At 41.8% G+C, this 72089-nt stretch overlaps 1 protein-coding gene and 1 pseudogene across 1 annotated transcript; one reads left to right on the forward strand and one right to left on the reverse strand.

Annotated features, from left to right (window-relative positions):
* The first annotated feature begins 21923 nt into the window (after positions 1-21923).
* Positions 21924-50533, forward strand: LOC121558903 (annotated as a pseudogene).
* Positions 50534-67801: 17268 nt separating this feature from the next.
* LOC123481083 (zinc finger protein 385B-like) lies at positions 67802-71158 on the reverse strand (the record flags this gene model as incomplete). The annotated part of the gene is made up of 2 exons (XM_045218568.1): positions 67802-68014; positions 71051-71158. Coding segments are annotated over 2 exons (321 nt in total), but the record flags the coding sequence as incomplete, so codon positions are not given.
* Positions 71159-72089: the final 931 nt, after the last annotated feature.

The following is a 72089-nucleotide window of genomic DNA, read 5'->3' on the forward strand; positions in this document are numbered from 1 at the left end:
ATTAAAAAAATAATTCTCATATTTCAGCAATGTATAGAAGCAAAAAGGGAAGACATGGTAAGATGAATTTGATCTCTATTTTTATTTCAGTAGAACTCCCAAAAATGAGAAATACTTGTTTGTAGTGCTCCGAGTAGACAGCAAGTCAGTAAAAAATATTTTTTTGTGACATAATAGATTTTAATATAAGTGTTGGCGCACAGAACCAATGCCAAACACAAGTGATTTAGCTTCTGGTCTAACACAAAAATCAGGCATCGCTCGCTCTTATCATAACCATAACTAATAACAGCACCTTGAGAAACAAACAAACAAATGCATTGAATGAATACATCACCAGAAAAAAGGATAGCTTAACAATAATCTTGCGCTACAACACAAACAGACAGTAAAAATAAGGATTTAAATATAAATACAAAAACAATAATGCTATTTGTTCCCTTGGTAGATGGGCCAATGTGTTCTTTTCATCCCCAGTGCAACAACGATATTATGGTAACCATTGGGTTTTAAGGCAGCGGCTGTAGGCACAGTGTGCCTCCACCAGGGCAGTAGCAGAGGACTACTTATTTGGGAAGGGCCAGCCTTTCCCTATTTAGGATCCGTGATAGAAGTGCATGGTACTGAGCACGGCCGGTCGTAACGCTGCTCACGCGCACCGACTGTGTGTCTCAGCCAGGTCCCTGCTGTGTCCCGAAGCCATGGTAGTGTCGTAGTGCAGGGTGTCCCCTGGGTCGCGGGCCATGGACTCCAGGAGGGCCGGGTGGGACACACAGCTGCTGGGGCTTCGTAGTGTAGCGAGCCGTACACTCGTGGGCTGAACGCGCCGGGTCCCCTCCGCCCCCTGATTCGCTAGGGGCGGCGATGACAGTCGAGTGGAAGGAGCAAGGGGAATCCCCATCGCGAGAAGCCGGGTGACAGACGGAGGTGGCCCCATTGAGGTGTGTTGGCATGTGGCAGGTGGAGATGGACCGCTCCGTGGCCCACGGCGTATTGACCCATGGTGGCTCTAGGGTCATCTGCCGTTGAAAACAAGACATGACTAGTCATATTCAATGTTGGATGGCACATAGGAAGGAAAACACTTGGCAGGGTTATGAACAGGATTTGGAAGCAACTTCCAAAAATGAATGTGGTAAAATCTTGATTTTGTTTTTGCAAACACGCCCTTGTCGATTTATGATACGTTAAATTGTGGTTGCTAGTTGCAAAAGTGAATAATATTGATTTTCCTCCAACAGCTGAATTTGTTGTATTTTTGGAGTTTATAGAATGATTTAGGCAATATGATTATAGGCAGAATAGATTAAGTTTGAAAATGTGATATGCAAGAAGCAGTGATATGGTTATGGCACTAGAGGGGACTTCACACAACAATAATAGACCTTTGAATATGACCGAGACAATTACTTTTACCCCATTTCAATGTAATTAAATGCCTATGATATTTATACATCAAGGTAATAAATAGTTAATTAAAATATATTACTTTGAGTACCTCGATGTGCTAAAAACAATGACAAGTAATAAATACAGCAAACATATATGTACTTACAACATTAAAATTAGAGACACTGTAACAAAAATAATAGAATGTAGAACTCAGAAAAAAAATTAGGCACTATAAACATGGGAATTATTTCTAAATGTACAGTTGAAAGATATGTGTCAGATTAATCACTACTATATGGGATATAAAATTGAGAATGTATTATTGGCTAAGGTTTGTCAAATACAGCTGCACAGTACAAATGCTTAATTAGCCCATTATGATAACGAATCATATTGCTGTATGTTTCATTGAACTGATTAAAACTTAATTAAATTAATGGCAATAAAAACATATGTATGTTGAATTGAATAGTCAGAGGAGAGAAGTCCTTAAAACCAGAATTTACAAGGAGTTAAACCAAAGCATCATAGTATTCATTATTAATTTGCTTTTTAGATCAAACAGGGTATGGGACAAGAATAGTTGTGTGATTATTTTTTTAATTTTTATTTGAAATTAGGTTAGTATTAGACTTAATTTTGACTATTTTTATTTAGTTACGAGCTTTATAAAATTATATTTATTTTTGTTTCAGTTTGAGTTTGACAGACAGAAAGTAGCTCATGTGTGGGAGGTAGGAGCATTTATGTGTTTGGGGATGTAATTTGCACTGTGGGGAGAAAAGATGGGTAGAATAATAGGTTGATATGTTTAAAGTTGACTTAATGTGATGGATTTAAAAGGATAATCACAGCTGGGTGTTGACTCAGATTCAGATATTTCTTGGACTGCTCAGTCAGTAGTTGTGGTTGTTGGTGGTTACGGCCATTCTATTGCCTGTTTGGAAAGCTTCTGATAGGCTGTGTTGGGTAGGATACAAGTAGGTTTCTGCTATGTCCTATGCGTAAGTGAGTAATTACCACTCCGGTGTGTGGGATGTTAAATCAATGGAGGCTGAGAAACATGTGGTGTCTTGTTGGAGGGGTAATAGGAAGCAGGCTGATATGCACATAAACAAAGCAGCCAGTCCTTTCTTGCTTCAGCCATCTAACACAGGGTTATTTTTCATGCCTCTTTCAGAATCTCCTAATTGTGGATTGCTGTATCATTTGCAAAGCAATCAACACATTTATCTCTAGCAGCGGCATGAGTTTAATTGGATTAACCATTGGGCACAGAAGTATTTCAGCGCCTATTCCACACTGGATCTGAACGCCATTTCATTGAAAATGACATGAAAACAACATTGATTAAACCAGTGTGTGTAAACAGGGTGTTTGGTTGAATGTTTGAAGGGGTTATGCACTGTCTTGTGGACTTGCCAGACTGGATGAATAAATTAACCAGATCTTCTTTTATTTATATTTTTACTATTTGAATGAGGTTGTCATGTTTCTGCTCTGTTATTCAAAGTGCTAAAACATTCAAAGTGCTACTAATAGCTTCTGGGGCTGTTCACCTTGTCTTTAGCCTGGAAATCGTTTAAAGTGATTCGGTGTGGGTATGTTCAGATTAACTTTGAGGTTGGTTGGGTTTTCTTTATTCTGTTCAATACACGCCGCTGACACTACAATACATTGTCCTTTCCAGCAATGTACACAAAACAATCCCATACAGGGCATTACCATGCTGCCACCATTGTTAAAGCCCCGTTAGCTTGTGGAGAAAGTTGTACAAGCTAGGCCTATTTGAAACAATCGCATCTACTGTCAGCATTTATCCACCAGATTCAGAAAACTAAAACTGTTTTTTTTTCCCCTACCCATTTTCAAACTTGTCTCATCGCTGCAACTACCCCAACGGCCTCAGGAGGCTCACGGTGGGTTATGCGTCCTCTCAAACATGACCCGGGCCAAACCGCGCATAACACCCACCCGCTTAACCTAGTGCTGCACCAGTGTAGAGGAAACACTTAACCAATACCTGGTAGCCTGCAGGCCTCAAGACACTGCGATGCAGTGCCTTAGACCGCTGCGCCACTCGGGAGGCCGATGGTTTTTATTTTAATTCTTTATGCAGTAAAGATAGTTTAGTATTTTTTAAATGTTTTAATTATTTTATTTTAACTAAAATTGAAAAACATTTAGTTTTGTTTACTATAATAACCTTGGTATGGGAGGAAGGGAATAACAATAGTATTACACCACGTAATTTGTTATTCTAAGGGGAATGTACGCAATGGCACTTATACCATGTAATCAGTCAAAATTGACTTTCATAAACACCCTCTTTCACGAAAACAATCACAGGATACATTCATTAAAGCCTTACAGTTAGTCAGGTAGGGATTCTGCCATTGGGTTGTTGCCGCCACAATGACACACAGGGAATGGATATAGCCATATTTTCTACACAGGTTTTGACTTAGGCATAACCAAATTGTGGATGACAAACGTATACAGCAAAACAAATGTCAAATTTTTGAGGTTCATTCACACAACTACCAAAACAGGCTGAGGCTTATCAAAAAACAAGGGAAATCATTCAAACTGAACAGTATGAAAGAAATGCATCTTGAGCATTTAGGTAACAACATGCAATGGGAAAATGCATAAAATGGGATTCTATTCATGAAATATGCACAGTCCTGGATTTGAGTGCATTCTCGCATCTTGAACATGAAACGTAAAATGCAGAAGTGTAGAAATGAGCCTCAGAGATAGTGATAGAGAAATAACATTGACATTACTAGAAGCTTAATACATTTCTGAACCATTGAACATTTTCAGATGCCTGATTTGACAAGACATTAAAGTCAAGACCATAAAAACCTAGCTTATACATACACAAGAAACTGGCGTTTTAAGAAAGGCAATACAAATAGGCTTATAGTTAGTGAGCGGCAGTAGGATCTGTATGGAGGCCACAGTAGAGATATCCAGCTCTTTGGGGGGCTGTGGAGGCTAACTTTGACTCTGAGACGGGGCTGCAGACATATACATGGTTCAGCTCCTCCCCGCAGCCATGCTGCATCCACGGGGCAGGTCCATACCTGAGGGATGACGGACAGAGGAGTGATTGAGTTATGACCTACTTTAAGTAATGTCACAAGATAAAATTGTTCTCTATATGGTATCTAGATGGGTTTGCCGCTTTGGACTTTAATGCCCACTGACATGCTGGTGCAATTACGATGTTGTAATAGCTAGAAAGATAGACCAACTGATTCATAACGAATCAGCACATTAGCAAAGATAAATACACACATTTGAACATTTCGCGAGGCCCTGCGACACAGACCAAGAAAATCTTAGTTGTTCTGGCCTTCTGATGTGATTGGGCTCATGCCGCCCAGAAGCCTCTTCTATTGGCAGTTGTGAGGAGACTCTGCCGGAGGAGTGGCGTTTAGCGCCTGCTGGCATGGGAACCATTGGCTGGCTGAGGTGGTGAGCCGCTTGGAGAGCAGCTGGGCGCACTCCCAGAAGCCCTGGGCGTGGGGCCAGGTCTGCCGCCGCCAGGCCACACGTTCCTTAAGCTGCACGGTGAGAGGGGACTCAAAGTTAGCAACGCCCATAAGCTAAGGTGTATATGTATAAAGACAAGTCACACAACCCGCCTATGTCAATCCCTGTCTGCTCTACTCTGCTATCATCCTACAGATCGTTACACTGAAACTGACCCAATTATTTTCCTGAAATAACAAAACAAAAGAGGCATGAGGAAGGACGATGCAACACTGCAGTAAGAGATAACTAACGCCCATCTATGGGTAGCATTAAAGTAAATCAGGAAATATAATTTGTATAATAGCAGTTATTAGATAAGAATAGTTCTAGCCAGACAGAAGAGACCAGGAGCTCAACACAAAAAGTATCCAAAGGGAGGTTTTAGAGAATGCAGTCCAAAAGGTAAAATTGCAAAAACAACGGTAGAAAAAGGTGTTATATTTTCGGATAGCAAGGTAGACTGCATAGAATGTCACACAATGTAGACAGAGCATCTTAGTTAATTATAATGATTCAAAGATTTTGGCATTTCTGCTTTTGAAACTCACTAGAATACTCAAACAGTTGATTGTTGTAATTAATAATTATTAACTCCATGGTAAGACGAGTTAACACACGTAAGAAAAATCATCATTTTAAAGCACAGGCTTGAGAATGTAGCTACTGCAACAACTACGGTGCTGGGGTGACTGAACTACCAGTTAAAATAGAAGTCACGATTTATCTGGGCCCTGTACAACTTGGTGTTCAAATCGCCTGCCAAGAGGATGTATGCCAACAAGCTCCACAAAGTACAGCTTCTTCATGATGTGGTTGATGACGGAAATATGATAATTTGCAGAGTAAACAAGAGGATCATCGAGAAAGTGAAGACACGGTGTGGTGTTCTTTAACATAGGCATCACAGAGAAGCACAGATCTTTAAGCTTTCTGGATATGGACAGGGAGAATGTTCATGAGATCTGCCGGAATGTAGATTACAAATAAGCCATGATCCCAGATGGCATTTCAGGCATTGAATAGGCCTGTAGTTAGTCATATTCATAGCTAATAAGGTGGTTAGATATTCCAAAGGTCTAAGTTATGAATGAGAAGAATGTAAAATAGAGTTTAATTGAAGTTAAGGAACTGTGGCTCTTCCCCCTAAATGGATAATGTGAAAAAGAAGGCGTGTTTACACAAGCAGCCCATTGTTTTTGCCCATAGTTGGGCTGCCTGTGTAAAAACAGCCTGAGTCAAAGGAAAGGCAATAACAAGACTGTTTGGAATGGAAGATATATGGATTGTAGCATGCTCACTTCTTTTTAGACTTGACCATCCTCCCACTGCATGAGCTAACTTGGAACCGAATTCATGAAATGAACAAAACCCTTTAATTAGTCACTAACTTGTATGAGGCAAGGCCTCCTAATACTATTCATTGAAGAAACCAATAATAAAGTGATGTATTAGTATGGGTTGTCTGTGCCACAATACATCAAGATGTCTAGAAATATAATGAAATATATTTGTATATTTAATATGACTGGTTGGAAATGTAGAAGATATAACTTTTTGGTTTTTACTTGTAATTTAAGAAAATATGTTTGAGAAGAAACTAACTAAAATAACCTTGGTTTTCATGATGGGAAGAAAGTAAAAATCGATATAGTGACATATCGTGGGGTATTATTATTTTTGACGATATATCGAGGATAATTTGACAATATTGCAACATTATTTGTGCGCTAGTTGGCTGTACTTGCACCAAAATCTGCATAGCGTTTCATTCTATAAAAAAAAACTTGGAGGCTGTAATCACACGTGAAGTCAACAAAGTAGAGTAAAGGGTCTGAATACTTTATGTAAATGATATATTTTCATTTGCAAAAATGTCTAAAAACCTGGTTTTGCTTTTATCATTATGGTGTATTGTAGTGTAGATTGATGAGGGAAAAAAATGTATAATTTTAGAATAAGGCTGTAACGATAAATGTGGAAAAGTCAAGGAGTCTCTAAAATATTTTCAGAATGCACTGTATTTGCCAGGTAAATGTAAACTTCTTTGGCATCACACAAGCACCTGCGGGCTGTGGGCAGAACATTGCTTTCATAGAAATTCTGCTGCTGGCGGCTAGCTTCTGTAATTATATTGAGAGTAGTGAAATGTTAAGACACTGGTGTCTACCAAAACTACATCAACAGTCAATTTACAGGATTATCATTATAGCAGCCTATATCAATGTCAAACATCATTTTGGGTGGATTGTAACAAAGACAAGGAACTTCACATTGAGCCCCCGTGTTAGCGTGGTTAAAAAATAAACTATACTACAGACGATTACAAGCACATGCATACTAAAAATAAGCTTGATTGCAACGAATAAACTTGTGATTTAGCCAGATCTTAGCATACCAGACAGCTGTAAAGTGTTAGGTTATCTATTCCTGTCCTCAATGAAATAATAACCTATCACATGGAAACTGTAAGCCTGATGAATGTAAAATACTTATTATAAATATAGGAAAATAATATAGAAGAGTAGTAGTAGTAGTAGTAGTAGTAGTAGTATATATATTCAAACGTTTAAATAAAAAATAATGTGTGCATTGGAAATAACTGTATTAGACTATTTTCATTTGATAAATTATAGATATGTAACTCATCATGACTGACTTGATTTATTAACATTTAAAATATGGAAAGGATATTTGGTTGATAATTTAAAAGTATAATAATTTAACGCGAGTATAACAAATGTAGGGTAAATTACATAGTAGATTTTTCCGTGGTAATTTAGGAAATATTTTTATTTAGTTGTAGGCATGATTGTGAAATTGATAAATCAGCGTTTAGGATTAATGTTTGATGATAATAACCAGAGGGTGAAAGTCTTGAAATGTTGGCAGTAATCAGATAAAAGATAATGGCATCTGCTTTAGGAGCGGTAAATCGGTGGCCAATGATAGTTGTAACGCTGAGATCAGCTGTGCGGGAGATAACTCTTTGTGTTAGTACAAACAGTTTGTTGTAATATAGTTTACAGGTCTTATGTGACATTTGGTCATTACTACTACTTATGGAGATTGATCATTTATGAATTCAGACAAATGCGACATATAGGCCTAGCTCTACCTTATTCCTCATCACATTTATAACAAGCTCAAATAATGTAGTAAAATAAACAGCAAAATGCAATTCGTTGTAAGTTACAGTGAATTTCAAGCGCACAATCCTAACACATTAGCAAATTAAATGAACAGATTATTTGCATTCAGCTATTTCCCCAGTATCCACTAGCTATCCACTACTTAAAATTAAAATGTTTCAAACATGATCAGATTTTGTTTAACTGTTCATAACAGACAATAGTATTGGGGAGTCTCCTGAAGGACAGTCTCTCTCAATGCCAGGCAACCTGCAAGGACTGGAATCTAACCCAACACTTTGAATGGTTTGCTCTATCTATTTTCAATCAGTTCACCTATTTGTGATCAGTTGAGGTTGGGCTGTAACTAAATCTGTAAATCCTAATAAATCGCTATGCTAGGAGGTTATTTAGGTCATCCAAAATAATTCTGGGCTTTCTTTCAGCGTGTGAAAGAATAGGCCTACTGGTTTTGCCTTGCACCGCTAACATCTGATACCAGGGGGTCTTATAAACAGACCAATATAGCAACAGTCTTTGCTATTAATAGAGATATTCAGGTATGCAATATCCTATGATGGACTTGGGCCTAAAAAGAGTTTCAGATTGTATGTATGCCAGTGGCTACTGTTGTCACTTAGTCTGATTATAAAATAATGAACAAGATGCTTATCGTGCTTCAAACAGATTGATCTTTTTCTAATGACATTGATTGGGGTTATGGGATTTATATAGTATTAAATTAGGCTACTCTCTTGTTGGCATTAATAAGACCTGTAAATAAAAAGTTGAAATGTGATGACAAAATCAGTCTAATAGAGTTTTTAAGAACATTCCCAGATAGCAATAAATAATTAAAGATCGTGTTTGAGGAAACAATTCATTTTGAAAAATCCTGAAATGCTTTGCTTCTACTGTCAGAACACACCTGTCACAATTCTAACCCTGGCTTGTTACTTCCACTAAGATATGTCAAAATGCACATTAATGAATCAATTGGACTGCATTCTGCACTATTTCTGATTTGTACATCCTGGAGCGACCAATAATCCTACAGGTTAGCTAGCAAAGCATTCAACAAGATTAGATCTAACAAGTAGGGCAACCAAACATGCAGGCCTAGACATGACTATGATGACTACTCTCCTAGCATTAAACCAATCACCCAAGAAATACCTCGACAGTTTGCTGCAGAAACCAAGCGATAGGAGAATACTTGTCAACACAACGTAAGATGTTCGCTGTAGCACTTGTGGCAGATTCTGCAGCATTTGGAATGGTCTTTCTGGGATTACTTGAGAAATTCAAGTTAAATTAATAGCTGTAAAACATCAAAACTAGGGATTTAATTTTGTGACAGTACACCTTTTGCAATCAATCTTATAGATGGCTATTTAGCAAATGATTTAAAACATATTTAAACATTCAAAACAGTTAAATTAATCCTTATATAAACATGGGAGACAACACGAATCATTGTTATAGCTGTAATAACAAGTAACCTAAAAATACGATGAACTGCGTCTAACATATCTATCTCTATTTTATCCCTTCACTGGACTGTCCTAATAAATCGTGAACCTGAAAGCTCAGTGATGTAGAAAAATATATTAATATAAAGGCAAAAATGTATATGTATAATTTAAACTATGCATTGTTTTTGAATGATTTAAATTACGAGTAATTTTGCAAAGACATGAAGTAAAAAGCCCAGTCAAAATCTGGTAATTATGGCACGGAGGATTGTTAATAAGTTGATAAGAATGACAAAAAGAACTGCTCTGTCGGGTGAATCTGGCAAAATAAGGAAAGAAAGATCAAAGTGGAAAATGGAAGCAGAATAGGAACGTGGAGGGCAGTTAATAAAATAAACATTTGATTGGTGCTTATATTTGTCCTGTTTACATGTACAAGTGTGTATTATAGGCATGGAATGCAAATGTGGTTTTTTGCATATTCCAACTCCACGAGACACCTTTGGAGAATGAGGTCACGGCTAGGTCAGCATTATCAAATGCAACCCTGGAGCAATTGGACTAAGTGTCTTGCTCAAGGGCACGTCGACTTGTTTCACCTTGTTGGCTCGGGGAATCGAAATGGCAACTCTTCGGGCATTGGGCCCAACGCTATAACCGCTAGGCTACTCTACAGCCCGGTGATCAAGGCATTGGCACATAGACAACTTGATTTCGGAAAAGTATATGCAAGAATTTGGAACAATGGGGCTACCAATTGGCTAATTTAGTCATCAGAGTTAGTGCCTTGCAAAAGTATTATTTCCCTGGCTTTTTTCCTATTTTTTGTTGATTCAACCTGTAATTGCATGATTTTATTTGGATTTATGTAATGGACATACACAAAATAGTCAATTGGTGAAGTGAAATGAAAAAAAATAACTGTTAAAGAATTCTACAAAAATAAATAACGGAAAAGTGATGCGTGCATATGTATTCATTTCCCTTTGCTATGAAGCAAAAGCGCCACAGCGGAGATTACGCATAGGACCACTTTAAGCCATACACTACACAGAGCTGGGCTTTAAATGGAAGAGTGGTATAAAATAGTTATGCACGCTCCAAGTTCTGTGTCTTATTTCTTGTTTGTTTCACAATAACAAATATTTTGCATCATCAAAGTGTTAGGCATATTTGTGTAAATCAAATGACACAAACCCCCCAAAAATCCATTTTAGTTCCAGGTTGTAAGGCAACAAAATAGGAAAAATGCCAAAGGGGGTGAAGTAACTCACAACCTGTATGCAACAAATAACTGCATGCTTTTTCATGATCAGTAAACAATTGATGATGTATTTTCGAATGCAGCGAGAGTAGCCTATCCATTTTGGCGCGCGGCATGAAGCTAGCTATCTAAGCAACGTGTCATTTAGCTTGCTTTATCAGAGATTAGGCTTTGGAAGAAGAGCTTGACATTGGCAAATCCTCGTCCTGGTAAAGTTGTCAGTCGGACTACTGTCATCACCACTATAGATTCCAAGCAAATCAAACAACATTTGGATATAGCCATCTAGTTTATCCCCTGATGTTAGCTTGTTAACTAGCCATATTGACCTGATCTGTTATTAGTTAGCTAGCCAATTTGATGTGGTCCATCAATAAATTAAACCTATGATGTCTGTCAGCAGCAATCATTATTAACACTCTTTAAAACTATGTTGAAAAAGGGGATAATGTTAGCTAACATATCCAATTAATGGTAGCCAATATTGAGGAAGTCTCGTGAGGCTACCCTCATGTATCTGAAATTACATGATCAATTGATGTTTACTGATCATGAAAAGCATGCAGTTGCCTTTTGTATAACTCTGATGGAGCTAAATGTGAGCAATTGTTTTTGCATGGAATAATCTGAAATATTTAGTTCTGACTATGCTCTTCCAAGAGATGATGATATTACAACCAAATAGTTCAATAATGTTAACAATACCTTGAAAACGTCATGCAGTTGTCAATGGTTTTAGCAGAGCTTAGGGTCTCCCTTTGTGCCCCAGCAGGCAAAATCTAATGCTCTGCACCCATGATCGAGATGTTTTATTGATAGCGACATATTCAAGATGGATAAGTTGTTCAAGCTGTTTTGAGTATGAGGAGGGTGTTATAACAACATTTTTTGATGGCGTAATTTGGGTAAGAGATGTTAAGGTTTGTTTACCTGCTCAGAATGTTCTATTTAGAGTTAAGATTTCTTTCAAGAGAAAAGCAGAGTAATCATGTAGTCTAGAGACGGAGTCATCCTCACACAAAAAAGCTCCAAGTTAAACCCATGACTTGAGAGATGTCCAATAAGATCAATACGAAAGGTCTCTCCATGGACACAATGTGGAATGAATTATGAACAAGTAAGAAATCTGCCTCCAGCTAATCTCCAAGCCAGAATGAATACTGGTGTAACAAGGACATAACATTTAATAATTGTTCAAATGGTGGCTTCAGGTGTGTGCGTGTTATTTTTGGAGTCATGATAAGCAGGGATTCAAGAGAAATCAAAAGTTTCCATCTTTTTGTAACACACTACCAGTCCTGATTGGAAGTGTGGTGAGAAGGGGATACACTTTTGAGAGACATTATTTAAAACCTCAGCTCTTATTGTAGCCCAGGGTGGAGACAATATCAGTCCTTGAGGTATAAACGGTTGAATAGTCTCAGTTTTTCTTGGGGAAGCAGCTAATCCAGTATTTTGGCTCAATTGGCTCCGGGAAGTCAGTAAGAGGCATTGACCATTTACAATTCACACGATCCCTGCTACAGAAATGAAGGTAGGTTTGCCGGGCTTTTTGAAAGCCATAGAAGTGTTGAGTTCTTATTGTTTCTTATCTTATAGCCATATTCTAAGTGTGGTGGATGTGGAATAAATATTGGATTTAAGGTTAGCTTAAATTGGCACAATACGAGCAATTTCAAGGAATTACCGTGCATCTTTCCTTTTCAAGATAGTTCAAAATAGCTCAAACACTAATGTTGAGAGGATATTGTAGAGTGTCATCTTCTTGGGTGACTGCGAATTAAAAATATAGTCTACAAAACATGAGCTTCCCTCACTTTACCACATTCACTATACATTTTACTCAAATTTTCACTAACATAAGGACTAAAATACTAGATCTTAAGCAGCTGTTAAAGGCATATGAAAAAGCATGGGCAACACATAATACACTATAAATATACACAGATGCAGACAACTAATACATTTCTTCCAATTCATTTTCATTGATAGTTTTGGAAGGAAACATGGACCTAATACACATTTCCTCATTTTAAATCTTAACATGATTCAATAATCCTAGTGGAGATTTGTGAAATTGTGACAAAAAACATGACAACGCAGTGAAATCTTCATTGCTGACTAATGGGCTTTGACTGTGAAACCTTGGACAGTACATGCTGTCACAATCAGTTGGGAGAATTGTCCAGGGGCGATGCTTTTTATCAAGCTGACCAAATACTCAACACTTGAGAATGTAGTGTTGAGGCGGAGCACCTCCCACGAAGCTTACTACCAGCAAACATACTAAGTTAGTACAGGGCCTAACTGTTTGTGCCATCTACAGGTTTCATACGTTTACACTAATGAGAAAAGCATCCGATAAAGATGCAGTTAAGCAGTTTAAAGCAGATTAAAAATTCCACCTACATGACAACTGAATAGAAGATTAAAAAGGCGCCAAAGTAAACGCCTACGCTTTGACAGTTCGATCGCATCATTGCTGCCTAAAATGTTCGCGCCTGGCATCATCTGGATATGTTTGCAACAAGCGTTCAACATCATCTTCTGCTGCGATTTCTCGTCCAACACGTTCGCCTACGGTTTGGCGGATACGTTCGATAAATAGCAGCGTGTCGCCACACCAGAGCGCCTTGCTGCAACTGCCTCTGCAACGAATGTTGCAAGGCAAACCTGGGCGCTCCATTGCAAATTAATGTGTACTTCTGGTGTGCCAAAGTACAATGGCGCTCATCGGTGTGATCCGGCGTTAGGTTAGGTTAAGTTACTGCGCATGTGTTCCGTAGATTCATAGGTTAGTTAAGTTAATAGTCGCTGTAGTTTCCGTAACACTATATATAGGCTATAGTTTGGTTTGTCACACATCCCTCACATGGTGAGATAATTATATAGCACCCCTAGCAAGGAGGGGAGAAATCCACACTGTATAAGCCAGGAGAAAATGTGCATTTGCCATGCCCTGCTAAAAGTACCCCACTCTAATAGTATAGCCCTAATCATCACAGACATATTTTAAACTATTTCAGTTAGCGTAACATTACATTAATTAACATTATTGGGCTATAATAAAAAGACGAAACGTAAACAGAAACATTGAAATAGCCAACACAGCAGCAGATTTACTGAAGAGAACGCCACCTGATCAAACATTCTCCAAAAGCCATATGTATCGCACAAGCCTACCAGTAGACAACTAGGACAAAAATCACCTAAAACAAGTGCGCGAGAGTGGTTGTGGTGGCAGTTTTTAATTCAAGGCCATAATTTTGGAGAGGTTCAGGTGGTTGGCACATGGAAGCCAGTGATAGGTTGGGAACTGACTAATTGTTGCACTGCCATATCCAACAAAGCTGTTTTTTAATCAATCACACAAAGAAACAAATAACTTCCTCATCAACCCCGCCAGAAAAGGGGCTTTATCATGAGTCACCTTATGGACACAGAGGATTTGGATGTCCCCCCACCGAATCTGCAAGTGCGCTTATGGCCGAGCCTAACAGCCAAGTCGCCTTAAGCTCCATTTGGTGCGAAGCACCCCGTCCGAATGTCGTCAGCCAGTTGGGCTCTTTCCATTACAGAGCCATCTGGCTCCTGTGCTCTTGACAATTATGTGTGTCAATTAGTGATTTAATTCAAGAAAACTAGGTCCTTTGTGTCACTCAGAAATGATCAAATTGATCATTAGTTTGTGTCATGTTTGTACTAATTTGGTTCTAAAAATAATTTGTTTGAGCAAGCATGCTTGTAAGACATTTGTAAACATTTTCTACTTAACACAACCCAGCACAGAAGTGGCACAAAGACAATTATTGAGCAATGCGGGGTGCCAAATTCGCGCAGTTAAATTGCCTTGATAAGGGCAGAATGCAGAGCGGAAGCCACCTGGTGGAGTTCCACTTTTCAGCAACAATGTTTGTTGCCATGTGTAACCTAATATATTGTGTGGTACAGTTAGGTGTAAGTGGGCACAGTGCAGTGGGGGGACTACTCTGGTTTAGCACTCTGTATCAGAGGGCGTTGACACCTCAACACTACCAGCCCGGGCTGCCTTGTGAGGGGGTCTCACCTACATAGTCCTGGAACAAGACTACAAGGCAAAAACACATCCACTATACAAAATGATAGAGAACACTGTGTAGATGGATTAACCATGCTCTCAACCAGTACAAATGGGAGAATGGAAAAACATTATAGCTTGCTATATACATTTTACATTTAGGCATTGTTATTACATTTTAGTCATTTAGCAGACACTCTTATCCAGAGCGACTTACAGGAGCAATTAGGGTTAAGTACCTTGCTCAAAGGCAGCATACAGATTTTTAACCTAGTCGGCTCCAGTGATTCAAGCCAGCAACCTTTCAGTTACTGGCCAGCGCTCTTAGCCTAGGCTACCTGTCCGCTTGTATGTTGATATTTGGCCACTCACTAAGTCAAGGCCCCCAGTGTCTCTGCTGAAAAGGTGACATTATCGGTGCAGCATGCCCAGGCAGTTCCAGCACAGCTGCAGACAGCAGCAACCAGTCCTCCCAGAGGACTAATCACAGAAGAGAGGCTCAGCGAAAAGGTGTCTGCTGGCAACAGAACAGTGGGCCACTGGAGACAGCCGCTGAACTCCTCTTCCCGCTAACTCCTCAGCCAGTTCTCCAGCACCCCCCTCCAAGCCAAGGAGAACTGACACATTACACTCTAGCTCAGCAAATCCGCCCTCGGGCTACCACATCCCATTCTGCTCCATGCAGCCGGAATGTAAGGTCAGGCTGCACAATTTCACTCGCCAGTGAACAGTTTCAAGGATTGGTGAAGGGGGGGAGGGGGGCTCTGTGTGTATGTATTAGGGAGGTAACATTCTACTGATATGACATCGGTCCCAGATTCAAATGTTTAAGATACTAATTTTAAGATACGGTACCGTGCCGGTCCTCGGACCCCCAAGCTTATCGAATTAAGCTTGTGCCGGTCCGAAAAATCAATTCTCAAGCGTTAACGAAATCGATGACTGTATATGCTCTTATCACTTTTCTACCTTCTGAAATACCTAATATTTTGTACGACAACTGATGCGTTTTCTCCTCCAGTGTTGAACTAAGCATGTCTTAACTGTGTTGACAGTTGACAGTGTTTTTAGGTAATAAAAAGTAAGCTACCGGAGACAACTCTCCAGCTGGCTATGCCTGCTGAATGGGGCTTACAATGGGTTTTTTATTTATTGTTTTATAGGTTCTCCATCATGCAATAGTTTTGTTCGTTTTTTTAAACAAAATCCAGGAGTATATAGTCATTTTTAGATACACAGAGGTAAAGTTGATAATTTCATAAGGCGGACAGGAATCCCTCTTATGTATGTATGTTTGTTTTAGGGCAGTGTAGGCGATGCTTCCCCATAGCTCTGCGGCGTCACAATCCTCTCCTACTAGCCCCATTACAATGGATCAGCCAGCTGAACTTGACCCATAAAACCTCTAAATGTCACAGCAGCTGAGAGCCAAGGGGAAAGGATGGAGGATGGAGCATTAGAGTGATCACGCAATCTTGACCTCCTAATCTGATTTCCTGAGCAGAACTTCCCTATGCTGCTTCCTCTGGGTGCATTTAGAGCCCAGTAGTCATGCACAAACAAACACCCACAGGCCAGGGCAGACCCCATTTGAGATGTGGGTGGTCTTTGGCTGCCTGCCTGTTGGCTCTATGATCTGACTCAAGCCACACTATCACTCTCTAGTCAGTCTGGTGTGAGTTAAAGAGACGCGGTCTCAGACAAACCCACACACACAGCATGAACTATAGCTCTGTCTCCCAGTCAGCCTGATCCCTCCCTAGTAGGATAATTCCTGGCCCTGCGTGGGGCACATGGAAAAGATTGACATATAGAAGGTGAGACCCACTTTTGCAAACAGGGAAAGAGACATCAAATCATGTGGCTCTTGTAGTCTGTCTTTACTTTTTGTCTATCCAGTCATGAGTGCCATTGTCATGTAACCTGTGAGAAGGTAATGTCTGAGACCCCATAGTAATAGCAATGACATAATGCATTTCTATGTAAGTACTGGGACCCACCTGTCTGTTGATGTCAGCCCCGGCCTGCAACAGCCACAAGCGATTTTACTCTGGGGTGGCCTCCAAAAAGCCGCGATGTGGGCGGGCGTCTGGGCCAAACCCTCGTCGTCATAGCAGCGTTCACCCTCACAGCCCACCTGCACCAGGCGCATGACTCACTCCAACTGTAAAGGAAAAGTGAGTGAGTCAACATACTGTAGATTCAAAATGACCAATCACAAAGCCTTGCTGTTGAGAGCAGCGTTAATGATTGACCAGACACGAAATCATTACCGCAAATCACAGTGGAGTCAGTATCACTACACAGACTGTTGTGTTCAGAGCCTATGTCGTTACAGACACCGCAAACCACAGCAAAGGAAGTGTATTTGTTTGGGATAAACCAAGGCCAACCACTAACCAACCAGTGGCATCTTTATTGGGGCCAGGACGATACCAGTATATCGCATTATTGTTTTCATGCCAAAAATGAAAACACGAAGCAGACCAAACTCTTCCGTCCTTTAAAAACCTGCTGTATGCCAAAATATTGTACTGCTATAGCTTGGAAAAATGAGATCTCTGGATAACAACATATTGATGTTTGTTTCCAACATTAGGGCTGTTTTCCTAAAGCAGTTCAATCCATTGTGTTTTGTTGCTCCTTGCCACCATACATACCGAGTATCGCGATAGCGGCATTGTCCCGACCTAATCTTTGGTCTCCTACTTTTTTTCCTGTATTGAACTCTCCTTTGTCCCTAAGCCCATATATGTCACAGTATAGAGGTTTCAACTGCAGTCACTCCCACACTAACTGTGCTCATGTTGAGCTCCAGCCTCTGTGTGGGCAGAGTGGGCACACCCAGCCTATGCTTCTGCGTTTGGTAATATAGTTTTATAAACAAGATCCAAGCGGCTGTTCAAAATGTGTCTGCTTGACTGGCTCAACTAAGGAGTTGGAAGTGCAGATATGATAAAGATGAGATGAAGATATATGAAAGTCCGGATGGCCCATGTTATGGACACTAGATGTGCAGAGAGCGCTTGTAGCTGTTTCGTTGTTTCGCTTTAGGCACAATAGTAACTAAGCTCTTCCTTTCTCTCTTCTGCCCTGTTCCATCTCTCCAACATCTGTGGAACTTTCTCCCAGACCAACAGGGAACACTTGCCAGTGACATACACAGGGCTCTAAAGTGTGACCAAATTTGGTACGCATATGCGGGCAAAAATATGCTTACAGTGCATTCGGAAAGTATTCCAGACCCCTTGACTTTTTCCACATTGTTATGTTTCTCTAATTCTAAAATTGATTTCAATTGTTCTTGATTTCAATTTACACACCACACACACACACACACACACACACACACACACACACACACCCCATAATGACAAAGCAAAAAAGAGGATTTTAGACATTTCTTGCTAAATTGAAAGGAAAAAAATATACGGAAATATCACATTTACATAAGTATTCAGACCCTTTACTCAGTACTTTGTTGAAGCTTACACCTTAGACACGATTACAGCCTTGAGTCTTCTTGGAGTATGACAAGCTTGGCACACCATGTTTTGGGAGTTTCTCCCATTCCTCTCTGCCCAGATCCTCTCAAAAAGCTCTGTCAGGTTGGATCGGGAGATCGCTGCACAGTTATTTTCAGGTCTCTCCAGAGATGTTCATTCCGGGTTCAAGTCCGGGCTCTGGCTGGGCCACTCAGAGACATTCAGAGACTTGTCCCGGGCTCCACTCCTGCGTTGTCTTGGCTGTGTGCTTAGAATTCGTTGTACTGTTGGAAGGTGAACCTTTGCCCCATCTGAGGTCCTAGCAGGTCTTCATCAAGGATCGCTCTGTACTTGCTGCTCCGTTCATCTTTCCCCCGATCCTGACTAGTCTCCCAGTTCCTGCACCGCTGAAAACATCCCCACAGCATGATGCTGCCACAGCCATGCTTCACCGTAGGGATGGTGCCAGGTTTTCCTCCAGGTGGCGGCTTGGCATTCAGGGCAAAAAGAGTTTCCAAACCTGGTTTCAGCAGACCAGAGAATCTTGTTTCTCATGGTCTGAGAGTCTTCTATGTGCCTTTTGGCAAACTCCAAGGCCCTTCTTCCCCGATTGCTCAGTTTGGCGGGCGGCCACCTTAGGAAAAAGTCTTGGTGTTTTCCAAACTTTTTCCATTTAAGAATGATGCTGGAAGGCCACTGTGTGTGCTTGGGGACCTTCAATGCTGCATAAATGTTTTGGTACACTTCCCCAGATCTGTGCCTCGCCGCAATCTGTCTCGGAGCGCTATGGACAATTCCTTCGACCTCTATGGCTTGGTTTTTGCTCCCGATGAACTTTGATACCATTTTTATGTCTCTGTGTTCAGTATGAAAGAAGTTAGAGGTAGATTACATGGCACTATGCAGTACCCATGGACTTCCAGTCATTGCACTGGCCAATGCTAACATTACTTTCTCCAGACCACACTCACTCAGGGAACCTTGCCATTGGCTTATACACAGGGGCTCTAAGTGTGACCAATTTGGCCTCATTGCCAAAATCCCAAACCATCCAATCTGACCCATACTACCACGCATATTTTTCCCCTTCTATCAAGGGTTGGGGTCGTGCAATTTACATTGAGGAGCTCTATTGCGCTGGCCCAGGTTGAACCGAGCAATGGCCCGTCACGTCATTGAGCAAAAGCAGAGAGGGAGGAGCGCCCTTCTCAAATCAAACCGTAATCTACGCTGCTCGGTCATGTTGTCAACAAGGCAGCATGGTGCATCTTCCAAAACATACAACATAGTAACTAATAACTGCCCTCATTCATTTCCTCTTCTGCCCTTTTCCTTCTCCAGCGTCTATGGAACTTTCTCCAGACCACACCTCACTCAGGGGAACCTTTCCCGCCATTGACCTTATACTCTGGGCTCTCAAGTTGGTGACCAATTTGGCCGCATATGCGGCAAAAATATACATACAGATGCGTTCGGAAAGTATTCAGACGCCTTGACTTTTTCCACTTTTGTTATTTACAGCCTTATTCTAAAATTGGTTACATTATTATATTTATTATCTACACAATACCACATAATGACAAAAACAAAAATAGGTTTTTAGAATTTGAAACTTCAAACTAGTTTTCATTGGGAAGGCAGATAAAGCGTTTTCTATAAATCAATCACTTTTTGCTATGAAAACACAGAATCCTACTCATCACTTAGTTATGCAGTGGTGGAAAAAAGTACCCAATTGTCATACTTGAGTAAAAGTAAAGATAACCCAAATAGAAAATAACTCCAAGTAAAGTCACCCAGTAAAATACTACTTGAGTAAGTTTTAAAAGTTTGTTTTTATAATAAGCTCAAGTATCAAAAGTAAATGTAATTGCCTAAAATATACTTAAGTATCAGAAGTATAAATAATTTCAAATTCCTTATATTAAACAAACCAGACAGCAATCCATTTTTTTTTTTGTAAATTTGCAGATAGCAGGGGAACACTCCAACATAATTTACAAACTAACGCATATGTGTTTAGTGTATCCGCCATGAATCAGAGCAGTAGGTTAGACCAGGGATGATCTATTGATAAGTGCACGAAATTTGAGCATTTTCATGTCCTGCCTAAGCTATTCCAAATGTAATGAGTACTTTTGGGTGTCAGGGAAAATGTATGGAGTAAAAAAAATACATTATTTTCTTTAGGAATGTAGTGAAGTAAAAGTAGTCAAAAATATAAATAGTAAAGTAAAGTACAGATACCCAAAAAAACACTTCAAAGTATTTTCTACGCCACTGTAATTATGTCTCTTTTGTTTGGCAGTTTCCACTTCGTCATCGGCCCATGCGGGGCACCTGGCTCGCGCCCGGGAGGCAACCAAGGCTCTAAAAAGAATGCAATCACATTTCACCCGGCTCAAACTGCTCCCACCAGGAGTAACATGCCAAAAAACAAACCGCCTCATTCATTAACCATATCATTCATAAACCATGTCACAGGTCATTCTAAAACTATTCGGCGGGCAGTTTAACCCATTTGTTTTAAACCTTGTTCAGTCATGTTTATTACCTCATTAGCCCTCCCTAGCTAACTTTAACCTGGTAACATTATCCAGTATATCCAAACTTTTGGCACAGAAATAAAATAAAAAGCTTCTTCAGGAGATCTATGATCATAGCAATATATATATGAATAACCGATCTCTTGCATGGTGTCGTTGGCGTTCTTAAAGAGACAGTGTAAATATTCTATGTAGTGTATCGCTTAATAGGAACATTTTGATTTTACATGTAGAAATCTCATAATTACACAAAAATACAATATACACAGTTAAATATTAGTTTTATAGGGCTACAGCATGTGCTTCGAAGTAGCTATTATTACTATATATCTTATATCTCAATTTATAATTTAGTTTTTTAAAATTTAATATTGTGTTCTTAAATGTCTTAAAGTTGTGAGTACCAGTGATCCCGGTTGGGAGCCTGTCGGTCCATTTCAATTAAAGAAATCAAGAGTTTGAAAGATATGTAAAAAATGTAAGTTTATATTTTTTTTATAGGATATACTTTTAAAACAAAATTTGAATAAATCAATTCCACAGTCATGCAATACTTTTCTTTAGAGTTTGGTTTACTCCACTTGAGCACAGCACAGACTATACATGTATATTACATAGCAGGTACGTGCAAGTTTCGTTTCAGCTGTTGATATTGTTAGCGGGTTTGTTTTGTTATTGGCCCATGCACAGCCAATAGAAAACGATGCAGTACTTTATAGAACATTGGACATTTCTGAAATAAACTGACAGTAAGGGAAGGCTAGCTACTTTCTCGAGAAAGACTGACGTTAGCTCTTTGGCCTGAAATACTGACAACAAAGCTACAACAGCAGCCAGCCGGTATTACATGCACCCTATTAGGCCAATCAATGTCCCGATATTACATAGCTGTACATTCACACAATATTTGCTTTCAGGTGTGAACGCAATAGCATGTACGCGACATTAGGTGATAACATGTGATTTCACATTAGCGGAGAAAAAAAACATCTGACCAATTAGAAAATATTCTTATGCGTGTTGTGACAGAATGACGTAAGTCGCTGTTCAGATCAAAGATAGATAGTTGCAGCTACATTGTAACGTTTTAAATCGATACATTGATAGAAAGATAATTTATTTAAGTATGTATCGGATTAGCATCACAAATCGGAAAAAATGTATCTAGCTATCTTGCTAAGGAGTGAACATGTCCGTTTTTTTTAGCATTATTCACCAGCATTTCTAGCTAGATTTTACGACTGCTAACAATGCTTGAAAGATGAATCATCTCTCCCTATTGGTTTAAGACTGTTAGCTGGTTTGCTACCTTTCCAGCTTTATGTGCTGCCCAATGAATGGGAGTCCAGCCAAGAAGGAGTCTTCCGTGATGAGGTCCGCTAGGTTTGTTGTGCGCTGAAGAAGCGAACACAAAGCACTCAACGTCTCCATCCCTGCGCCCGGTGAGAGGGTAGCGCGAATATTCAGCACCTCGTCGTTTGGAAAATCCACACTCTACGCGGACGGACATGGTTTTGCGGTACGTGTGTACGGTACGATGTGTACAGCTGTTTGGGTTGCCGTATCAGTTGTATGACCGCAAATAACGAACCTCGCTTCGACTCTTTTTGCACGCCCGTCCAGGAACGTACACAAGTCGTACACAAAGAAAAGGAAGAGACGAGAGCTCGGCCTTTCAATTTGGCGCGAAACGCATAAACCGACTGGAGTTTTTTCTTGGCTGCTTGGTTCTATTAAAACCCGTCATAGAGCCCTTTGTTAAATCTTCTGCTATTACTTCGATTAGGTTTAACGGCGGTTGGATCCAATAAATATTGTGCATTACTGCCGCCTACTAGACTGGATAGGCCTATAACTCCCTTATACTTCGGCTTGAGTAAAAATACACAATAATAAACAAACAATAATAATAAACAAAACCTACCATCTAACCCTACAGTAACTAAAAACCCACCACCCTACTCCACTATCTTCAAATCTACTTGGGTCCCACCTCAGGCCAACAGCCTGAAAGGATGGTGATACACCACCACTTAACACACTCTGTAACTCTTCTGGCGTCAAGTCTCGCATCACCCAATTACCTCTCTGCAGCTGCCACACAACCTCAATTTTCTGCAACTTAAGTTCCATCCCCTGCAGTTCAGTTGATAACCAATGCTATAAATGCAAAAAAATCAAATCTTACTGAAACATATACAGTGCCCTCCACTATTATTGGCACCCCTGTTGAAGATGTGATCGAGGACTTAAAAATTCTCATTTTTTTTAAACAACATCAGAACCCAAAATACAAAAAAAAAAAAAAATCCAACCTTTTATTTAGTACATTACTTGGGGCAAAAAAAAATCACACATTTAGAAAAAGAAAAACTTAAATCATGAGTCTCCACAATTATTGGCACCCCTAACAATTCCAGCTGAAATTTTTAATTGATTTTTAAAAAAAATATATTTTTCTGTGGTGCTAAAGTTGGTCCAGGGTATCTAGGGACTTTTAATATGTAATTCATGACTTCCTGAATTCCCCTGGGTATAAATCATGGGTGACACAAGCCTAACTCTCTTACCCATTTGTCAACATGGCAAACACAAAGAGAACACACCATTCAAGTAAGGCAGATTTGTATAGACCTTCATAAGTCAGGCAATGGCTACAAGAAAATAGCCACTCGCCTTAGCTTGCCCGTATCTACAGTCAGAGGAATCATTAAGAAGTTTAAAACAACTGGAACAGTGACAAACAAGGCTGGAAGAGTCCCAGGTTTATCTTGCCATGGCACAGTGAGGAGGATCGGTAAGAAAAGTTAAAAAAAGTCTAAAGCTCACTGTCAAGGTGCATCAAAAGTGGCATCTTGGGGTCACAAAGTCTCCAAAACAACCATCAGACACTCTCTACATGCCAACAAAGCTGTTTTGGGGGCATGCAAGGAAAAAAGACCTTTTCTCACTAACACTCCACAAGCGTGCAAGCGTCTGGAGTTTGCTAAGTGGCACCGGGACTTCAGCTGGGAGTCGTGTGCTTTGGTCAGATGAATAAGATTGAGTTTTGGAACTCACTCTAAGTGGGTCTGGCGTAAAACAAAAATGAGTATGCCGAGGCACCTCCCAGCCCACCGTGAAGTATGGTGGAGGATCTGTGATGCTGTGGGCCTGTTTCTCTTCCCAAGCCTGGGAACCTTGTTAGGGTGCATGGCATTATGAGCGCTTTGAACTACCAGGACTTTTAAATAAAAAACCCAGTGGCCTCTGCCAGAATAAGCTGAAGATGGGTCGTCATTGGGTCTTTCAGCAGGATAATGATCCAAAACATGTGGCAAAATCTACACAAAAATGGTTCAGCAGTCACAAACTCAAGGTCCTCCCATGGCCATCTCAGTCCCCAGACCTCAACCCAATCGAAAACCTGTGGGGGCGAGCTAAAGAGGAGAGTGCATAAGAGAGGACCCAGGACACTGGATGATCTAGAAAGATTGTGCAAAGAAGAATGGTCAAAGATCCCTCTCTCTGTGTTCTCCAATCTTGTGAAATGTTATAAGAGGAGATGAAGTGCTGTCTTGTTGGCAAGGGGTTGTACAAAGTATTAACATCAGGGGTGCCAATAATTGTAGGGACACATGATTTCAAGTTTATTTTTTTTCTAAATGTGTGATTTTTTTTTACACCAAAGTAATGTACTTAAATAAAGGTTGGATTTTTCTCTTTTTTGCATTTGGGTTCTATGTTGTTCAAAAAAAAGGAGAATTTTTGGAAGTCCTCGACCACATCTTAAACAGGGGTGCCAATAATAGTGGAGGGCACTGTATGACTTGTTGGCCTATCCTTCTTGTGGTACAGCTCTACTACTCACACCACTCCTCTCCAGGATCCTTGACCCATCTTCTCACTTTCTTCACTGCCTCAGCATACAACAACTTCTGCACTACTCTAACCTCTAAACCTCAATCTGCCTCTCTCACAACGGACGTTTCTGATTCCCAGCCCCATGGGCACCCTACAATTACACATACCACTACTTTCCCCAATGCTACACATTCCTTTGTCTCATGCCCTTCTGCACATTTCACACACCTAGGGAACCTCCCTCCTACACACTGCTGCCACATGCCCATAAGCTTGACACCTGTAACATCGTAATGTATTCGGCACAAAAGCTTGTACTGGATAACTTATATATCCTAACATCACTTTGCCGGGCAAAGACTCAACATCAAAACTCAAAAAAGGACAGACAACGACTCTTCTGTTTCACCACTCATGCCACCCTGTTTGCATCGCACTCAAAGGATCGAGCATCACAAACACCATGACTCTTCCACTTCAGTTGGCCAACTTTCACATTTACCGCTACCCCAGTAATCACTCCTCTCAATGGCGCCCTTTCCTTGAGAGCAAAACAATTCACATCTCTTGTCCCCCATTTGTTTAACGCGGAGCACCTGCTTCCTCTGACAATCAGAAACTCAAACAATTATCTACAAGACCACTTCTGGTTACCTTCACCAATTCCACAGCACCCAACTCTGTTTTCACCCACCCTGAAACCACAAATGGATCAGCCAAAGGCAAGGGTCCACTTTTTCACTCCCTACTGTCAACTCATTCTTTATCCTGGGCTCCGAGAACTTCACCACACCTACCACCTCTGATACTTTGCCCTCATTCACTTACATTTCTCCTTCTGTCTTCGATCAGCGTACAGCTCACTCTGCTTACACTTTCTACTATTCTTCTTTAACAAATCATCTCCCTTTTTCTCGCCATTTTTAACCTACTCAAGCTCACCCTCTTCCTCCCTCTCTTCAATCTCCTCTGCCTCTCTTTTTCTCTCCATTCCGCATCCGTATTCCAAGATATATGTATCCTTATGATAATACTGCACTTCTCCTGACATACATCTTGTTCTTGCCCTCTCAAGGGACGCATTTAACCGGCTGTCACAATCTCTTCGTACAATCAGCACAAACCCCTCGGGATGTAGCGCTCAACAGTGCATCCCACTTGTAAAGCAGCTGCTTCATCTTGATGTTCTTCTTTGTCAATAGCAACCGAGAAGCTTTTCCATTTCAAACCAGGCGCTCTTCCAACCACCATTCACAGACACTTCCCTGCGGTACGATCCAGTCCGAAGCCTCCTTCCTTCGTTTGCTTCATTGCTACTGCTTCTTCTGTCCCTTTGTTGAATCAGGCTATACAGTGTCTTTAGAAAGTATTCACACCCCCTTGACTTTCTCCACATTTTGTTGTGTTGCAGCCTGAATTTAAAATTGATCAAATTGAGATTTTGGGTTAGATTTTGGGTTACACAATACCCCATAATATCAAAGTGGATTTATGTTTTTAGAATTTTTACAAGTTAATAACAAATGAGAAGTTGAAATGTCTTGAGTCAATAAGTATTCAACCCATTCTTATGGCAAGCCTAAATAACTTCAGGAGTAAAAATGTGGTTAACAAGTCATATAATAAGTTGCATGGACTCACTTTGTGTGCAATAATAGTGTTTAACATGATTTTGGAATGACTACCTCGTCTCTGTATCCCCACATCTGTAAGGTCCCTCAGTCGACAGTGAATTTCAAAACACAGATTGAACCACAAAGACCAGGGAGGTTTTCCAATGCCTCGCAAAGAAGGGCACCTATTGGTAGATGGGTAAAAATGAAATAAAACCAGACATTGAATATCCCTTTGTGCACTGTGGAATTATTAATTACACTTTGGATGGTGTATCAATACACCCAGTCACTACAAGATACAAGCGTCCTTCCTAACTCAGTTGCCGGAGAGGAAGGAAACCGTTCAGGGATTTCACCATGTGGGCCAATGGTGACTTTAAAACAGTTACAGAGTTCAATGGCTGTGATGGGAGAAAACTGAGAATGGATCAACAACATTGTAGTCCCTCCACAATACTAACCTAAATGACAGAGTGAAAAGAAGGAAGCTCTGTACAGAATAAAAATATTCCAAATATGCATCCTGTTTAAAGTAAGGCACTAAAGTTCAACTGGGAAAAAAAAGTGCCATTTTTTTCTTTTTTATTTATGTCCTGAATATGTTTGGGCAAAATTAAACACAACACATAACTGAGTACCACTCTTCATATTTTCAAGCATGGAGGTGGCTGCACTCATGTTATGTTAAAGTAAAACCAAAGTGCAACCAAAGGAAAAAAAAACTCTAGACCACCTTTACTCCACTCCAGAGACGCGAGACAAAGCTCTCCCCTCGTCCTCAATTGGAAAAATCTGACCAAGATTATATCCCTCCTGATTCCAGTTTACAAGCAACAACTAAAGCAGGAAGTACCAGTGACTCGCTCAATACGGAAATGGTCAGATGACGCAAAGATGCTACGCTTACAGGAATGTTTTGCTAGCACAGACTGGAATATGTTCCGGGATTCATCCAATGGCATTGAGGAGTATACCACCTCAGTCGCTGGCTTAATCAATAAGTGCATCGACGACGTCGTCCCCACAGTGACCATACGTCATATCCCAACCAGAAGCCATGTATTACAGGCAACATCCGCACCGAGCTCAAGGCTGGAGCTGCCGCTTCAATGAGGTGGGTCCGGACGCTTATAAGAAATCCCGCTATGCCCTCAGACGAACCATCAAACAGGCAAAGCGTCAATACAGGACTAAGATTGAATCCTACTACACCAGCTCCGACACTCGGATGTGGCAGGGCTTGAAAACTATTACGGACTACAAAGGGAAACCCTGCACACAAGCTTGCCCAGTGACGGATCCTACCAGACGTGCTAAATGCCTTTATGCTCATTTCGAGGCAAGCAACACTGAAGCATGCATGAGAACACCAGCTATTCTGGATGACTGTGTGATCACGCTCTCCGTAGCCGACATGAGCAAGACAAACAGGTCAACATTCAAAAGGCTGCAGGCCAGATGGATTACCAGGACGTGTACTCAGAGCATGCGGGGACCAACTGGCAAGTGTCTTCGGGCTGATATTTTCAACCTCTCCCGACCCGAGTCTGTAATAACTACAAGCTTCAAGCAGACCACCATAGTCCCTGTGCCCAAGAAAGCGAAGGTAACCTGCCTAAATTACTTCCACCCCCGTAGCACTCACGTCGGTAGCCATGAAGTGCTTTTGAGAGGCTGGTCATTGCTCACATCATTATCATCATCCCAATCGCATACGTCAACAGATCCACAGATGACGCAATCTCAATCACACTTCCTTTTCCTACCTGGACAAAAGGAACACCTATGTGAGAATGCTGTTCATTGACTACAGCTCAGCGTTCAACACCATAGTGCCCACAAAGCTCATCCACTAAGCTAAAGACCCTGGGACTAAACACTTCCCTCTGCAACTGGATCCCTGGACTTCCCTGACGGGCCGCCCCAGGTGGTAAGGGTAGAGCAACAACACATCTGCCACGCTGATCCTCAACACGGGGCCCTCAGGGTGCATGCTTAGTCCCCTCCCTGTACTCCCCTGTTCACCCCACGACTGTGTGGCAAGCGACTCCAACACCATCATTAAGTTTGCTGATGACACAACAGTGGTAGGCCTGATCAACGACAACGATGAGACAGCCTAAAGGGAGGAGGTCAGGGGAGACCCTGGCAGTGTGGTGCCAGGACAACAACCTCCTCACCGTGAGAAAGACAAAGGAGATGATCGTGGACTACCAGGGAAAGGAGGGCCGGACACGCCCTCATTCACATCGACGGCTGTAGTTGAGCGGGTCGGAGTTTCAAGTTTTTGGTATCCACATCACCAACAAACCATCATGGTCCAAACACACCAAAGAAAGTCATGAAGAGGGCATGACAATGCCTCCACCCTCAGGAGACTGAAAAGATTTCGGCATGGGGCCCCCAGATCCCACAAAAGTTATACAGCTGCACCATCAAGAGCATCCTGACCCCGGTTGCATCACTGCCTGATATGGCAACTGCTCTGCCTCCACCGGGTGAGACTAGATGTGCCAAGCCAATAGAGACATTCCTCAAGAGACTTGCAGCTGTAATTGCTACAAAAGGTGGCTCTACAAAGTATTGACTTTGTCAAAGGCTCAGTCACCCAAGTCATAGACTGTTTCTCTCTGCTACTGCACAAGCTTCCAAACTTTCTTCATCAATTTGAAGGATTCTGTATAAATTGGAATTCATGTTGGAAACAAAGTTAAGTCTTCATAAATGTCACTTTTGTGAATGAAACATTTGGCAAGATGTATTGGTCAGAAATTCCATATTCGAAAATTTTGAATAGCACCAAATACAGTATATTATATAATTTCTCAAAACGCTATCTCTGGTAGTACAAGCCAGTCTTGAAGAGCAGTCCTGGATGTTTGGTTGAAGGTACAGAAGGTTGAAACGAAGCGTTAGAAATTAACTGGATAGATAAATATTATTGGGAATTTTGAAAATGCACTTTAGTTTACAGGGGAAGCTAAGGTAAATAGTTTTTATTGCAATGTACTGGCCGCCTTCACTCGTCTTTTCTTGGATGACCTGCCAGTTACAGGCCTACCTTCCCAATTCTTCATCTCACCAAAAGTAGGGGGTATGAAATCCCAGCGATTATAGAGCTCGCCAGTTTGTAGTCCTAAAACCCTATGGGAAAAAATTAATGGGGAAAGAATAGGGTTTTTGGAATAAATAAGCCGAAAATAAGGTCTGAGGTTAACACAGGTTTAGGAGATTCTTATAACGTTTTGTTGTATGAGATAATACGCGGTTCGTTTTCCACATAGTCTTTGTCCAACGAACCATGGCGTAGTGCAGACAAAAAGACGCAATTACTATTTCTGTCTATTCATGTAGGATAATTATTGAGTGAGTTGGTATTATTAGTAAAGAAAGCATCTAAATCAAACGAGAGCTTGTATTTTGAAGGCTCAAATGGAAGTGACGCGATTTTGTGCCGCCAGCAGTCTAGCAAGCAACATTTGTTTACAAATGTAGCTAGCTAGGTAGAAAGCAATCAGTTGGCAATCGGCTATTCAACGCTAGTTCAATAACAAAATGAACGGAATTCACCCTGTGTTGTTGTCTGACGCATAGTCATTCACATGGCATTATCTACTGTGAGATTAACATATATCTTTAGTTTGGTTTTAGCTAGCTTGCATCATGAAGTTGGCAAGCTAAATGGCTTGCTAGCTTTGGTATCAGTATTAGGTAGCGACGAGATTTTGGGGGACAAGTGGGTCGTGGTGTGGTATTTCTGCAAGCACATTACTGGAAGGAGTTCTCTATAAGTGGACAAAAGTATAGACAGGTAACGTTATGCATTGAATGTGTTTGGTCTATAGTTTATCTAGCTAGCTTGACTCTCGTTAGCATAGCTGTCTATACTGGCATTAAATGTAGCTTCTAGGCTAACGTTAGCTCAAATACAAAGCCTACATCTGATTGTCTGCCCTTCATAGCCTTCTTTCTGTGTAATTTGATATGTCTAAGGTAGCTAATTTATAAGATGCAACCTACACTTATGTAAGCTGGCTAACTCTGCCCTAACCGACAAAACTCAACTCCACGATTTACGATGGAGTTGAGCTGTGACTAGCGTTGTGGGCGGACTGGAGCGCAACTGTCACATTCAATTACCAATGTCGTGTGTAATTGCGGACTATTCTTTGGGTGCTGAAATCAGTAGTTTTTAAATAAAAACTTCATTTTATGTTACATTTGGGAGTGCCAGTCTGCCCACACTAGTCAATTGTGTGTGATTGCGGCCCGCAATTCGGGGTGTTCCTGCATTGTGGGCGTGCCTGCATTTGCAGAAACTACCCATCCCCCGAGCGTCCCATTGTTCCTGCATGAACAGCCCGTCTCGAGCACGCTATCTTCATGCTTCTGTGACTCTTTTGATATTTTGGATTTTCCTGATTGTCTATGTGATTAAAATGTGGTCAAAGGAAATAAAAGTATTATCTGAGTTTTTCGGGGGTGAAGAATACCGGTGGCCTAGCTATCTACTGGTGTTGCCCCGCCTGCTGTGTACTGGAGTCCTCTGTTGGGTCATTCCTACATGTTGGTAGCTTTTGAACCTCATAACTTTAGGGAAAAAATATATTTTTTCATTTGTTAGATCCATTTTAAGTGCATAATCCCATACAGTTATTGCATAATAATAACAGGGTGGATCCTAGCCTAAAGACCTGACGTTGAATTGCATTGAATTCTATGTCGGGCAGAAATTAGCGTTCGGATCCAGGAAAGTTTCCTCTGACGACACTCTCCAAGCCAGAATGCTGAATATAATCATACTTTTACCAGTTGTCCGTTTATGGTTTGGTCCTTTTGTAGATAGGAATGTGAGACAAAAATATCCACAGTGTAGTGTTATCCAGCCACTTAAGTAGGCCAATGTGGTCTGTTTATCGCTTTTTATTTTCAATACTGATGCTTTTCGCATGTGACAAACACTACACGATTTGGCGAACCTAACCCGAACGGCAAAACACTTCCAGCTGATTGGCGAGGGAAATTGTGCTTCGTCGACTTCATTCGGTTATGTTCGGCTATTGTTTATACATTGAGCATCAGTGCAATGCATCCATAGATTGAAAATACAAGCGACAGAACCCACCGTACGCCAAAAAAGTGGGTAAACAACGCTTTCTGTGGATATCTCCACCTCCTACCACCAAAGGACCAACAGCATGTCACAACTGGTAAAGTAAGTGTAAATATCGGTTTATTCAAACTCCAATTTCTTGTTAACAAACTATGTTTTGCAAGTCGGTTATAACATCTACTTTATGCATGACACAAGTGAGTTTTCCAACAATTGTTTACAGACAAATTATTTCACTTATATTTCACTGTATCACAATTCCAGTGGGTCAGAAGTTTACATACACTAAGTTGACTGTGCCTTTAAACAGCTTGGAAAAATTCCAGAAAAAATGTTATCATGGATTTAGAAGCTTCGATAGGCTAATTGACATCGATTTGATTACCAATTGGAGGTATACCTGTGGGATGTATTTCAAGTCTACCCTTCAAACTCAGTGCCTCTTTGCTTGACATCATGGGAAAATCAAAAGAAATCAGCCAAGACCTCAGGAAAAAAATAGTAGACCTCCATAAGTCTGGTTCATCCTTGGGAGCAATTTCCAAACGCCTGAATGTAACACGTTCATCTGTACAAACAATAGTACGCAAAGTATAAACACCATGGGACCACGCAGCCGTCATACCATTTGGTCCTCAGCTCAGCTGGAGAGTACGGCGCTTGTAACGCAAGGTAGTGGGTTCGATCCCCGGGACCACCCTATACACAAAAAATAATAAGTGTATGCACGCATGTTGTAAGTCGCTTTGGATAAAGCGTCTGCTAAATGACATATTATATTATATTATATTATTATTATTATGCCACTAGGAAGGAGATCAAATTTCTGTCTCCTAGAGATGAACGCACTTTGGTGCGAAAAGTGCAAATCAATCCCAGAACAACAGCAAAGGACCTTGTGAAGATACCTGGAGGAACCGGTACAGTATCTATATCCACAGTAAAATACGTATTATATCGACATAACCTGAAAGGCCGCTTCAGCAAGGAAGAAGCCACTGCTCCAAAACCACCATATAAAAGCCAGACTACGGTTTGCAACTGCACATGGAGACAAGAACGTACGTTTTGGAGAAATGTACTCTGGTCTGATTAAACAAAAATAGAACTGTTTGGCCATAATGACCATCGTTATGTTTGGAGGAAAGGGGCTGCTTGCAAGTCGAAGAACACCATCCCAACCGTGAAGCATGGGGGTGGCAGCATCATGCTGTGGGGGTGCTTTTGCTGCAGGAGAGACTGGTGCACTTCACAAAATAGATGGCATCATGAGGAAGGAAAATTATGTGGATATATTGAAGCAACATCTTAAGACATCAGTCAGGAAGTTAAAAAGCTTGGTTGCAAATGGGTCTTCCAAATGTACAATGACCCCAAGCATACTTCCAAAGTTGTGGCCAAATGGCTTAAGGACAACATAGTCAAGGTACTGGAGTGGCCATCACAAGTCCCTGACCTCAATCCTATAGAAAATGTGTGGGCAAAACTGGAAAAGCGTATGCGAAAGGGCGAGGGCCTACAAACCTAACTCAGTTACACCAGCTCTGTTAGGAGGAATGGGCCAAAAATCACCCAACTTATTGTGGGAAGCTTGTGGAAGGCTACCCCGAAACGTTTGACCCAAGTTAAACAATTTAAAGGCAATGCTACCAAATACTAATTGAGTGTATGTAAACTTCTGACCCACTGGGAATGTGATGAAAGAAATAAAAGCTGAAAGAAATCATTCTCTCTACTATTATTCTGACATTTCACATTCTTAAAATAAAGTGGTGATCCTAACTGACCTAAGACAGGGAATTTTTACTAGGATTAAATGTCAAAAATTGTGCAAAACTGAGTTTAAATGTATTTGGCTAAGGTGTATGTAAACTTCAGACTTCAACTGTATATTTGGAGATCACATTTTAAAATAAGAACAAATATTTCCTGGCAACAGAACAGGCACCACATTGTAGGATTGACCCAGTTAACTAGCTAGCACACGGTGTCCTTTGATCCGGCTTGCCAACGCCTGGCCTCGGCATCGTTAACAGAACTGGCGTCAAAGCAGTGCCTGCCAGGTAGGGTGGGATACTGAGTCTCTACCGGTGTGCTAGCTAGCCACCTATCCCACTAGCTAGCTAGTGTATAGTGTCCTTTGCTCCCGCTTGCTGAACACCTGCCCTCGCCGTCATTAACAGAACTGCTGGAAAACACTACCCAACAGGCGGGGGCGAAGGACACTGTCAACTGTGGTGTGCTAGCTGGCTACCTATCCCGCCTCCTGTTTGCTGTGTACCGGGAGTCCTAGCTTGCTAACTAGCTACAGTGAGGGAAAAAGTATTTGATCCCCTGCTGATTTTGTTTGTTTGCCCACTGACAAAGAAATGATCAGTCTATAATTTTAATGGTAGGTTTATTTGAACAGTGAGAGACAGAATAACAACAAAAAATCCAGAAAAACGCATGTTAAAAATGTTATATTGATTTGCATTTTAATTAGGGAAATAAGTATTTGACCCCCTCTTCAATCAGCTGAGATTAGAGCACACTCTTAAAGGGAGTGCTCCTAATCTCAGCTTGTTACCTGTATAATAGACACCTGTCCACAGAAGCAATCAATCAATCAGATTCCAAACTCTCCACCATGGTCAAGACCAAAGAGCTCTCCAAGGATGTCAGGGACAATATTGTGAGACCTACACAAGGCTGGACTGGGCTACAAGACCATCGCCAAGCAGCTTGGTGAGAAGGTGACAACAGTTGGGTGCGATTATTCGCAAATGGAAGAAACACAAAATAATTGTCAATCTCCCTCGGCCTGGGGGCTCCATGCAAGATCTCACCTTGTGGAGTTGCAATGATCATGAGAACGGTGAGGAATCAGCCCAGAACTACTACGGGAGGATCTTGTCAATGATCTCAAGGGCAGTGGGACCATAGTCACCAAGAAAACAATTGGTAACACACTACGCCGTGAAGGACTGGAAATCCTGCAGCGTCTGCAAGGTCCCCCCTGCTCAGAAAGCACTATATAGGCCCGTCTGAAGTTTGCCAATGAACATCTGAATGATTCAGAGGAGAACTGGGTGAAAGTGTTGTGGTTAGATGAGACTAAAAATGGAGCTCTTTGGCATCAACTCAACTCGCCTTGTTTGGAGGAGGAGGAATGCTGCCTATGACCCCTAAGAACACCATCCCCACCCAAACAAACATGGAGGTGGAAAACATTATCGCTTTGGGGATGTTTTTCTGCTAAGGGGACAGGACAACTTCACCGCATCAAAGGGACGATGGACGGGGCCATGTACAGTCAAATCTTGGGTGAGAACCTCCTTCCCTCAGCCAGGGCATTGAAAATGGGTCGTGGATGGGTATTCCAGCATGACACAAAACACCGGCCAAGGCAACAAAGGAGTGGCTCAAGAAGAAGCACATTAAGGTCCTGGGTGGCCAAGCCAGTCTCCAGACCTTAATCCCATAGAAAATCTGTGGAGGGAGCTGAAGGTTCGAGTTGCCAAACGTCAGCCTCAAAACCTTAATGACTTGAGAAAGATCTGCAAGAGGAGTGGAACGGAAATCCCTCCTGAGATGTGTGTGCAAACCTGGTGGCCAACTACAAGAAACATCTGACATCTGTGATTGCCAACAAGGGTTTTGCTAAGGGGTCAAATACTTATTTCCCCTCATTAAATGCAAATCAATTTATAATTTTTTTTTGTTGTTGTTGTTATTCTGTCTCTCACTGTTCAAATAAACATACCATTAAAATTATAGACTGATCATGTCTTTGTCAGTGGGCAATACGTATAAAATCAGCAGGGGATCAAATACTTTTTCCCTCTACTGTATCTAGCACCCCATTCATGCCCCCGCCCTCGACAGAACTGCAGGAAAACATTGTCCGACAGGCGGGGCGAAGGACACAGTTTACCATGGCCAGCTACCGTTGTTGCCCCGCCTCTTCTTCTGTGGGGTTTATCGGCAGTTGGCATCCATCGTGGAATGGTGCATTATTGCTACCTACTGTGCTGGAGCGCCCCCTGCCTCCCGCCCTGTGTACGGAGTCCTTGCTAAATGGACCAATAGAAGTATAAAGAGGGTTTCCCTGCAAATGCAAGAATGCACACATGCATAAATGCCCCAAATTGCAGGTCGCAATTGCACCTTCTCACACTAGTCACGCTCCAACTCCATCAGAATCGTGAGAGTTGAGTTTAGCTACCTGAAGAGAGAGAGTGTTTGACTAGGTGTTCTTGGTAATAATGGTTGGTTGTTTGATATCTAGCTAGGCTGATTCATCAGTTGTCTGCAGAAGATAGCTAGCTAGCTACCCTGTAAAACAGAAGTTGTCACAAAAAAAGAACTAACCAGGCTAATCCGAATATGATTGCAGGGTGGCAGCGCGCTGGTTTGTTTTAGACGATGGGATCATTTCCTACTATGATTCTCAAGATGATGTCTGCAAAGGAAGCAAAGGAAGTATTAAGATGTCCGTCTGTGAAATCAAAGGTATGATTTGTTTCTGAAAGGCCTATATTGTGCCACTCACCCTATGAATATGATAGTGGTTACATTTCTCCACTCCCATCCCTCAGCTGTTTACCAAAACATTGGTGGGGTTTCTGCTTATTGTTGTTTAAATCCCAGATTGCCCAGTTAAACCCCTCTAATCTCAGTACAGGTAGTATTTGCTATTGCATCTTGATTTATGGTTGATTCTTGTACTGTAGTGCTGAAGGGTTGTGTTGACATCTTTTTCATTAGTTCACCCCACTGACAATACCAGACTGGAACTGATCATACCAGGAGAGCAGCTTTTTACGTCAAAGCTGTCAATGCTGCCGAACGTCAGGAAGTGGCTTGTGGCACCTGGAGGAAGTTCCAAAGCTGGCCTTGCTGACACGAGGGCAAAGAAAGAAAAAGGTACTTGACCCAGCAGTGATTTGCTTATTCGTCATTACCTCCCCTGTGCTTGTCTCCCTCTCACATTAACATGCGTTGTCATTCAAGTGCCCTAATCGAACATGTACTGTATAGGCCTATCCTTTAGGGTGTTTTCACATATTGTCCTCTTTAAAATAACTGATCTCAGTCCTCTTTAAAGTGAACTTTGCGCGTAAAAAAAAAGCTACATAACTCAGTTCTCTTTGTATTCACACTGCCCTTGCCTTTGAATGAGGACTCAACTCCAGTTCACTTCACCTACACTACCAGTCAAAAGTTTGGACACACCTACTCATTCAAGGGTTTTCTTTATTTGTACTAATTTTTACATTGTAGAATAGTAGTGAAGACATCAAAACTATGAAATAACACATATGGAATCAATGTAATAACCAAGAAAGTGTTAAACAAATCAAAATATATTTTATATTTGAGATTCTTCAAATAGCCACCCCTTTGCCTTGATGACAGCTTTGCACACTCTTGGCATTCCTCTCAACCAGCTTCATGAGGTAGTCACCTGGAATGCATTCTGAAAAGTTAATTTGTGGTTCTTTCCTTCTTAATGCGTTTGAGCTGACCAGTTGTGTTGTGACAAGGTAGGGGAGTATACAGAAGATAGTATTTGGTAAAATACCAAGTCCATATTATGGCAAGAACAGCTCTAATAAGCAAACGGAAACGACAGTCCATCATTACTTTAAGACATGAAGGTCAGTCAATATGAACAATTTCAAGAACTTTGAAAGTTTCTTCAAGTGCAGTCACAGAAACCATCAAGCGCTATGATGAAACTGGCTCTCATGAAGACCGCCACAGGAATGGAAGACCCAGAGTTACCTCTGCTGCAGAGGATAAGTTCATTAGAGTTACCAGCCTCAGAAATTGCAGCCCAAATAAATGTTTCACGGAGTTCAAGTCACAGACACATTCTCAACATCAACTGTTCAGAGGGGACTGTGTGAATCAGGCCTTCATGGTCAAATTCCTGCAAAGAAACCACTACTAAAGGACACCAATAATTAGAAGAGACCTTTGAGCCAAGAAACACGAGCAATGAACATTAGACAGGTGGAAATTTGTCCAAATTTGAGATTTTTGGTTCCAACCGCTGTGTCTTTGTGAGACGCGGTATGGGTGAACGGATGATCTCCGCATGTGTAGTTCCCAGCGTAAAGCATGGAGGAGGAGGTGTGGGGTGCTTTGCTGGTGACAATGTCTCTGATTTATTTAGAATTAAAGGCACACTTAACCAGCATGGGTACCACAACATTCTGCAGTGATACGCCATCCCATCTGGTTTGGGCTTAGTGGGACTATCATTTGTTTTTTCAACAGGACAATGACCCAACACACCTCCAGGCTGTGTAAGGCTATTTTACCAAGAAGGATAGTGATGGGAGTGCTGCATCAGATGACCTGGCCTTCACAATCCCGACCTCAACCCAATTGGTTTGGGATGAGTCGGACTGCAGAGTTAAGGAAAACCAGCTAACAAGTGCTCAGCATATGTGGGAACTCCTTCAAGTCTGTTGGAAAAGCATTCCAGGTGAAGCTGGTTGTGCAAAGCTGTCATCAAAGCAAATGGGGGCTATTTGAAGAATCTCAAATATACAATATATTTTGATTTGTTTAACACTTTTTTTGGTTACTACACTTGATTCCATATGTGTTATTTCATAGTTTTGATGTCTTCACTATTATTCTAAAAAGTGAGAAAACAGTAAAATAAAGAAAAACCCTTGAATGAGTAGGTGTGTCCAAACTGTTGACTGGTACTGTATTTTGTGGTCCGAGTCCTCTTTGCATTCACATTGCTATGTTAAGAAAGGGACCAGGATCTTTTTCAAACATTCACTCAGTGCATTTGAGTTTTTACAGTGCAGGACATGCAATTCCATCAGATCGTGTTATCGGACAGCTAGATATATGTACTTACAGGTACGAGGGACGCAAAAAGACAATAGACTCAAACATTAATTCATGTTCGACAACTCAGACTCGCAACGCATGTGGCAAGCACTACAGACTATCACAGACTACTACAGCAAATCCAGCTGTGCAGTGCCCACTGACGCCTCCCTCCCAGACGAGGTGTACAAATTCTGTGCTCGCTTCGAGACAGACAATATCGAGCCATCTAGGAAGACTCGCTGCTCGGACGACCATGTGCTTTTGCTCTCCGAGGCTGACGTGAGGAAAACTCTCAAAATACTCACAAAGCCGCTGGCGCAGATGGCATCTCTGGTCGTGTCCTCTGAGTGTGTGCTGACCAGCAGGCGGGCGTCTTGTCTGACATCTTCAACATGTCCCAGACTGTAGTCCCCAACTGATTTAAGCCCACCATGGTCCCAGTGCCCCAAAAAACAAGGTGACATGCCCAAATGACTATCGTCCGTCACGCTCACCTCTGTCATCATGAAGTGCTTCGAGAGGCTGGTCATGGCTTCACATCAAGGCCAGCATGCCAGACACACTGGACCCTCTCCAATGTTCCTACCACTCCAACAGATCCACGGAAGATGCCATTTTCATCACTGTTCACACGGCCGTAACACATCTGGACAAGAGAAACACCTATGTGAGAATGCTGTTCATTGACTACAGTTCAGCATTCAACACTATTGTTCCCTCCAAGCTCGACACCAAACTCAGAGCCCTGGGTCTGAACACCACCCTCTGCAACTGGATCATGGACTTTCCCTGACGGCCAGACCACAGGCTGTGAGGATTGGCAACAACACCTCCTTGGAAACTTACACTTTGGGAAGCTGATAGATTGCATTTAGTTAAAAGATTAGACATAATAATTATAATTAGAAGATAATATTAGCATGTAAATATTATTGGTAACAGAATAAATAGCAGAAGAATACTGCAGATAAAATAATGCTGTAATGGCAAAGGTGCATAATGATGGAGGGAATTCAGATATGATGTCTTTGTTTGGGCGCTATCCAAATACTTTTTAAACTACGGCGCGACATGAGTTCATTCAATGTGCCTATAAATCAGCACAATCTACTTTTCCATTTTTTTCTAATTACCGCTGTCTTGGAACTAGAATTGGGATCATGTACAGTGCCTTCAGAAAGTATTCACACCCCTTGACCTTTTCCACATTTTTGTTGTGTTACTGCCTGAATTTGTAGGCTATAAAAATAGATAAAGAGAGCCGCACACTCAAGCTCCCAGTAATTTATTGGGTAAACCTGAATTTAAAAGGATAGAATTTAGATTTTTTTGACATTGGCCTACAAACAATACCCCATAATGTCAAAGTGGAATTATGTTTTTTAAATTTTTTACAAATTGGCTTGAGTCAATAAGTATTCAACCCCTTTGATATGGCAAGCCTAAATAAGTTCAGGAGTAGAATAATTGCTTAAAAAGTCACATAAGTTGCATGAACTCACTCTGTGTGCAATAAGTGTTTAACATTATTTTTTAATGACTACCTCATCTTTGTACCCCACACATACAATTATCTGTAAGGTCCCTCAGTTGAGCAGTGAATTTCAAACAAAGATTCAACCACAAAGACCAGGGAGGTTTCCAATGCCTTGCAAAGAAGGGCACTGATTGGTAGATGATTACAAAATAAAAAACAGACATTGAATATCCCTTTGAGCATGGTGAAGTTATTAATTACACTTCGGATGGTGTATCAATACACCCAGTCACTACAAACATACAGGCATCCTTCCTAACTTAGTTAGGTCCTCTATAGCTCAATTGGTAGAGCATGGCGCTTGTAACGCCAGGGTAGTGTGTTCGATCCCCGGGACCACCCATACGTAAAAATTTATGCACACATGACTGTAAGTCGCTTTGGATAAATGCGTCTGCTAAATGGCATATTAATTTTAATTAATTTTACCGGAGAGGAAGGAAACCGTGCAGGGATTTATTTCACCATGAGGCCAATGGTGACTTTAAAACAGAGTTTAATGGCTGTCATAAGAGAAAACTGAGGATGGATTAACAACATTGTAGTTACTACACAATACTAACCTAATTGACAGAGTGAAAAGAAGGAAGCCTGTACATATTTATTTTTTTCTTCTCCAAAACATGCATCCTGTTTGCAACAAGGCACTAAAGTAATAATGCAAAGTGTTATGTTTGAGGCAAATCCAATACAACACATTACTGAGTACCACTCTCCATATTTTCAAGCATAATGGTGGCTGCATCATGTTATGTGTATGCTTGTAATCGTTTATGACTGGGGAGTTTTTCAGGATAAAAAATAAACAGAATGGAGCAAAATCCTAGAGGAAAACCTGGTTCAGTCTCCTTTCCACCAGACACTGGGAGATGAATTCACCTTTCAGGAGGACAATAACTTAAAACACATGGCCAAATCTACATTGGAGTTGTTTACCAAGAAGACAGTGAATGTGGCTGAGTTACAGTTTGACTTAAATCTTCTTGAAAATCTATGGCAAGACCTGAAAATGGTTGTCTAACAATGATCAACAACCAATTTGACAGAGCTTGAAGAAATTTGAAAGAATAATGTTGCACAATCCAGGTGTGGAAAGCGCTTAGAGACTTACCCAGAAAGATTCACAGCTGTAATCGCTGCCAAAGGTGTTTCTACAAAGTATTAACTCAGGGGTGTGAATACTGATGTAAATGAGTTTTTCTGTGTTTAATTTTCAATAAATGTGCATACATAAAAAACAAACATGTTTTCACTTAGTCATTATGGGGTATGGTGTGTAGATGGGTGAGGAAAAACAGTCAATTTAATCCATTTTGAATTCAGGCTGTAACACAACAAAATGTGTAATAAGTCAAGGCCTATGAATACTTTCTGAAGGCACTAATTCCAATACAAAAAAATAGTAACGGAGAGCACTTTACATTACGGCGAACTCAGCAAATGAGGAGTTTGTTGTAAGTACATGGGGGCCATCTTTGGTAAGTACATGGGGGCCATATTTATGCACCTTCACCATTGAACATTTTACACCCAATGTAGGCTACTGCCCCTTTAACAGCTAGCATTGATTTTGAGGTTAGTGGTATCTGTGATCCTTGGGAGGTCCCTACCCTAAATCCTACCCTTAACCTTAACCATTTTAAATGTCAACTTCAATGGGGTAATGTCAGAGTTGGGACATCCCAAGGTTCCCAGGTAGCGAGGACCTTCATTTTGTACCCTATGTTGTGAATCTCACTAGCCCAAAGGCTGGCAGATGGCGATATTGAGTCTTTGGATATTGAGTCGTTTTCAACAACTCAATATCGCCATCTGCTGGCATTTGGGCTAGAATATTGACCAAATAGGTTGTCTTCTCACACAATTCAAACCCCAGAATCAAATAAACAGCGTAGGAAGCTCTCTTAACCTAGAAATCACATATTGCAAACAAATAATCTGAACATCGTGTCAGTACAAATCTCAACACATATTTGGGAATTTCTCTCCATCCTTGACAATCGCTAATCAATATCCAAAACGGCACACGTTTTTTTCCACGAACCTTCACATCATCATCTCTCTTTTGTGGCACCAATGTGAGGGGTATGGCAGGGGAAACAGTGTTGCAGTAGTCTAGTGTGTGGTGCGGGAATAATGACAAGCGAACCTGGGGAGCTTTGTGTTCACATTGCCCTAAAAAAGGGAACCGGACTAAAAACAACCTTAAATGAGTGATCATGTGTTACCTTAGCCTGGATGCCAGTCTGTTTATGCTCTCTTGCTGAGTACTCCTTATGGAATTGTGATGCCAAATTACAGCAATGAAGTTGGCAAGAGCAGTGTTTCCCCTTTATGGATATCGCAATCGTGGCCGCAACTGTAAAAAAAATGTATGGAGATGTATAGATGTATGTCCCAGAAAGACCCCATCTCCCCCGCAGGAAGACCCCCCCACCGCTAACTATGCCACTGCTGCTGAAAAAAATCCTAGAGGGAAGAGGACCAACAGATCTAGGACCACTGACCAGGTTAGAGTTACAGTACCTTACCTTAAACGGCCTATCACTAAAATAACAGTGTTCTATTTTTTTGATTGGAAGAAATAACAGAGACGACAGAATCTCTGAAAACGAAGATGTCTGAGCTGCGTCTCTACTGTGACTTGCTAATGCAGCAGGTCCACACAATAAAGGAGTCTGTGGACCAGGAGGACCAGGAAGGAGACCACTTCAATTCCAGCTCGGAGGTAACTATACCTGCATTGTTTCAGCTAGGCTGTGTCCCAAATGGCACCCTATTCCCTACATACTGCACTTCTTTTGACCAGAGACCTATGGGCCCTGGTCAAAAGTAGTGCACTGTGTGGAATAGGGTGCCATTGGGATGCAGCCCGAGTGTTGGCTGTCAGAAATCACCAGAGTGGGTGTGTTTGTTATTTTACTCTTCATCTACCCCAAATTAAATGGTGGTAGTGCCACTGTACTCGAGATCAGAGCGACAGGCCAAGATCTGGAGGGTTGCCGGTGCAAATCCCTGGGCTGGCGAGAAAATATCTGGTGCAAGCTGGTACTGCAGTTGTGCCCTTGAGCAAGGCACTCATCGTGTTTGGTGTGTCTGGGGTTGGGAAATAAAAACAGACAACAAAAATATGTATACATTTTGTTTTGATGGATACAGAAATTAAGTTAATTATGTTAAATCAGGGCTCCAGACTAACATTTCCACATGGTGGCACTGGTGCCAGTGACTTTTTCAGTTTTCAGCCCACGATTTGGTCGCACCCCAACATTTGTTTTTTGAGGGGTCACGCAATAGAAAAATTATCTTAGAAAGTAATTTCAATGTACAATGCTTTATTAAGAAGTGTAATAGACTGATATAGTGTTCAATATATAAGTTGTTACATATAACATGTCCAAGCAGATATTTTTGATATGCAACATAATCCAGTGATTGTCATGAATTTGGGGTTGATAATTAGGCTATTATTGTTATGTTTTACTGTCAAAATAGGACTCCAGAATAAAAATGTTTTGCCTTCATGTTTATGTTCACTAATATGACATACAGGCCTAATTCAATTGGTACTAATTCACAAAATTTCAAACACATTAGCTAGATTGCTAACTCAAAATATAACACCTACTGCTAGTTGCCATGTATTAATCTAACAGTAAATTAAATGTCCTAAAAAAACGTACCCAATGAGACCTAGTGCACTCGCGATGGACGATGTGCATTTCGCGCGCTCCGTATTTCAAAGTCATATCAGATATCTTGATTGTAAAAAAGTGTGTTTTGAGCTAAATATTGAGAGTTGAGAAATAAAAAGTATACCTACAGAAAGCAGAGACCCTCCTCTCTTTTGCATGGACAACAGCTTGCTTCCAATGTTGTGTTTTACATGTTTTAATGCTTTTTTCGGGGGTGCACGAGGGGGGAGAAGAGGGTGTGAGAGACTCACTCATTTCATCAGCCGGCCCCAGCGAAACAGGCACAGTGGCAGGGCACTTTCATTACAGGAACCATGAGGATAATGCACTTTACTGTTTGACAAAAGCATGGTTTTATCCACCCAAAACATTTGAAGTGTTGATTGAGGTGACCAGGTAGAATGTGCAACTTGCACTGGTATGTCCAATTAAAAAATATAACCTGCACAGCCAAGTCAAAGGGTCGGTCACCAAATGTGTCGCCAATTTAAACAGAGCAGTTTCTTCACACCACCTAGGAAGGTCTGAGACACGTCAGTGTAGTATCAAGCTAATATATTAGGCTTAATATTGTGTATATTTAGGTCTTTATTTTTGTCTGTGCCCAATCTCCAATTGTAGTTGACTGATTCGCCTCTCCTTGTGTTTTCTTTGTTGCTCCAGACTCTGAATGAAGCCTCCTCTTTACTGAGTGCCACGTGTAACACCTTCATCAAAACACTGGAAGAATGTATGAAGATGGCCAACTCCAAGTTCAAGACAGACATGGTGCTGTTGAACCCTCCAGATGACATGATGATGTCCCCTGTTTCTCCGTCCCCAGTACAGATGGCCCGGGTAGGATGGTATTCAACGTACTGTCTAGCTCCGGGGTGAAGTTTCCCCTAGGTACAGATCTAGGATCCAATTCCCCTCCCCCAATCCTATTAGTTGGGAAAATGCTAAACTGACCCGTGATCAACGTCTAGGGGCAACTTCACCATTCTCCGTACAGCTTCATTACAAGGGTGTGTTCATTAGGGCATGCAACAGACAGTGTTTTAAAACGGATTGCAAAATGAGCATTTCATATTGGAGAATTCCAGGTTGTCACTCCCTGTTTCAAACCGTTTTCTCCCATTTGATACCTAATGAACACTACCCAGATGTCTTATCTCTTTTTCAATGTGCTGCATCCTTGCTTGACTTAATCCATAGCATAGCCATACATACCCCTATGTATGCTAAACCAAAATATGAATGCAACATGCAACAATTTCAAAGATTTTACTGAGTTACAGTTCATAACCCCTATGTTAGGAATAACTTTACCCGCTCTGAGAAACAAGCCCTTAAATCTCCAGAATGACACATCTATAGTCATCCACCCAGTGGACAAGGGAGGTGCTGTTACTGTACAAGAATATGCTGTCTATAAAACTGAAGTACTCAGGCAACTGAATTATCAAACATTCTATAAGAGACTCACTACAAACCAGCTTTTGCCTGTAATCGAACACACTGTCACCAAGGGCATGCACAATTGTGATATCACCAAAAGAGAACATAGATTATTGCGTAAAAACAGCTCCACCATGGTAATCTGCAGTCGCTAAAATACTGTTTAATTACATTGCCTTCAGAAAGTATTTACACCCCTTGACTTTTTCCACATTTTGTTGTGTTACAAAGTGGGATTAAAATGGAAACGATCTACACTAAATACTTTGTAATGTCAAAATGGAAGAAAAATTATAGCATTTGTAAAAATGATTGGTAAATAAAACACTAATTTATCTTGATTAGATAAGTATTCAACCCCCCTGAGTCAATACATGTTAGAATCAACTTTGGGAGCAATTACAGATGTGAGTCTTTCTGGGTAAGTCTCTAAGAGCTTTCCACACCTGGATTGTGCAGTATTTGCTCATTATTATTTTCTAAATTCTTCAAGCTCTGTCAAATTGGTTGTTGATCATTGCTAGACAACCATTTTGAGGTCTTGCCATAGATTCTCAAGCAGATTTAAGTCAAAACTGTAACTCGGCCACTCATGAACATAAACTGCCTTCTTGGTAAACAACTCCAGTGTAGATTTGGCCTTGTGTTTTAGGTTATTGTCCTGCTGAAAGTTGGATTAATCTCCCAGTGTCTGGTGGAAAGGAGACTGAACCAGGTTTTCCTCTAGGATTTTGCCTGTGCTTAGCTCCATTCCATTTCTTTTTTATCCTGAAAAACTTCCCAGTGCTTAATGATTACAAGCATACCCATAACATGATGCAGCCACCAGTATGCTTGCAAATATGGAGAGTGGTACTCAGTAATGTGTTGTATTGGATTTGCCCCAAACATAACACTTTGTATTCAGGAAAAAAGTTAATTGCTTTGCCACATTTTTTGCATTATTACTTTAGTGCCTTGTAGGCCGTCATTGTAAATAATAATTTGTTCTTAACTGACTTGCCTAGTTAAATAAAGGTAAAATAAAAAATAAAATAAAAAAAACAGGATGCATGTTTTGGAGAAAAAAAAATCTGTACAGGCTTCCTTATTTTCACTCTGTCAATTAGGTTAGTATTGTGGAGTAACTACAATGTTGTTGGTCCATCCTCAGTTTTCTCCTATCACAGCCATTAAACTCTGTAACTGTTTTAAAGTCACCATTGGCCTTATGGTGAAATCCCTGGCAACTAAGTTAGGAAGGACGCCTTTATGTTTGTAGTGACTGGGTGTATTGATATACCATCCAAAGTGTAATTAATAACTTCACCATGCTCAAAGGGATATTCAATGTCTGTTTTTTATTTTATATTTATCCATCTACCAATAGGTGCCCTTCTTTGCGAGGCATTGTAAAACCTCCCTGGTCTTTGTGGTTGAGCCTGTGTTTGAAATTCACTGTTCGACTGAGGGACCTTACAGATAATTGTATGTGTGGGGTACATAGATGAGGTAGTCATTCAAAAATCAAGTGGATCCTGCAATGCGAGGATTTATTTTGCAACACTTCCGCCAAATCCATCCATTACGCATGGTTCTCCCTCTCAAGCGCTCCTTCTCAAGGATGCTTTCAAATCAATATTTTATGCTTTGCCTTATCATCAAGTTAATAGGTTATTGTCATCGGTGCTATTGAAAATCGGATAGCCTCCTTGTTTCAGTAAACCATTAGCCAACACTTTAAAGATTAAACGAAATGTCATGAAAGTTGACTATTTCTTCATTTTATTTCAGTGATTAAATGTATTTTTTCCTCTTATTGTAAACTGTAGGCTATAACAATTAAATTCAATTAAAGGCCTATCACAAACCTATGTTTGTAGGTGATTCTGGTAGGCTAATAAAAGCATGTTGTTCGCAGCATAAACCAGCCTATTATCTCTAAAGTTGGTGATGGATACTTTACTTTAGGCTACTGTTAAATCACTTACAGGCTATTTCTCTGCCAGATCACATAAGATAACTAGTCCTACCGGTAAATGCGGTCTAAGCAATTTCCTTATGATATCACGTTACCTCCCTACATTGATGGAAAACTGTTGTTTACCTGTTGTGTCGCACACATTTAATTCAACATTTAATTTTAGCTCACAATCAAGGACGGCTGTGTATTCCCTCCAGAAGTGTAGCCCTACGACTATGTAGCCTTGTGACACTGTCCTGCTGCCGGTCCCGACTTAAATGTAATAGATTTTTTGGAAATAGCATCCACATACGGTGGCGGCTTCATCTCAATGTATTTTTCCATTTTAGACTTTTCAAATATATTCCATTCTTCTTTCTCTTGTCTATATTATGGCTATATTCTCACTAATATTCCTTTATGTAATTAAGCTTTTACATGTGGATTTTTCTGTCTTTATAATAATTATAAGACATTTGTAGAGCACATTTCCCATGCTCAGTGCACATGTGATGCTTGTTCATGCTTGTTGCTGTGCGCAAATCATTTGACCACGGCAGTTTGAGATTATTACCTTTTATTTATGAAAAGAAGCTCATAGTGGCTTTTATTATTTACAATTTATTTCTGATATTTTAGCTTAATTAAATTGATTTATATTATGGTGTTTCTATTCCAGGAAAAAAATTACTACCTAAAACATCTGTTAATACATTTGAAGTCCTTCAAAATTGAAACGACATTTCCTATAGTTAGAAAGTAGAATATAAACTAGATATAGGCTACTGTGGGTGAGGTAGGCTAAATAATAAACGAAAAATGCTAGGCAGAGCATGCCCAGAGTTTGGCTGAGCAGTACCATAGTGACATTGGAGCGGGAGAGAAGCCCGACACAATTTTTTTTATCTGCTCAAATTAAGCTCTGCTCCACGGCCTACATATATGCTCTGGCATTCAAAAGCAGCCCTGCTTTAGGCTATAAAATAACTGTCAATTAATAATCATATCAATGGTTGAAATGGCTGCAGCAACCATTACACGGTCTGAAAAGCTGCATAAGAAATTAGACCTAATTAGACAAAATTAATTAATGACAAACGAGATACTAAGTAATTCGAACGAGATACTAAGTCGTTCTAATGAGAGAATTCCAAGAGTCTATGTTTTTTAAACTTGTTTGCCTCAGGCTTCAGGGCTTCTGTAGACTTGAACAGAGACAGTGTTTTAGTTACCTATGTTACTTACTTTTTAGACACCGGTTTTGGAATGTACCACAATTGTGGATGTTGTTAGCTTTTATGCTGCTGTGAATAGGCTCAATGTAGGAATCATATTTTGTCATTTTAAAGTCCTTGATATTCAGTGATAGGCACAGGTACTAACGGTGTCCATTTCCTTTTTTCATTTGCAGATGAAGTGGTCCATAAATCACCCGGGCACGTACAATTTCGACAGGTATTCTTGCGTGCAGAAAACATTCCACTGTTTCTACTACAAACAAAGGTCCTTGTCATTACCCGTGTGCTTCTAGGTGTAGGGTGAATTTGCCCTTAGACGCTGATCTTGGGACAGTTTGATATTTCCCCCACTAACGGTTAGGGTTGGGGAAGCTGATCCTAGATCTGTATCTAGGGGAAACTTCATCCCGGAGCTGTGTTTCTAAGTGAAGCCTTTGTCATTTCCAGGTCTGGCCTCCCGCCAAAGGAGGGTGTGTTATCAGGTCAAAGGTCAACCCAGAGGAGGACACGGACTTGTTCGGACACAGAGGCTCACAGTGACAGCTGTGTTTATGAGATGGACCGTAAGGGATATGAACAAACACACACACACACACACACACTGCTCCCCTCAACCATTACAGTAATTACCAAATTATGTCACTCCTCAGACTCAAAGTTTGTGAATTCAAATACCAGACACCTTCCATATGTTTTCATTTATTTATTCATAAACCAGAGTGTATTTCTTTAGCATTTTGTTATTTATGTTAGTTCAGTATTTTTATTGCACACATACATTCCCTTTTTATAAGATGTTAGTCATGGGTGGTATCTAGTAGGCCAGGGCACAACGTACAAAAACACTTTGGGTTCTAATTGGTCAAGTTCATGTATGATATGGCACCTCCGTTTCAAAATACTTTATCCTGTTATCTCCTGCTGAAAATGAGCATGGTCTCCATTTTGTCTCATCCATACAGGCGCTGCTGTGCTGTGTCTCAATGCCAGTGTGAACAGGGACTCCTCCCACAGTATCCCTGAGGAGAGTGGTGCCATCAGTCCTACCAGTCCCAGAGCCATGTCAGACACAGACACTCCAGAGACTGACCTGTCTATCTGACCTGTCCTGTCACTCACCAAATACATTACAGTGGCTTCAGATAAAGAGAGACTGGGCCCGAATTCACAAACTTTCATAAGAATATATTTGAGAGGTTCTAAGAAAATCATGAATTCTTACGAATATTTTTGAGGAATTGCACTTATGAACAATATTATGGACTTTTTTTAAAAATTTTCTTAAGAAGCTTATTTTTTCTTTAGAAGTGTTTTGTGAATCCAGGCCTTGGAGTTGAGATTGGTAGTCTACTGTCAAGTAACTGGTCCGTCTGGTCAATAGGCCTGTGCAAACTTGTAGGCATAGTACTGTATATATTTTATGAAGAATTAATAATGACTTGGCTAAAGCGTAAATAGTTGTGAATTCTGCAGAGCTGTATGTAATCAGATACTTCAGTTACTCCACTGAAGTTAGACTGATATGAGGCTACTGTAATGTGAGGTGTTACCAGGGTCGTGTTCATTAGGGCACGCAATGGAAAAAAGTTTTAAAACTGAAAAAGAAAATGAGCGTTTCTTATTGAACGACTCATTTGTCGTTTTCTTCCCTTCAGTGCCTAATGAACACGCCCCAACTTTTATTGCTCACATACTGCTATGCAGTCACTGCTTGGCATTGCATTAATGATATTTTCAAAACGTATTATATTATTTCCTGTGGAAGCATTGCTTTGCACTTTAAGAATTATGGATAAAAACAAAGTCCTTTTTGAATGTTTGTACTATTCCAGGAAGTTTTATGTTATTATTGTAGAATAATATGTTTGGTTTGTTTAATATGCAAAGTTACTGTTCATTCACTATGGAGTAAAAAATTGCGCTTGAAACACATTAGCCTTTAACTGAAACCCTTAAATGTCAGGTTTGCTAACTGTTCCAAGGACCAATTCAAAATGTGTGTATGTGGTGACATTTTCATCAATGGGCCGAGTTCGCTTGCATCGCCTGGGACCCCGGGTGGGCAGAGTTTGTCTATTTTAGACCCTTCCATTGGTCCTAAAGTGAAATCTCCACCCAACCAAGTCACCGGGGGATGCAAAACAAACTCGCCCAATGTTTTAAACTTGGCATGCCCCCAGTGATCACTATATTGCTGTGAAAGGCACTTTCTATTGTTCTTTTTTCAAGTGATCATGTTTGCCCAATGACGTCCACCAAAAAAATAGTTAATGCCTTAACAGAGATTCTGGGCATGGAAGGAGTTCTGTGACTGTATGATATGATGTTGATGTTTGAAATTTAAAGATAGGTCTTAAAAATGAAGTGAAATCACTTGTTTGTATATCATTTCCACAAATTGATTGTATCATAATACTGTGTTTAGTCTGACAGAAGACAAAGGGAAACGTTTTCGTAGTGCAAAAGAATTGTGCAAAGTGCAAAAATACTGTAAACCTCATACTCTTGCAGGTGTTAAATTTTTTTAACTGAACAATGCATAAATAATCGCCTCTTTATAACACACATTGTTGAATAAAAGTTCCTAATTAAACTATGCTGCCAGATTATATCTTGAGGGTTATGGCAATTTTGGCACTTTCCACAATTCTTTAGCACTACGTAAATGTCCTTAGGAAATCTGTTGCAATGAGAAGCAGGGCTCATCTTCATAATGTTTCAGAGTAGAAGTGCTGATCTAGGATCAGTTTTGCCTTTTAGATCATAAAGAATACAATTATATGGGTAGGAGGGTGCCGACTTTAGATCAGTACTACTAGTCTAATATGTTTTATGAATATCGGCCCCTTGGTGTATCTGACAGAAACCTGTCATATTGGACAGTTGTCCCTCTATTCTGAAAGGCTGTCACAAATAGCCTAACCCATTTTAATCTTAAGAAATACGATGAATTATGCAATGTATTCATTATCTCTGAAAGAATTTCAGATGCCAACAGTTTCAGACTGAAAGCTTCTCAGAATGAACTGACAATGAAGTGACACAGCCACATATCTATGCCAGCAGGTGGTGCTGCTGACATATTGATGACCCATTTCAAGCACCTGACCCCCAGGGTTGCAAGCACCTGCCACCGTGAAAGGAGACCAATTTACTAAATGTCACTATATGAGAATTTCAATTGCATTTACTTGATTCCTTGCATTCTCTCTCCTTGCCTCCTTTTCAAACCCAACTGGATGAGAAGGTCAGAGGTCCCTCCCTTCTGATATTCTCATCCAATGGGTTTTGAAAAGGAGGCAAGGAAAGAGGATGCAATGAATCAAGGAAATGCAATTGAGATTCTCCCTATGTCAGTGTAGTGACTGTAAGGATCCCACACTGAGGATGACCTCTGTGGCCCATTCTTCCATTGACAATAATATGGTGGTCCTCTGTAGCTCAATGGTAGAGCATGGCGCTTGTAACGCCAGGGTAGTGGGTTCGATCCCTGGGACCACCCATATGTAAAAATGTATGCACACATGACTGTAAATCGCTTTGGATAAAAGTGTCTGCTAAATGGCATATTATATGTAGCATCATCACCACTTTTTGCTTTTTTACAGAAAATGGTCTATCATAAAAACTTTACTGCTGACATGCTCAATTTTTGGGACCATATCAACAGTGGACAAATATTATTTTTTTTGTAAAGTGATCCTTTTAAGAGTGGAAGCAAGCAGGTCAAAGCATCACCTTTGACATGGAACTAGGCCTACTTTTAATGCAATGAATGATAGTTTAGGAATTGTACAGTAGGTTGTGTGTAGGACAGTGACAAAAAAATCGCAATTTAATCATTTTTAAATTCAGGCTGTAGCACAACAAAATGTGGTGTGAATACTTTCTGAAGGCACTGTTGAGTGACTGTCAGTGACTGACAAAACAAGAGAAAAACTGCTAATGCACAACCAAATTTCTAACTTACCGCTTCTGTCGCTTATGCCTGGAGCCGGCCCAGAAAGCCATTCTAAAATGTCTAAAAAGAGTTCTCACAGCCTTTCAAGTTTAAGATGTCAGTTTATTTAGAAGTAGTGTAAATTCAACTAGGCCTAGTTTGTAATCTCCAAATACTCTCCCCACTTTTCAGGAATCTATAGGAATAGTCTCTTGTGACAGAAAATACATTTTCTTGGATCTGGGTTCTGAGGTTACCACAGGATGCAACTCTGAGGAGAACCCCAGTCTCTAGTAACAGTAGCCTACCGCTCAAGTCTCCAATGGTAACAACCCGGCTACAGCTCCATCTCTTGGTTCCAAAGTCAAAGTCTCTTACCGTGCTGGAACTGCTGACCGATGCAAGGCTAAATTCCTCTGGGAGTCCATCCTGTGTGTCAACCCTAGAAACCCCGCTGATGATTCTGAGGGAGGTTGACCGTCCAGGCTCATCTCAGAAGGTTGTGTCGGATCCCGAGCTGAACCAGCAGGCCTTGCAGCATCCCGGCCTGACCCAGAGTGCTGTGCATCATGTGCAGGCCAGAGCCAATGCCAGTCAGGTGTCTGGGTTCCTTTTCTGCCCCCTGACAGGGGAGTGGTTGAAGGATAATCCTCCTGTCAATCAGGAGGTGAGCAAGCTCAAGAGGCCTGAACTGTCTCTTGAGGATTGCAACGTCATATAATTTTTGTTGAAAAATAAATAGCTATTTTTATTAGCAAACAGTCAGTCAGCCATGTGTTTTTATTCACCTTTATATTTGAGTTACACCAATGTTAACATCTGTCATGAGAGACTAGTCTTTAGGGCACATAGATGACAACAGTTGATTTTATTTCCAAGAAATGTGAGTCAAACACCCACAAAGGCCAATTAAGTGAACTGAACATGCTGTTACCCTCAAGATGTAGTGCAGAGGAAAAAAAGCGATTGCTGTCAATTCAATTAATTTCCTTATTGATTTTCCATTTTATTTTATTACCAACAGGTCCTTATTGTTTTACCGTCACTTACTGGAATGTCTTTCCTTCAAAAAAAGGCTGGTCGTTTTTGTGGTGATACATGCTCTATTTGCATTCTAAATCAGATCTTTCACCTGAAGTTTGTACAGAAAGCCAGTCAAATTAAAAGTCAAACTTTAAAGCGCATTTAAAATAATTTAAAATTGCAGTACATTTAAAATCGCAGCACACGTTACAGTAAAACAATCAAACAAAAAGAAGTAAACACAAACAAGAAGCATTAAAAGGGAATAATAAAATAACATAAAACACAAGTACAAGGCTCAGTTCCAAAATCATTCTCTTTCGCAGTTGAGATGTCCTGTAATTCTGGTGTGACAAGATCATTTGAACTGGTGTTGTCATTATCCTATCATACACCTCACCTCACTGCTTACTGTCGCTGTGGAGCAATTGAGTGTAGAGAATGTGAAATGGAAATAGTTTGACTGGAGTATGTTAATGAGAAATGAGCCTGCAAAGCTTTTCACTCTGAATTGCATTATACTGATTGGCTGTAAATTGCTCTAAATCAGGAGCCATCATCGAACAAATGTGGAACACAAAGTGATGTAATTAAATGCATGAGTTACACCATAAAATGATCAGCCACACATTCATCTGAGAGCTGTAATAAACTGTCATAGATCTTTGAGACTGCAGCTAATGGTGGTCTCCTAATATGCATTTTAAAATTGGATTTGCAGAACCTCAGTAGCAATTTTCTAGAAACAAACCACAGCTGGGTTTACATTTAAACTTGAAGTGATTTACCAGCTAGTTTACACTTGCAACAAGTCGTGCCTCTCTTTAGGCTTTTAGAATAAAGGTCTGTAGGCCCTATCCAGAAACAACTCCTTGCCCGCCACACCTGTGTGAAGCTAGCCACAATAAGGATTAGCCACAATGGTGGAATTTGAGGTTCGCCTGCAAAATAAAAGTCTCCCATTGAAAATGATTCAAACGAATAGAAATAGTGGAATCATATTTGGACTAGATAATGATAAACAAGGTCAGAATGTTGTTATATAAATTCAACAAAAGACAATAATTAGTTAATTTGACACAAAACATTTTAAAAATCACACTGTGGATTTAGAATTGCATTGGGGGCATACTTATATAAACGGTACAGCATAACCTATGGATTGTGCACCCATGAAGTGGGTATCAGCTTACTCAGTGACACCATTGTACAGCACCTCTGGAGCAATTAGGGCCTTGCTCAAAGGTGACAGATTTTTTATTTTTTTACCTTGTCGGGTCTGGTATTTGAAAAAGCAACACTTTCAGTTACTGGTCCAACGCTACCTGCCGCCTCCCTGTGTCTATTGAACTATACAACTGTACAGCTAGAGATTGTGAAACCATGAAATGGGGTATCAGACTGCTCAGTGACACTCACAGAACACAACTGTGTAGCCTTTACACAAATATTAGCTTCTTAGCTCTTATTGGTTGCTGGTCCTGCTCACACTGCCCTATCCTATGCTTTGACTTCTTTCTCCCCTCTTTCTCCAGATGAAATCTTGCGACTTGTGACGACCGGCCGCCCAACAACCTGCCCGCTTGACCCTATCCCCTCCTCTCTTCTCCAGACCATTTCCAGAGACCTTCTCCCTTACCTCACCTCGCTCATCAACTCATCCTTGTCCGCTGGCTATGTCCCTTCCATCTTCAAGAAAGCGAGAGTTGCACCCCTCCTCAAAAAACCTACATTCGATCCCTCCGATGTCAACAACTACACACCAGTATCCCTTCTTTCTTTTCTCTCCAAATCTCTTGAGCGTGCTGTCTATAGCCAACTCTCTTGCTATGTCTCTCAGAATGACCTTCTTGATCCAAACCAGTCAGGTTTCAAGACTGGTCATTCAACTGAGACTGCTCTTCTCTGTGTCACGGAGGCTCTCCGCACTGCTAAAGCTAACTCTCTCTCCTCTGCTCTCATCCTTCTAGACCTATCTGCTGCCTTTGATACTGTGAACCATCAGATCCTCCTCTCCACCCTCTCCGAGTTGGGCATCTCCGGCGCGGCTCACTCTTGGATTGCGTCCTACCTGACAGGTCGCTCTTATCAGGTGGCGTGGCGAGAATCTGTCTCCGCACCACGTGCTCTCACCACTGGTGTCCCCCAGGGCTCAGTTCTAGGCCCTCTCCTATTCTCTCTATACACCAAGTCACTTGGCTCTGTCATATCCTCACATGGTCTCTCCTATCGTTGCTACGCAGACGACACACAATTAATCTTCTCCTTTCCCCCTTCTGATAACCAGGTGGCGAATCGCATCTCTGCATGTCTGGCAGACATATCAGTGTGGATGTCGGATCACCACCTCAAGCTCAACCTCGGCAAAAGGAGCTGCTCTTCCTCCCGGGGAAGGACTGCCCGCTCCATGATTTCGCCATTACGGTTGACAACTCCGTTGTGTCCTCCTCCCAGAGTGCAAAGAACCTTGGCGTGACCCTGGACAACACCCTGTCGTTCTCCGCTAACATCAAAGCGGTGACCCGATCCTGTAGGTTCATGCTCTACAACATTCGCAGAGTACGACCCTACCTTACACAGGAAGCGGCACAGGTCCTAATCCAGGCACTTGTCATCTCCCGTCTGGATTACTGCAACTCGCTGTTGGCTGGGCTCCCTGCCTGTGCCATTAAACCCCTACAACTAATCCAGAACGCTGCAGCCCGTCTGGTGTTCAACCTTCCCAAGTTTTCTAACGTCACCCCGCTCCTCCGCACACTCCACTGGCTTCCAGTTGAAGCTCGCATCTGCTACAAGACCATGGTGCTTGCCTACGGAGCTGTGAGGGGAACGGCACCTCCTTACCTTCAGGCTCTGATCAGTCCCTACACCCAAACGAGGGCATTGCAATCTTCCACCTCTGGCCTGCTGGTCCCCCTACCTCTGCGGAAGCACAGTTCCCGCTCAACCCAGTCAAAACTGTTCGCTGCTCTGGCACCCCAATGGTGGAACAAGCTCCCTCACGACGCCAGGACAGCGGAGTCACTGATCACCTTCCGGAGACACTTGAAACCCTACCTCTTTAAGGAATACCTGGGATAGTATAAAAGTAATCCTTCTACCCCCCCACCCCCCACCCCACCCCCCACCCCCAAAAAAAAATATTTATATATATATACAGTGGGGAGAACAAGTATTTGATTCACTGCCGATTTTGCAGGTTTTCCTACTTACAAAGCATGTAGAGATCTGTAATTTTTATCATAGGTACACTTCAACTGTGAGAGACGGAATCTAAAACAAAAATCCAGAAAATCACATTGTATGATTTTTAAGTAATTCATTTGCATTTTATTGCATGACATAAGTATTTGATACATCAGAAAAGCTGAACTTAATATTTAGTACAGAAACCTTTGTTTGCAATTACAGAGATCATACGTTTCCCGTCGGTCTTGACCAGGTTTGCACACACTGCAGCAGGGATTTTGGCCCACTCCTTCAGGTTTCGTGGCTGTCACTGGGCAGTACGGACTTTCAGCTCCCTCCAAAGATTTTCTATTGGGTTCAGGTCTGGAGACTGGCTAGGCCACTCCAGGACCTTGAGATGCTTCTTAAGGAGCCACTCCTTAGTTGCCCTGGCAGTGTGTTTCGGGTTGTTGTCATGCTGGAAGACCCAGCCACGACCCATCTTCAATGCTCTTACTGAGGGAAGGAGGTTGTTGGCCAAGATCTCGCGATACATGGCCCCATCCATCCTCCCCTCAATACGGTGCAGTCGTCCTGTCCCCTTTGCAGAAAAGCATCCCCAAAGAATGATGTTTCCACCTCCATGCTTCACGGTTGGGATGGTGTTCTTGGGGTTGTACTCATCCTTCTTCTTCCTCCAAACACGGCGAGTGGAGTTTAGACCAAAAAGCTCAATTTTTTTCTCATCAGACCACATGACCTTCTCCCATCCCTCCTCTGGATCATCCAGATGGTCATTGGCAAACTTCAGACGGGCCTGGACATGCGCTGGCTTGAGCAGGGGGACCTTGCGTGCGCTGCAGGATTTTAATCCATGACGGCGTAGTGTGTTACTAATGGTTTTCTTTGAGACTGTGGTCCCAGCTCTCTTCAGGTCATTGACCAGGTCCTGCCGTGTAGTTCTGGGCTGATCCCTCACCTTCCTCATGATCATTGATGCCCCACGAGGTGAGATCTTGCATGGAGCCCCAGACCGAGGGTGATTGACCATCATCTTGAACTTCTTCCATTTTCTAATAATTGCGCCAACAGTTGTTGCCTTCTCACCAAGCTGCTTGCCTATTGTCCTGTAGCCCATCCCAGCCTTGTAAAGGTCTACAATTTTATCCCTGATGTCCTTACACAGCTCTCTGGTCTTGGCCATTGTGGACAGGTTGGAGTCTGTTTGATTGAGTGTGTGGACAGGTGTCTTTTATACAGGTAACGAGTTCAAACAGGTGCAGTTATTTCAGGTAATGAGTGGAGAACAGGAGGGCTTCTTAAAGAAAAACTAACAGGTCTGTGAGAGCCGGAATTCTTACTGGTTGGTAGGTGATCAAATACTTATGTCATGCAATAAAATGCAAATTAATTACTTAAATATCATACAATGTGATTTTCTGGATTTTTGTTTTAGATTCCGTCTCTCACAGTTGAAGTGTACCTATGATAAAAGTACAGACCTCTACATGCTTTGTAAGTAGGAAAACCTGCAAAATCGGCAGTGTATCAAATACTTGTTCTCCCCACTGTATATATAAAACAAATTAAAATTAAAAATATATAAAAAAATTAATTGTAAAGTGGTTGTCCCACTGGCTATCATAAGGTGAATGCACCAATTTGTAAGTCGCTCTGGATAAGAGCGTCTGCTAAATGACGTAAATGTAAATGTAAATGTTATTGCAGGACTTTGACTGTGGGAAATCACCTTTCCAGTCAGTCTGTTGTGTGCATTGGACATTCATATTGCACTGTACAGCCTAACCTATGGATTATGCACCAATGAAATGGGGTATCAGCCTGCTCAGTGACACTCACTGAACACAACTGTGTAGGGTTTACACAAATATTAGCGTCTTAGCTCTTATTGCAGGAGCTTTTTTCATGGGTGCACAATCTATATACAATAAAATTTATATAACAACATTCCAACCTTGTTTAGCATTATCTAGTCCAAATATGTCTTGATTCCACTATTTGTAACCATTTGCATCACTTTCAATTAGTGATTTTTATTTTGAAGGCTAATCGCAAATTCCACTATTGTGGCTAATCCTTATTGTGGCTAGCTTCACATAGGTGACCGCCACTACCCCCTAGACACTTGAGGAGATGTGAGAGGATTGGACAGGTGTTTATTCCACCTAGCCTATCAGAAGGCAAGGTAGAGCTATTAGCATATCCTCTCAGATCTTCAAGTGTCTAGGGTGGAGGAGGGCTAGGGGTTGTTTCTGAGCACCGATGAACATTGGCAGTAGGCTCTATGATGTTAAGCACCCTTCCCTCACTACTGAACAGAATGGGCTTCCCTGCAGAGAGGATGCCAGGGCCAACTCAATAAGACTAACAGAGAGCTTCCTATAGATCAGGACGAAGTGAGCAGCCAGCCCAGATTAACTGTCTGTAGTGATGCTCTTCTCAATGTTTATGTCCATATGCAAACTACTGTATTTATTTCCCCAATTTTTATAACAGAGGTCCATTCTCCCTTTCCTACCTGAACAGTATCATATTCTGGTATGTTCAGTCATGTCAGTGTGATATTAGCTCTGAGAGAAACGGAGAGATTCCATGGTGTCATGTTTTCATAAGAGAAGGCTAGAGTCAAACTGTTGCTCCCAGTCTCCCAAGGATTAACAGACTAATGGTTGTGCATACAAAGCACTCCAGGCAGATTGAAAACAAAGTGTTTGTGTCCCAAATGGCACCCTATTCTCTACATGTGCACTACTTTTCACCAGGGTCTATAGGGCTCTGGTCAGTACACTACATAGGGAAAATGATGCCATTTGAAGTCCTTTTCATAGAAGGGAGAAATTGTGTTTCAGGGCATAGCATTAATATTCAGTAGCCTACATACTGTACATGTTTCTAGGATTTTCTATTGGATTATTTGCAAGGTAATTTTCAAGTAGGGCCAACCATAAAATTATATAATGAGAACTGCCCATTGTTATTGCTATTTAGTATTTACTATTCATTCTCACTCTACAGTAGCACAAGCCAGCTAACCATGCCTATGAGATCAAATTAGCCAGTTAAGTACTGACATTTAAAAATATGAAAGGAGAGGACTATGTTTTCTAAATCTGGCATTAACTGCAATCAAAGGAGATGTGTGACACTTGTTCCACTTGTGTTCCTCTTTCAGTGCTCTTGACTGTAATGACTTGCTTTCAACATTATGCATGGTGCCTGGGTGTTAAGTGGGATCACCCGCATCAAGGGCGAGCAAAAAGAGTGGATAAGCTGACATAAGGCCTTCATAATACTATGACAACCACGGTTTAACCCCCGGCATTCACTTCAAAGGAAAGGGGGAAAAGACTTAAGGACTTGAGTCTTTCACACTGCTAAAATACTTTCCCAAGATTTTCTTAAAGCTTTTCTATGGTTAGGTTGTGTTCTTTGACATATGTGGTAAGATTTGCCTGTCATAACAGCAGCATTAAAGGCTCAAAACTATAATGCAGTACTAAATTATCAACATGGCCAATGTAGATAATGTGTAAATTGTTGAAATTCCGCTGATATGGCTGAAAACGTAACTGGTGATTTCAGCCACTGCATATTTTTGTTCTTGTATGCTTTTCTCATGCAGTGTAGCCTGTGCTAAGTGATTTTAAGCTAGATGTGAATTTTTCCAGTATCAGCGAAGTGATGCTGAGCTTCTTACACAGCACTCTGCAGGAGGATCAAAAGACACACATGTTCTTTACATAACCTGCTTGCATAACGAAATCCTGCTGCGGCATGAGTCACACTAATACTTGTGGATAAACCCATATGACATACAGTATGACGTTTCTACACTCACATACAGTGGGGAAAAAAGTATTTAGTCAGCCACCAATTGTGCAAGTTCTCCCACTTAAAAAGATGAGAGAGGCCTGTAATTTTCATCATAGGTACACGTCAACTATGACAGACAAAATGAGAAATAAAATTCCAGAAAATCACATAGTAGGATTTTTAATGAATTTATTTGCAAATTATGGTGGAAAATAAGTATTTGGTCAATAACAAAAGTTTCTCAATACTTTGTTATATACCCTTTGTTGGCAATGACACAGGTCAAACGTTTTCTGTAAGTCTTCACAAGGTTTTCACACACTGTTGCTGGTATTTTGGCCCATTCCTCCATGCAGATCTCCTCTAGAGCAGTGATGTTTTGGGGCTGTCGCTGGGCAACACGGACTTTCAACTCCCTCCAAAGATTTTCTATGGGGTTGAGATCTGGAGACTGGCTAGGCCACTCCAGGACCTTGAAATGCTTCTTACGAAGCCACTCCTTCAGTGCCCGGGCGGTGTGTTTGGGAACATTGTCATGCTGAAAGACCCAGCCACGTTTCATCTTCAATGCCCTTGCTGATGGAAGGAGGTTTTCACTCAAAATCTCACGATACATGGCCCCATTCATTCTTTCCTTTACACGGATCAGTCGTCCTGGTCCCTTTGCAGAAAAAACAGCCCCAAAGCATGATGTTTCCACCCCCATGCTTCACAGTAGGTATGGTGCAACTCAGCATTCTTTGTCCTCCAAACACGACAAGTTGAGTTTTTACCAAAAAGTTATATTTTGGTTTCATCTGACCATATGACATTCTCCCCAATCCACTTCTGGATCATCCAAATGCACTCTAGCAAACTTCAGACGGGCCTGGACATGTACTGGCTTAAGCAAGGGGACACGTCTGGCACTGCAGGATTTGAGTCCCTGGCGGCGTAGTGTGTTACTGATGGTAGGCTTTGTTACTTTGGTCCCAGCTCTCTGCTGGTCATTCACTAGGTCCCCCGTGTGGTTCTGGGATTTTTGCTCACCGTTCTTGTGATCATTTTGACCCCATGGGGTGAGAACTTGCGTGGAGCCCCAGATCGAGGGAGATTATCAGTGGTCTTGTATGTCTTCCATTTCCTAATAATTGCTCCCACAGTTGATTTCTTCAAACCAAGCTGCTTACCTATTGCAGATTCAGTCTTCCCAGCCTGGTGCAGGTCTACAATTTTGTTTCTGGTGTCCTTTGACAGCTCTTTGGTCTTGGCCATAGTGGAGTTTGGAGTGTGACTGTTTGAGGTTGTGGACAGGTGTCTTTTATACTGATAACAAGTTCAAACAGGTGCCATTAATACAGGTAATGAGTGGAGGACAGAGGAGCCTCTTAAAGAAGAAGTTACAGGTCTGTGAGAGCCAGAAATCTTGCTTGTTTGTAGGTGACCAAATACTTATTTTCCACCATCATTTGCAAATAAATTCATAAAAATCCTACAATGTGATTTTTCTGGATTTTTTTCCCTCAATTTGTCTGTCATAGTTGACGTGTACCTATGATGAAAATTACAGGCCTCTCTCATCTTTTTTAAGTGGGAGAACTTGCACAATTGGTGGCTGACTAAATACTTTTTTTCCCCACTGTAGGGCCAATATTGAAAAAACCCTGTTTGCACCCGGTGCAAACCTGTATATTCAAAACGGAATTAAACATTGAGGACGGAGCTAAAAAAGTTAAATAACGGTTAGGGAGAAAGAATAAAACAAAAGTAAATTGTAAATGACACAGTTTCACGTTTTGGCATTGTTTTTGGTGTTTTATCCCTTGCTGAAAAAACGGTTGCAATTTTGCACCTGATGCAAACACTTAGTAAATCTTAGTAAATCTCGCCTTGACATGTTTGTCAAGCAAATAGGAGAAAAGAGGAAAAATAAGACCAATCATCCAATTTCGTGTACCATTGCACCTGACAAGAGGATAACAATGACAGTTTAATTGATAATCTCCTCCCATTCACAATAGCCTACATTTCCAAAATACAGTTTTATTTATTTCTAAATACACTCACATTCAGGGACGATCATACTGTATTCAGGATTAAAATATTGTTAATGTGCAGTAAAAAACAACAACTTTGAGGCGGTTGTGAAACAAATATATTATTTTATTGAAATACTTTCAATGTATATTTTTCTCTCATACATACATCTTATACACTTAACAAGTCCCCACATCCTCAGAAATAACATATGTTGTGTCGTCTGAGTAGTGTGAATGACTTAAGATTCTAGAAATACCCATGTATAAACTAAAAGCAATTTGTGAGGAGGACTTGGTAAATTCTGGTTAACACACCATATTAAAAACCCATAGATAGTCACAGTGCCTTCAGAAAGTATTCACACCCCTTTACTTTTTCCACATTTTGTTGTGTTACGGCCATAATTCAAAATGGATTACATTTAGATTTTTTTGTCACTGGCCTACACACAATACCCCATAATGTCAAAGTGGAATTATGTTTTTAGAGCTTTTTACAAAAAAAATTAACATGAAAAGCTGAAATGGGTTGAGTCAATAAGTATTCAATCCCTTTGTTATGGCAAGACTAAATAAGTTCAGGAGTACACATTTGCATAACAAGTCACATAATAAGTTGCATGGACTCACTCTGTGAGCAATAATAGTGTTTAACATGATTTTTGAAAGACTACCTCATCTCTGTACCCCACACATACAATTATCTGTAGCATCCCTCAGTCAAGAATTGAATTTCAAACACAGATTTGACAGAACCACAAAGAACAGGGAGGTTTTCCAATGCCTCACAAAGAAGGGCACCTATTGGTAGATGGGTAAAAAACAAAACAAGCAGACATTGAATATCCCTTTGAGCATGGTGAAGTTATTAATTACACTTTGGATGGTGTATCAATACACCCAGTCACTTCAAAAGATACAGACGTCCTTCCTAACTCAGTTGCCGGAGAGGAAGGAAACCGCTCAAGGATTTCATCATGAGGCCAATGGTCACTTTAAAACAGTGGCTGTGATAGGAGAAAACGGATGATGGATCAACAACATTGTAGTTACTCAACAATACTAACCTAATTGACAGAGTGAAAAGAAGGAAGCCTGTACAGAATAAAAATATTCCAAAACATGCATCATACTTACAATAAGGCACAAAAGTAAACTGCAAAACATTTGGCTAAGAAATTAACTGTATGTACTGAATACAAAGTGTTACGTTTGGGGCAAATCCAACACAACGCATCACTGAGTACCACTCTTCAAAGTTTCAAGCAAAGTGGTGGCTGCATCATGTTATGGGTATGCTTGTCATCGGCAAGTACTAGGGAGTTTTTTAGGATACAAATAAATGGAGTAGAGCTAAGCACATGCAAAATCCTAGAGGAAAACCTGGTTCAGTCTGCTTTCCAACAGACACTGAGAACAAATTCACCTTTCAGCAGGACAATAACCCTAAAACACAAGGCCAAATATTCACTGGAGTTGCTTACCAAGACGGACATTGAATGTTCCTGAGAGGCCTAGTTACAGTTTTGACTTAAAAATGGCTGTCTAGCAATGATCAACAACCAACTTTACAATCCAGGTGTGCAAAGCTCTTAGAGACATACCCAGAAAGACTCACAGCTGTGATCTCTGCCAAAGGTGATTCTAACATGTATTGACTCAGGGGGTTGAATACTTATCTAATCAAGATATATTAGTGTTTTATTTTTCATGAATTGTTTTTTACAAATGTTCAATATCTTTTTCCACTTTCACATTACATTTTGTGTAGATCGTTGCCAAAAATGACAATTAAATCAATTTTAAGCCCACTTTCTAACACAACAAAATGTGGAAATAGTCAAGGGGTGTGAATACTTTCTGAAGGCATACCTTCAAAGAATTCCTATGGATTAAAAATCTAGCCACCTTCTACTGTAATTAACTCTGTTTGACGGTGTCCATATTAGGACAGCCTAAGTCCTGCTGAGATTGAAACAAGTCCTGCTGAGACTGAGGGTGTTGTAATATTAACACCATACAGGTTAAATCTTGCTGTTGTTGTCGCGGTTAAAACCATACACAATATCGCTTAAAATGTGGAGACAATAGTTAATCAACTTCTTGCATAGGAAAGGACATCACTGTATCATCCAAAGATGGCAGTTTTTCCATTTTGATCCTTAGCTCACAATACCGTACTTAAAGGAGCACAGCTATAACATTCATATCCAGTTTCTTGATAAAAAAAAAAGTTTAAAGCAGAATTTCCCAAACTCTCCAAACCACAATGTGTGCATAAACTCTATTTCTAGTACTCTCTGTTACAATACTACCTAACATAGTATTGTATATACTGTACATGTATCTTAAACTCTGTACATTATTATATTAAGGGGTCACAATACAGTGCCCTGACAAAAACATCAACCCATGACGTCCCTGCCAGACAACAGGCAGGTCAACATTAATGTGCAATTCTCCCTTTTGTCTTAGGAAAAAACAAACAGTTGTCTAACTTATAATAACTCTGAAATCGAAGGACAGAAGGAAAACATCCCAGAATTTGCAGGAATGTTTATTGAAAGAGTTAATCGCAGCTGGTGTCAGTTGTTCAGCATACAAGAGTTAGAAAAAAGTTGAGACGCCAGACTTGAGGTCAGTCACGACACTGTATCCCCATAGCTATCTCCATCATACAAACACTGGAGACAAGCTAGCCCCCCATCATCGGTCTAAAACAACACAGCACTTCCTCTGCTGTCCAGCATTTCCACAAATTCACACCGACCATGTGTAAGGTGAGATTGAAAGAAGTCCTGACACTGAGGCTGTCCTAATACGGACAACGTACACGTGACTTGGGTTGCCCTTACATTGTGCCGAGAGACCGCGGTTATTCAAGTCAATCAGGGTGCAGGCCGTTCGACGCTTCCTCGGTTAAGGTTCAGCAGGTTTGGGAGAAACATTTTGTCGGGTCAAGCTCCGTAATCCCGACTGCCCCAGTGTGAACGTTGCCATGGTAACACCTCCCATACACATTTCAGAGCTCTCTGAGGAACAGTCTGACACTAACTACTTGTGACTCTGAGGCTGTCATATATGGACACCGTACACACAGAGCTGGACCTCCCTCTGTGCTCAGGTGGTCAAAGGTCAGCGAGCAGGCCTTCCTAATTGACCTGGCCCAGGTATCCTGGATGGATATAGATCTCATTCCGTCAGTAGAGGATGCCTGGTTGTTCTTTAAAAGTAATTTAAAAGTAATTTCCTCTCAATCTTAAATAGACATGCCCCATTCAAAAAATACAGAACTAAGAACAGATACAGCCCCTGGTTCTCCTCAGACTTGACTGCCCTTGACCAGCACAAAAACATCCTGTGGCGTACTGCATTAGCATCAAATAGCCCCGTGATATGCAACTTTTCAGGGAAGTTAGGAACCAATATACACAAGCAGTTAGGAAAGCAAAGGCTAACTTTTTCAAACAGAAATTTGCATCCTGTAGCACTAACTCCAAAAAGTTTTGGGACACTGTAAAGTCCATGGAAAATAAGAGCACTTCCTCCCAGCTGCCCACTGCACTGAGGCTAGGAAACACTATCACCACCGATAAATCTACAATAATCGAGAATTTCAACAAGCATTTTGCTACGGCTGGCCATGCTTTCCACCTGGCTACCACTACCCCGGCCACCAGCTCCCTGCACCCTCCGCTGCAACTTGCCCATGCCCCCCGCTTCTCCTTCACACAAATCCAGACAGCTGATGTTCTAAAAGAGCTGCAAAATCTGGACCCCTACAAATCATCTGGACTAGACAATCTGGACCCTTTCTTTTCTAAAACTAGCGCAAATTGTCGCAACCCCTATTACTAGCCTGTTCAACCTCTCTTTCGTAACGCCTGAGATCCCCAGAGATTGAAAGCTGCAGCGGTCATCCCCCTCTTCAAAGGGGGTGACACTCTAGATCCAAACTGTTACAGACCCATATCCATCCTGCCCTGCCTTTCAAAGTTTTTGAAAGCCAAGTCAACAAACAGATCACCAACCATTTCGAATCCCACCGTACCTTCTCTGCTATGCAATCCGGTTTCCGAAGCTGGTCATGGGTGCACTTCAGCCACGCTCAAGGTCCTAAATGATATTATAACCGCGATCGATAATAGACAGTACTGTGCAGCCGTTTTCATTGACCTGGCCAAGGCTTTCGACTCTGTCAACCACCGCATTCTTATTGGCAGACTAAATAGCCTTGGTTTCTCAAATGACTGCCTCGCCTGGTTCACCAACTACTTCTCAGATAGAGTTCAATGTGTCAAATCGGAGGGGCCTGTTGTCTGGACCTATGGCAGTCTCTATGGGGGTGCCACAGGGGTTCAATTCTTGGGCCAACTCTTTTTCTCTGTGTATATCAATGACGTCGCTCTTGCTGCTGGTGACTCTCAGATCCACCTCTACGCAGACGACACCATTTTTGTATACATCTGGCCCTTCATTGGACACTGTGTTAACAAACCTCCAAACGAGCTTCAATTCCATACAACACTCCTTCAGTAGCCTCCAACTGCTCTTAAACACTAGTAAAACAAAATGCATGCTCTTCAACCGAACGCTGCTTGCACCCGCCCACCCGACTAGAATCACTACTCTAGACGGGTCTGACCTAGAGTACGTGGACAACTACAAATATCTAGGTGTCTGGTTAGACTGTAAACTCTCCTTCCAGACTCACATTAAGAATCTCCAATCCAAAGTTAAATCTAGAATCGGTTTCCTATTTCGCAACAAAGCCTCCTTCACTCATGCTGCCAAACATGCCCTTGTAAAACTGACTATCCTACCGATCCTTGACTTCGGCGATGTCATTTACAAAATAGCCTCCAACACTCTACTCAGCAAATTGGATGTTGTCTATCACAGTGCCATCCGTTTTGTCTCCAAAGCCCCATATAATACCCACCACTGTGACCTGTACGCTCTTGTTGGCTGGTCCTCACTACATATTCGTCGCCAAACCCACTGGCTCCAGGCCATCTATAAATCACTGCTAGGCAAATCCCCGCCTTATCTTAGCTCATTGGTCACCATAGCAACACCCACCCGTAGTCTGCGCTCCAGCGGGTATATCTCACTGGTCATCCCCAAAGCCAACACCTCCTTTGGCCGCAATTCCTTCCAGTTCTCTGCTGCCAATGACTGGAACAAACTGCAAAATCTCTGAAGCTGGAGACGCTTATCTCCCCTCACTAACTTTAGGCATCAGTTGTCAGAGCACCTTACCGATCACTGCACCTGTACACAGCCCATCTGAAATTAGCCCGCCCAACTACCTCATCCCTATATTGTTATTTATTTTGCTCATCTGTACCCCAGTATCTCTATTTGCACATCATCTCTTGCACATCATTCCAGTGTTAATACTAAATTGTAATTATTTTGCACTATAGCCTATTTTATTGCCTTACCTCCATAACTTGCTAAATTTGCACACTGTATATTAATTGTATTTCTGTTGTATTTTTTGATTTTTGTTTTGTTTTACCCCATATGTAACTCTGTGTTGTTGTTTTTATCGCACTGCTATGCTTTATCTTGGCCAGGTCGCAGTTGTAAATGAGAACTTGTTCTCAACTGGTTTACCTGGTTAAATAAAGGTGAAATAAAAAAAAAAAAAGGTCAATAGGGGGCGAAGAGGATGGACCCTCCCGTTGGCCGAATAGGGCCAGGAGCCGCTCGCAGGAAAGAGGTCGGGAGGGCGGCTGTCTGGAAGATGGAGGTGTTGGGCCGCGGGTTGAGGGAGATGGACGGTATTGTGGTGGGGATGAACGGGCTGGAGAGGAAAGCCTGAGACAGGGGCTTCACCAGGTCATTCTGGAATGCCACTTTAGCCTGAGGGGAAGAGAACAACTCCATGAGACACAACAATTCACATGGGGTAGTGTGTGTAATGCTATCATATTCTATAATTGACTGATTAGTCAACAAATAAATCAGTAAACTAATCCATCAGACAGACTACTCTACCCTCTCTGCTCAAACAGACTACCCATAGGAAACGTGTAATATCAATTAAAAGAGAAACTTTGAAATGAGTGAGAGACATGGCGAGTAGATAAGGCCAATGCATGGAGAGACAGCATGAACAAATGAACAGCCACTGGGTGAGATAATACAGTTAATACTGTGCATTGTATGTCAACTGAATTAATATAGATATTATTGTCACGTTCGTTGATGAACGGGTCAGACCAAGGCGCAGCGTGATATGCATACATGTTTATTTGACTATTAAACACAACGACAAAATAAGAAACGAAACGTGAAGTCCAAGGTACACAAACAACATACCTAACACGGAACAAGATCCCACAACCCACTAGTGCCAATAGGCTGCCTAAGTATGGTCCCCAATCAGAGACAACAAGTGACAGCTGCCTCTGATTGGGGAACCACACTGCCAACATAGATCTACACAAACTAGACCCTATACAACATAGACAATCACAACATAGAAAATCACACCCTGACTCAACAAATAAGAGTCCCCAGAGTCAGGCGTGACAGTACCCCCCCAAAGGTGCGGACTCAGACCGCACAACCTTTACTTAACAGGGTAGGGGCTGGGTGGGCATTCCCGCCTCGGAGGCGGATCCCGGCTCGGGCGTGACCACCACCTATTCTCCGCCTCCTGTTGCGCCCCCTGGTCTGGTCTGGACCTCGGCACGCTGCTTCCCTCTCCTTCCTCCCACTATACTCCAAGCCCTGTCTGGACCCTGGTGTGGGAGACCCCGAACCTGGAGAGGGGCTGACGTCTGGGTCTGGACTGGAGCCGCTGACCGGAGCTGGACCAGGCACCGGTGGAGCGGACTACTCAGGCTCCGGACTGGAGCCGCTGACCAGAGCTGGACTGGGCACCGGTGGAGTGGACTGCTCTGGCTCCGGAGTGGAGCCGCTGACCGGATCTGGACTGGACCCCAGTGGAGCGGACTACTCTGGCTCCGGAGTGGAGCCGCTGACCGGAGCTGGATCCGGCACCGGTGGAGCGGACTGCTCTGGCTCCGGAGTGGAGCCGCTGACCGGAGCTGGACTCGACCCCGGTGGAGTGGACTGCTCTGGCTCCGGAGTGGAGCAGCTGACCAGAGCTGGATCAGGCCCCGGTGGAGCGGACTGCTCTGGCTCCGGACTGGAGCAGCTTACCGGAGCTGGATCAGGCACTGGTGGAGCGGACTGCTCTGGCTCCGGACTGAAGCTGCTGACTGGTGCCGGACCAGGCACCCGGTGGAACGGCACGGCCGTGCCGGACTGGACACACTCACCACTGGTCTGGTGCGAGGAGCAGGCACGGGCCGAACCGGACTAGGACCATGCACCACTGGCTTGGTGTCGAGGGGCAGGAACAGGCCGGGCCGGGCTGGCACGCGCACCACTGGCTTGATGCGAGGGGCAGGAACAGGCCGGGCCGGGCTGGCGACGCGCACCACTGGCTTGGTGCAAGGGGCAGGAACAGGCCGGGCCGGGCCGGGCTGGCGACGCGCATCACTGGCTTGGTGCGAGGGACAGGAACAGGCCGGGCCGGGCTGGCGACGCGCACCACTGGCTTGGTGCGAGGACGAGGAGCAGGAACGGGACGAACCGGACTGCGAAGGCGGACTGGAGGTCTGGAGCGGAGAGCTGGCACAACCTGTCCTGGCTGGCTACCCACTTTCGCACTACACGTGCGGGGCGCTGGCACAGGACGCACTGGGCTGTGCACGCGTACTGGCGATACAGTACGTAGCTCCGCATAACACGGAGCCTGCCTAGTCACACGCCTCCTCGCGTGAGTATGGGGAGTTGGCTCTGCTCTAACACTAGGCTCCGCCACCACCCTTTAGCCCCCAAAATGTTTTTCTTGGGGCTGTCTCTCGGGCTTCTTCTTCGGCCGGCGCCTTCTGCGTTGCCGCTGCTCCTCTCTATACCGTGCCTCCACTGTCTCCTCCCAAGGACGGCGATCCATCCCGGCCTGAATCTCCTCCCATGTCCAGGAACCCTTTCCTTCCAGGATCTCCTCCCATGTCCAGGCTGTCTGCTCCTGGACACGCTGCTTGGTCCTCGTTTGGTGGGATCTTCTGTCACGTTCGTTGATGAACGGGTCAGACCAAGGCGCAGCGTGATATGCATACATGTTTATTTGACTATTAAACACAACGACAAAATAAGAAACGAAACGTGAAGTCCAAGGTACACAAACAACATACCTAACACGGAACAAGATCCCACAACCCACTAGTGCCAATAGGCTGCCTAAGTATGGTCCCCAATCAGAGACAACAAGTGACAGCTGCCTCTGATTGGGAACCACACCTGCCAACATAGATCTACACAAACTAGACCCTATACAACATAGACAATCACAACATAGAAAATCACACCCTGACTCAACAAATAAGAGTCCCCAGAGTCAGGCGTGACAATTATCTCAGGACATTATCTCAGGATACTGGATATTATTTCAGTGAGTTGCTATTCTTGTTTTGTCTGGAAACATAGTGTATATACACTGAGTGTACAAAACATTAGGAACACCTGCTCTTTCCATGACAGACTGACCAGGTGAATCGAGGTGATGCCATGATCCCTTATTGATGTCACTTGTTAAATCCACTTCAATCAGTGTGTATCAAGATTGGTCCCCACTCAAAGGACATCCAGCCAACTTGACACAACTGTGGGAAGCATTGGAGTCAAGATGGGCCAGCATCCCTATGGAACGCTTTCGACACCTTGTAGAGTCCATGCCCTGACGAATTGAGGTTGTTCTGAGGGCAAAAGGGTGTGCAACTCAATATTAAGAAGGTCTTTCTAATGTTTTGTACACTCAGTGTAGATTGGACTGACTATCTCCACCAAAGCTGAGGAAAATGACTGATGATAATACTGCCTTACTGCTAGGGTGGTGGTGGCGGTGCTGTGTTGCTGCTTGCTGTAAGGACTGTATTTGGGCTTCAAGGGTTTCCCGGCCACTCGGTCTTTGTGCCTCCTACTGGAAATGTGCTGAAACAAGTACAAAAAAGGGTTAACATTAGTCCTGTAGGCGCATGAAATATTATCTTTCAAAGTCGTTCATACTTAAAGATTGAGTTGGGTCACAAACTCAATATGGCCGCATAAGCGAATCACTAAACTGGCACTGATTTCATTAGCTAATCAGTTTGATCCAATTGTAACCTTTCATTGTAGGACATATTTATTTATTTTAATTTTTATATATTTTTTTAGTCATTTAGCAGACGCCTTATCCAGAGCGACTTACAGTTAGTGAGTGCATACATATTTATTTATTTATCATACTGGCCCCCCGTGGGAATCGAACCCACAACCCTGGCGTTGCAAACGCCATGCTCTACCAACTGAGCTACATCCCTGCTGGCCATTCCCTCCCTACCCTGGACCAATTGTGCGCGCCCCATGGGTCTCCCAGTCACGGCCAGCTATGACAGAGCCTGGATTCGAACCAGGATCTCTAGTGGCACAGCTAGCACTGCCTTAGACCACTGCGCCACAACACAAATTTCCCAAACGTTTAGACTTTTTTTTACCAGGCAGAACTAGAATGAGGCAGCCCATAAACTGTGTATGTGTGTCTCCACGGTGACAGAACAACATTTACATTTTACATTATTTAGCAGACGCTCTTATCCAGAGCGACTTACAGTTAGTGCATACATTATTCAATTTTTTTTTCATACTGGCCCCCGTGGGAATCGAACCCACAACACTGGCGTTGCAAACGCCATGCTCTACCAACTGAGCTACCTCCCCCTGCCGGCCATATATCAGGGATGGGGAGCTCTGGTCTTACAGGGTCGCAGTATGTGCAGGCTTTTGTTCCAGTCCAGTACTAACACCGACTGATTGAAATAATTAATTTTATCAGGTTTTTTAACAGTTGGAACCAAAAGCCTGTACATACTAAGCCATCCAG

This window comes from Coregonus clupeaformis, unplaced genomic scaffold (assembly GCF_020615455.1).
Source record: "Coregonus clupeaformis isolate EN_2021a unplaced genomic scaffold, ASM2061545v1 scaf1670, whole genome shotgun sequence".
Lineage (NCBI taxonomy): Eukaryota > Metazoa > Chordata > Actinopteri > Salmoniformes > Salmonidae > Coregonus > Coregonus clupeaformis.